This window comes from Phalacrocorax carbo, chromosome 25 (assembly GCF_963921805.1).
Source record: "Phalacrocorax carbo chromosome 25, bPhaCar2.1, whole genome shotgun sequence".
Classification (NCBI taxonomy): domain Eukaryota; kingdom Metazoa; phylum Chordata; class Aves; order Suliformes; family Phalacrocoracidae; genus Phalacrocorax; species Phalacrocorax carbo.
The window spans coordinates 1,317,701-1,387,004 of record NC_087537.1 but is presented as its reverse complement, the minus strand read 5'-3'; the positions used below and the strand labels follow the sequence as shown (position 1 = coordinate 1,387,004).

The 69,304-nt window shown below is 43.7% G+C and overlaps 5 protein-coding genes across 9 annotated transcripts in view; all 5 read right to left on the bottom strand.

Annotated features, from left to right (window-relative positions):
* CCR7 (C-C motif chemokine receptor 7) overlaps positions 1 to 3,395 on the bottom strand; it is a 12,430-nt gene extending 9,035 nt beyond the window's left edge. Inside the window, exon 1 of the mRNA XM_064473336.1 lies at positions 3,248 to 3,395. Coding sequence (XP_064329406.1) covers positions 3,248 to 3,257 — 10 coding nt within the window. The 5' untranslated portion in view covers positions 3,258 to 3,395. The remainder of the gene's footprint in view (positions 1 to 3,247) is intronic.
* A 13,185-nt stretch (positions 3,396 to 16,580) lies between these two features.
* On the bottom strand, positions 16,581 to 34,012 carry SMARCE1 (SWI/SNF related, matrix associated, actin dependent regulator of chromatin, subfamily e, member 1). 2 transcript variants are annotated; one of them, XM_064473491.1, is made up of 11 exons: positions 33,883 to 34,012; positions 32,822 to 32,872; positions 32,295 to 32,338; positions 29,008 to 29,175; positions 26,669 to 26,749; positions 25,415 to 25,546; positions 23,671 to 23,842; positions 20,889 to 21,061; positions 19,804 to 19,905; positions 19,044 to 19,254; positions 16,581 to 18,233 (listed from the first exon to the last, which is right to left on the bottom strand). In XM_064473491.1, exons 2-11 carry the CDS (start codon positions 32,826 to 32,828, stop codon positions 18,022 to 18,024), a joined length of 1,302 nt encoding a protein of 433 aa, XP_064329561.1. In that variant the 5' UTR covers positions 32,829 to 32,872; positions 33,883 to 34,012; the 3' UTR covers positions 16,581 to 18,021. The 2 variants fall into 2 exon arrangements, with proteins under 2 accessions (XP_064329561.1, XP_064329562.1); XM_064473492.1 differs by having other exon boundaries at positions 29,071 to 29,175.
* A 3,879-nt stretch (positions 34,013 to 37,891) lies between these two features.
* KRT222 (keratin 222) lies at positions 37,892 to 45,346 on the bottom strand. 2 transcript variants are annotated; one of them, XM_009503281.2, is made up of 6 exons: positions 45,176 to 45,346; positions 43,078 to 43,206; positions 42,089 to 42,309; positions 41,391 to 41,467; positions 41,103 to 41,208; positions 37,892 to 39,769 (listed from the first exon to the last, which is right to left on the bottom strand). In XM_009503281.2, the coding sequence occupies exons 1-6, from the start codon at positions 45,269 to 45,271 to the stop codon at positions 39,556 to 39,558; spliced, it is 843 nt and encodes a 280-aa protein (XP_009501576.1). In that variant the 5' UTR covers positions 45,272 to 45,346; the 3' UTR covers positions 37,892 to 39,555. The 2 variants fall into 2 exon arrangements, with proteins under 2 accessions (XP_009501576.1, XP_064329564.1); XM_064473494.1 differs by having other exon boundaries at positions 45,094 to 45,219.
* Positions 45,347 to 51,832: 6,486 nt separating this feature from the next.
* Positions 51,833 to 55,434, bottom strand: LOC104043617 (keratin, type I cytoskeletal 12). Of its 3 annotated transcripts, none has more exons than XM_064472960.1 (8): positions 54,814 to 55,434; positions 54,127 to 54,209; positions 53,758 to 53,914; positions 53,312 to 53,473; positions 53,089 to 53,214; positions 52,501 to 52,718; positions 52,144 to 52,226; positions 51,833 to 51,930 (listed from the first exon to the last, which is right to left on the bottom strand). In XM_064472960.1, the coding sequence occupies exons 1-8, from the start codon at positions 55,432 to 55,434 to the stop codon at positions 51,833 to 51,835; spliced, it is 1,548 nt and encodes a 515-aa protein (XP_064329030.1). The 3 variants fall into 3 exon arrangements, with proteins under 3 accessions (XP_064329030.1, XP_064329031.1, XP_064329032.1); XM_064472961.1 differs by having other exon boundaries at positions 52,507 to 52,718; XM_064472962.1 differs by having other exon boundaries at positions 52,144 to 52,223; positions 52,507 to 52,718; positions 54,814 to 55,014.
* A 2,462-nt stretch (positions 55,435 to 57,896) lies between these two features.
* Positions 57,897 to 62,681, bottom strand: KRT20 (keratin 20). Its single transcript, XM_064472990.1, has 8 exons — positions 62,219 to 62,681; positions 61,366 to 61,448; positions 60,998 to 61,154; positions 60,214 to 60,375; positions 60,006 to 60,131; positions 59,630 to 59,850; positions 58,645 to 58,685; positions 57,897 to 57,994 (listed from the first exon to the last, which is right to left on the bottom strand). The coding sequence occupies exons 1-8, from the start codon at positions 62,639 to 62,641 to the stop codon at positions 57,897 to 57,899; spliced, it is 1,311 nt and encodes a 436-aa protein (XP_064329060.1). The 5' UTR covers positions 62,642 to 62,681.
* Positions 62,682 to 69,304: the final 6,623 nt, after the last annotated feature.

Genomic DNA, 69,304 nt, shown 5'->3' with positions numbered 1-69,304 from the left:
TGAGCGAAAGAGGGAAGGGGTCTGCTCTCTGCCGCCGGTGGCAGGGCATGGGGAGAGGGGTCAGCAGCCCGTCACTTTTGCAAATCATCCTCCGTAGAGTAAGCCCAAGGGGTGGGGTTCATCCCCTGAGCTCCAGCCCTTGACATCGGGTCACTTGTTCAGGCTCCCTCGATAGCAAAGGGACAGAAACAGGTGTTTTTAGGGCATGGCTCAGCTGCCGCGGGGCAGGTGTCTGGGGTGCAGTTCGTTCCGTGCTATGGCGGAAGGGCTGGTGGGTGGGTTTGGACAGATGAATCCCACCCCGTTTACCCGAATCTCCCTCAGCGACCAATCCTAAGCAAGATAAAAGCAGCCCCGGGGGGAGCGAATCCCCCCAGGCGGGCCCAGAAAAGCTTCTGACAGCAAGAAGTAGTTGGTAGCGGAAAGTCTACCCAGAGGAGGAAAGAGGGGCCGGACCACGACCACGCAGGATGGTTAAAACTGGACAAAATCCTGCAGAACGGAGCACTAGGCCAGCTCCTACCCAAGCAGGCCAGGCTCTGACCTGGGCCAGGGTGGGAGAGCAGCCGCTCGCCTCTGCTGGTGCCCAGGGGCGCACGGAGGGGAAAGCCGGAGTCAGGGATGCTTTAGGGAGCATTGGCAAAGCTGAGCAAGCCTGCCCTGGCCAAACCCTCGTGGTGAAAGTATGTTTTTCTGTTGGCCAGAACTGCAAAGCAGAAGTTTCAGTCTCGAGCACCTCAGCACATGTGTAGGCAGCGAGTAACGTACTGTTTATATCTTTAAACATGTAACAGTTTCTGGTGCCTCTTCACCATCAGCATAGTAGGCTTTTGGGGAAAGAACCGGATATTTCTGAGAAAAATTAATCATACTTACATGATATAATGACTATTGGCAGTTAACAGCTCAGTGCCTGCTCTCCCCCCCTTTCCCCTATGCTTCTCACAACTGGCAGAAGAAAGATACCATCATTTCAGGAGTGAGCAGACCCAGTGAAACCAAGTCGTGCTTTTTTTTCATGTGTTCATAGGTCTGTTACAGAAGAAAATTAATAATTTTCTGCCTCCACCACTTTTAGGAAATTGTGAATCAAAAGACAAGATAAGAATGAATTTTTTTGACTTGCTTAAGCAAGCCAGTCATGTTTCCTATATAACTGCTTGAAAAAACACAAAACAACAAAACAAAACAACAAAAGTAATGCTGGGCATCTTCCAGTGCTGTGAGATATTCTTTCAGAATACAATAGTAGGACAAAAAACCCCAAAGCAGGAAAATTATCCTACTCGTCTTGTCAGGTTCTCACGGATTCTTTTTTTTCCTGTCACAATTAGCCCTTACCAGTTAGCCAAAGCCAGAGTAACCGCTGTCCCCCCAAATACTGAACCCCTTAAAACAAGACGCCTACGGAGCACCCACATGATGTTTCAGGGGCCGAACGTTTAAATACGAGCGATGTGTGGTGACCAGGTCCAGCTGGGTTGTGGTGTGTTGGTTTGGGTGCAGGGATTCCAAACGCAGGGGTTTCGCTAAGCCACTGATTGCCAGAGGCTGTGAGGATGCTTCGTCCGTCTGCTCCTGCCCTGCTTCTGCCTGGTGGGTCCTGCGGGACCCAGTGCCTCCAGTGTGCACCGCACAGGAGCGTTCTGCTTCTCCCGTGTCACCTGAGGGGCTGGGAGAGCCCCCCGCTTCCTAACCCAGCGCAGGGTTCGGCACCGGCTGCACCGTCCATGGCTTCCCACGGAGACGCTGCCCGTGGGCCACCCCTCTGCCTAACCTCTGCCTAACCCAGAAATCACTGCGGAGCCTCCAGGAGGAGGAATCCCTGCCTGGAAAAGGGCGACTACTCTGAGGGCCGAAACACCAGACAAAGACACAAGAAGTGGTTATTTTCCCAGCTGGCCCAGACTAGCTCTCTGTGGGATTTTCCATGAGTCACTTTTGGTTTTGCATCTTAATTTCTTCAAAAAAAGAGAGGGCAGTACTCCCCCTTCTTGTGCTATCTACATCTGCACCTCTCACCCCAGGGAAGCCTCTCCCATCCTGGTTAATTTAAGGCTTTGATTTGAAAGTGTCACAGAGAAAAGGCAGCGACATCTCCCATTTCATCCTGTTACAAAGCTTAATTCATTAGACCTGGAATAAGGCTTTACTGGGATGGACCCTGCGGCTACTGCCCATCCCTCTCACCACGCGTATGACAGCTCTGACCGTGCTCTCTGCCACAGAGAGGTGTTGGCTGTACTCTAGACCCAGTTTGGTTAATCTGGTTATAAACTAGCTTACCCACCTGAGCTACTGCAGGTGTCCCTCTCCCCTGCACCTCTGTCACACTGCGATTAGTGTTTGCAAATATTTGAGCAGTAAAAAGATAAAAGTAAGTAGAAAAGGAATAAATCTTACAGCCTTAGAGGAAAAAGAGCCTGCATCTTAGCTGCCACACCTCCAACCCACAGTGCCATTTCCCTCCTAGGGCCACCCACCTACTCAAGCTCCTGGGGGCTGGTGCCCGCGGAGCCTCGGGTGTGGAAGAACAACAAGTGACAAAAGGAAATCTGCAACTTTCAGCAAGAAACAGAAAAGAACTGTCTCGTGCCTCCTGGGCTAACGGGATGTCATGTGCCGAAGAGAAGATGCTTCTCTCGCTTACTCGCTCTTGCCCGCGTGCTGCGTGCTGGGGTAACCCGGGGGAGGACAGGGCCGTGCAAGCGCGCCGTACTGGGCAGCAGGGCTGTTCCAGCTCCGAGCAAACGCAAAACCTTCATTTTCGCAGCAAAGTTTTGTTGCTGCAATGAACATATTCATTAATAGAAACAATTTGCATAAGACTAGAGAGACATAGGCATCAATAAACTCAGATATGCTCGCTCCTAATTCCTCGATTTATTCACCGAATTATAATATTGCGAAGGAGATGGCATTGCCTCTCTTATTTTTTATGAAGAACATGGAAGAAAAAATGCTATTCTTGCATAATGTCTACATTTGCTCTGGGAGAGAGCAGCCCCTTGATTGCCTCCAAGCCCATTTTTTGTGTGTGTTTGTTTCTGAAGTAATTGAGTTTTTTTAACCTGTAAAAGAGAACTTTGGGGTTTTTTTTTTAATAGTAAATAGGAGGAAGATTAAAACCTTTTTTATTGTTTAATTACTCTGCAAAAAGTGCTTCATCCCTGTGCCACAGGGCGTGAGTTTAGGCATTATTAATAAAGCTGAAGACAAAGCCGGGGGCTGCAGAACAGGTACTCACCGCCATCCATGGTCTCGTTTCGAGCGGAGATGAAGTCACAAGGTTAGCAAGAGCATCGCATGTTCCCGTGCAACCTCGACACGCCGCAGCTCCTGCCAGAGACCCTCTTTGGGAAACTGACTTTTATACTTCCTGCACCTCTGCCAGAAGCTCGTGACACGCCCTGGCATCACTGACATTTAGTAGACCCTCCTCCTCCTCCTCCTCCTCCTCCTGGTTTCACCAGCGCAGGAGAGCCGCGCTGCATGCCGCGCTGCCTTCAGTCACTCGGGCTGTTCAGGTGCTTCCTCAGCGCGCAGCTGAGGGCTGCACGCAGGCACTTCTTACCAAGACTCTGAAATGAAGCAGGTTCTGCTTTGAAAGCACTGACACGTGAGAAATTGTCAGCGGTGAAGGGACAGGAGGGGAGAGCCTCCCTTCTTGTTAGCTCTCCTCTCCACAGCAGATCCTGCTTCATCTGCCAGAGCACCCACCAGAACCCAGCGCTGTAGGAAACGGGGAGGATTCCCACCTCCTCGCCAGACCCTTTCTGGGGAAGGCGTTCAGCTACCACATGGAAAACCTCAGCGTGCAGGACCGCCAGTGCCTGGCGTCCCTTTGCTTTCTCCCACATGCCTGCAGCATCGTCTCTAGATTTTCTGCAGCTCAAGCCAGTAAGTGGACTTCCCCCCCCTCTTTCTGCTTTTGGGTGTTTTTGTGTTACCATCTGCCGGGTGTCAGCATGCACCATCTTCCTCAAAAGGTTTTGCACTTTGCGGTCGTCCCGCGCCTTCCTCACCATCACATAACTGCAGAAGTTTCAGACGTCAGGAGGTAGCCCTGGGAGGACCTGCAGCACTGTCAGCTCGGGTCCCTGCCTCCACAGGGAGTCCCTTCATCCCACCCTGTTCCTAAACGGGTTGGCTTCAGTACAAATCAGTGGCTTTTGTTTTGCAGCTCTCCAAGGTGGAATGGACTCCTCTGACAGGTAGAAACATCACCAGCTCCTCGCTAACTCACTGCCCATCCAAGGTGACTCAGAAGTATTCGCTTTGGCGTCTTGTCCTTGGCACCTTCTTACAATGTCAGTGCTGTTACTGCAGCTGGGACAGATGCAAAAATAAAGCATCACAGGGTGGGTCGCAGGCAGAGCTCACAACCCCTAGCGGGTCCAAAAGCAGGTGGCACTTTGGGGCTAATCCTGGAGTTATGCATGCAGGGAGCCCGCGTGGTGCGGGGGGAAGGTGAAACAGCTCAAGATGGACCCAAAACCAGCCAGAAAGGCCTGTCTTGTGGGAGAGAGAAAGAGAACACAACCCAGGCAACGTTTGTGTGGCTCGAGACACCCAAAAAGGCACTATTCTGCTTCAGCAAATTGAAATAAAGGAAAACCTATCCTACCTATGTTGCATTTAGGTTAATTTGGAGGAATATATTTACTCCGCATCAGACAAATAACTGTGTAATTAAATAGCTGTCATAATAAGGCACCTGCGCCACACAGCCCCTGTCTGGCTCTCGTAAATCACTGCCCTTTTCAGGGTAATCTGATCAGTGTCTTAGTTATCTGACCATTACAGGGGATACCTCTTACACGGAACAGACAAGTGGCATTAAATGAGTTGATCAGTAACATCAACGCCCGCACCTCAGCCCTGCCGCTCGTGTAATCTTCAGAGGCAGAATCCAGCTCACCGCGAGCGCCTTCGGCCGGCACCCATTTCCTAAGCGTGAAACACTACGACCAGTGAATGTTCGTTAGTCCGCGGCTCTTGGGGAAAGCACACGCTTTTCACTGCGAGGGAGAGCCCATTTGTTTCCCTCTAGCATAGTTTTGCACTGGAAGATCTGAAGAGTTTGCGTTGTTAAAAAACCAACATTACAGTGGGATGTTTCTGTTTAAATTACATTAAGATAACAAAATGGGTAACCACAGTCAAAGCAGGACTTCAGTAGGATTTGAGTAGACGTAAGAGTCTGATCCTAGAACCTTCAACACCAGCTACTTCCACGCGGAGCCAAGTGCCCCACTCCCGAGCTCAAGTTAAACATAGCTGAAGCCGAGGATCCTGGGGATGGTCTCAGACCCTGCGTAAGCACCCAGCCACGGTTTCAGACCCTCCTTAGGCATTGTGTCAGCCCAGCTGTCACAACAGGCCTCTCGGGGGGTTTCTCTCTTCCCTCAGTACCCCAGTGCCGCTGGGGTCTGACCCCATTCAGGGGAACTTAATGCACGGGGTGCTGGGGCTTGAAACTCTCACGGCTTTTATCTGGCTCCGCAGAAGGGGCCTGCACTTTCCCGAGCGCTCCCTAAGCACACCTCACTGGCTTTTCAGCACGCTCGCTTTTGACTTATCTCGGTAGGCAGGTGCAGTTCACATCTCTGCAAGACTATTTATTGCTCTATTTTCCTTTTGTTCATCAATTATCCAGGCAGGTACGCTGCCTTTGAGAGCTTTATCTCTTAACCACTTCCGCCAAGAAGGACTAGAGATGAAAGACTTCTCTCAGGTACAGGCAGAATACTCAGAAATGGTGGGTGTAAAGCCTTTAAGCCCAGTCACGGTGCTGGCTGTGGGAGCGGTGGGTTTGCAGAGACAAGCGTGATCACCCAGATTTGCTCTGTGCTCCCGCGCTGCCGGAGAGAGGGGAGGAGGCGTCAGTGAATCCGTCCCTGGATCCGCCGGGGCTGAAGCCAAAGGCACCAAGGGGAAGGAGGCAGGCAGAGCTTGCCGTTTGTTTCCTGCACCTACCCCCAGGCTTTAGCTTCAGAGTTTTGGTACATGCTGAGTTCTGTGCTCTCAGAGCCAATTCAGGCAAATTGTTTTCATTAAAAAAAGAACGGGAATATTTTGAAATAAACAATTTACTATGTCTTTATGACACTGAGTCTTCTTGTACAGTCATGTTTTGCACCTACGGAGTTCTCCAAACATTTACTGAAGCTTTGCTTAATTTCATTGGGTTTGTTTGCAGTCCATTTCATGCCTTAGTGATTCTGCCTCTTTGACGTGTTCCCTCGAACAAACGCGCCCCATGAGCTATCTTTTACAAAAACGTGATCCTGCACGAACAAACACACCGCGCTTCTCAACGGTGCCAGGCCTGATCTCTGCCCAAGAGTCTGTTTGCTCCCTAGGACACATTTGGTACCCTAAAGTTCAATTAATTTTAACAACAACAACAACAAAAAAATCAAGTTACCAGGTATTTTCAGTCTCGTGTTAGAACCTCGGTCACTCTGCTCACCTCTACTTCAAGAGGAGTGGAAATTAGTGATTAAGGTTTATTTCCCAGGCCGCAGTGCTAGAGCTCGACGGCAGTTGTTCATCGATATGACTTCTCAAAAGAAAACGCAGTTCCTAATAAATTCCACAGGATGTTAGCTCAGAAAGAAAGATTTCTGTTCAGGTTGGCTGCACTTGAACTGAAATGTTGAATTTGCTGAACCGAATTGAAACGTGTAATCTTGAATTGATCTGACGTTAAATTGCAGCTCACTCGGCAATGAAATCTCACGGGAATTCAGTTCCTGTATTTCACATCTATGTCCCGTGTCTAAAATTGGACTTCTTGCGGTCTCTCCTTCAGCTAAGGCACGCAGGCGTCCCAAGCCGGGAAGGGCCCCCGTGCCCCACCAGCGATGGTGCGGGGCCAGCACGTGCAGGCTGCACGATCTTAGAAAGCAGAACTCCTACGGCTCTAACGCGCTTCAGCGAGGGGTAACTCATTCTGAGAAAAGCACAACGCAAGACTTTGAATTCAAAGTCTTCCAGTATTTTCCACTCCTTTGGCTTTAAGCGAATTGAGATGAAAACAGACTCTGCCCCCGGCTGCACCAGAACCCCCCGCTCGGCCTCAGGGGCCAGCTCCCACGCGCAGGGAGCGGCGCGGGCCCTTTCAGGTAGGCAACGCGACCTTACTGCAGCCCAGCGTCAGGCTGAGCGCTGACGAAGCTTTTGCAGGCAAGAAAAAGCATCACAGGCCTGACGCTTGGGCCAGGACGTCCCCCCGCTCTCGGCTCTGTCCTGCTCGTTCGCTGACCTAAACCACCAGGAAGGGTTTCTCCCCTCCGCTGTAGGAAGCCAGGCTCACCCAGGGGGAAGCGCTGGTGAGTTAAGGGTGAGCCTTACTCCACTGCCCGCTTCCCAGTAACGTCCCTTCTCTTACGCCGAGGAGGGACCCCGATGCCCCCCCTGCTGTTTCGCTGTGCCCAGCAATGCCAAACCACAACACTCGGCATCTCCCACCTCCAGTTTTGCCTCCCGCCCAAACCCCCCTCTCTGCCCACAAGCTACTGAGCCGGCTCTGGGAGGGGCGCGGGGAAAGTCCGTGCCTCAGCGTCGGTAGGTTTACTCTGGGGGGAGGCTTTGGCACAGTCGCTCCTCACACAAGCGAAATAGCAGAAGTGAAATTGTGAGTAAATTCCTGACATTAAGAGAGGTACCAGGCTGGGATTCTTCCCCGAGAGGAGTTCTTAGAGCAGTTGTAGGGGATGCCCTGAAAAAACAATCTCATGATTGTGATCTCACCATGAGGTTATTAAAAGATCCTTATCCTCCCAACAGAGGAAGTAATCTGCGCAGCAGGCAGGCTATCGGGGACGCGCAGTTGCCCATGTTGCCTGTCAGTGAGCCGCAGGAGGGAAGGGCACACGCGTGGTGTCACCAGGAATTCACCCTCTTCAGGCCTGCGTCATGTCACGGGTGATGGCCTTTCTCTCTTTTCTGGAGAAACAAAAATAAAATTAAAAAAAAAAAACTAAAAAAAGCATTTTACCAGACTGCGCTAAAGGAGCTTCCCCAACCCGCCGTCCAGGAGTCGAGCTGTGACGAGGGAAACGCACCCGGAGGCACGAGCGGGGAGGGGTCAGGCTGGCAGAAACGCAGACGCTCCGCTCGCCACTGCTGAGGGGCCGAGGAGAGGCCCGGTCCTCGCCCCCCACCGCCCGTGCTGCTGTCCCCCCCTCCCCGCAGCCCTCGCGAGACCCGCTCCGCTTTGCCCACGCCACCGGCTCCGTTTGTGTACGAGGGGCCTGGGACGAACCAACGGATCCTTTCTGGCCCGAACTAGCACGACGGAGACAGTGGTCACCCCCCAGCGATAGGTGGGGAAAGGAGAGAAGATACGAAATAGGAAGAAAACGCTGCCGGGACGTTACAGGGACCGAGCTGGGCAGGGCGCGCGGCCGCTGGTTGTGTCCGGAGAGGGGTTCGAAGCCTCCGGCACCCGCGGGCAGCTCTGGGGAGCTCCCCCGGGATACCAAACACTGGCGGGCAAAGAATTGTTTAGGGAGATAAAGAGGTAGCATTATGTCTCTTAAAGGACTTGAGGGTTAAAGTGCCTGCTGACCAGAGAGCAAGCATCTTCCCCGCGAGCCTGTTATCATGCCCGAAAGGTGTAAGATTTAACACCAATCCCCTGCAGCCTCTGAAACAAGGCTAGATATAGAAACAGAGAATAAACCCATCAGTGGTTCCTTCAAGAAGAGCTCATCCAGTCCTCACCATCACAGAGCTGACACACTCGCTGGGCTTATAAAAAAATAACAAAAAAACCATATTGCGATTTTTCACTTGGTTTCTGTTGTTACTGTCACTCTTTCTGGTTTGGCTTTTATTTTTTTCTCCCACTCTGGAATTGGTACCAGGATTAAAATGGCTGTTTCTGGCTTTTCTAATAGAATAGAGTGGGGGGAAAAAAGGCAAATTGAAACTAGCTGTTTACAGAAATTATAGACTTTTATAACTCACAAGTGGAGCTGTACGTGATAATTCACAACAAAATAAGACGGCAGCCCGATAACTGCAAAACCACTTCAAAAAAAAAAAAACCCCTTGAAGGCTGTGGAAAAAAAAGCGTCAAAGTGAAAGAAGGGAACTGAGAACAAAAACAGCGAGACACAGACCTAAACCAGAGCAGGATCCAGGCTTTCATCCTAGAGACTGATACCTGATCTCCACCTGGTCCCAGTGCAAATCCCACCGGGGAGAGACACCATCAATGATACCCTGCACACACTGGGGAGGCCTCAAATCCGGGAATCAAAGCACTCGATTAAGCATTTGAAACCTTGATCAAGGGTTGCTGGCTCCTTCAAGGCACACGGGTTATGGCTGCAGTCGGGCTGGGATGAAACCGGGCCTCGCTGGGTGCCCGCCCGGGGGGACGGGGCGCCGTTAGGGTTCCCTCGTCCGTCTAACACGATTAACCACCACTCCTCTGCAGTACGGCAAGTTCTGCTCATAGCCGAGGAGCCCAGCGCGCTTAAAGCTGACGTCTAGCCTCTGCTGAGGTTGCGCCAGCACCCCCGGCAGCACTCCCACCCGCGTTTCGCTGCCTCGGTAGGCAGCGGGCGTCACCGAGAACGGACGGCGAGGGCAAGGTTTGAATCCAGAATTCCCGTCCCTCCGTCTCCAACCGCATGGAGAGGCGCTGCGGACAGCGGTGGCTCATTGAACCCCACATTCACCCGTCCCCTTTCCCTACAGGAAGCGATTTAGCAGAAGTAGTGCCACGTTCGTTACACGAGTGCTGAGCTAAAGATGTGGAGCAACGCTCTGATTGCCAGCTCAGTGGAAAAGCTACTGCGAGGCAACGCTAACAGGCTGAAGATGGTTTCTGCTCAAGGTGAGACCCAAAACAGCAACACAAACCACATGCTAGCCCGCGGCAAGTTCACGTGCGAGCACAGACTCTGCAGTGGACCGAGGAGAGCCGTTTGCAGTCGCGCGCTTCCAAGCGCGGCAGGCTACCGAAGGGAGAGAGCGAAGCCTAGTGACTGCAGCCGTACTCACGAGGCGCTGCAGGTCGCTCACACGCAGCAGGTCTCTCCCAGTAAAATCCTGGAAGGGCCCAGCCCTGTAGCTTTTAATGCGATACAGGTAAGAGACAACAGACCTGGACTGTTTTGCACTAACTATTGCACCCACATCTCTCGTCCCCACAGCACCGCTCGAGCCAAACCACGAGCGCATCCACGTTCCTTTGCGATAAAATCCTGCCCTTCCTCAGCAGAGGAGACAGTCTGTGGTACAAAACATGGATAGTAAATGAAAGTTACTTAACACTTGCACCCAGAAAATCCCAGAAACCGTCACTAACAAACTTTGCGCCCTGGATTAACTTTCTTTCCTTAAGTGAACAAGGATATACTGATAAATTAATGTGCACGGGCTGAAGTGGATTGGTTAAACTGCATTAAGCCCACACAAAGGCAATCTTATTCAGAATTTACATGACATTAATTCAGCTTAGCTTAATTCACGTTGAAAGTTAAACTAGTGTAACTATAAATTATCCCTATTGACTAACTGAACCAGTGGCAGGATTACTGAGCAGGGTCACGTCCAGTTACCCAAGAGCAAAGTGGAAATTAGGACTTGTTTTCCCAGGCAGAATGACATATCTGCGGAGGCTGCCTGTTTCCCCTCCCGAACAGCAGAAAAGATGTGCTGGGCTGCTGCAAGATTCTTGTGATCAGCCCATCCAAACCTTTTGCTGGAGCAAAAGCGGTTTTACAGCCTTTCCTTTAGTCACGTTGATCCAAGAGCAATTTAAAAATTAAACCTCGGGCTAATATTTGAATTTCTGCTGCTCGTGCAGGGGATGTGGTTTCAGATTGGTTCTATCTTCTGGTTCAAGGCAGGGAGAGACTCAACCCACCATCCAGTGCTTTCACGAGGACGGCGCTGGAAGCCTGAGCCTCCCCCTTGGATACACCACCTAACGCTTCACCTACGCTCCAGTAAAGCGCTTCGCTCCTCTTCCTCACCAGGCATCTGGTCTGTAAACAACCTTTCTCAATGCCTCTGCGCACAGGATTCTTCCAAGGGATCCCTTTGCCACAGGTGAAGCACTTCCCATTTCAGCTCCTCCTTTTTAGAAAGCTGGAAAAAGGAAGAAGACAGATTCCGAGTTCTTTTTAATGCCTTTAATTTCTATTTGCCATAATCTCTATGAAGTGAGAAACCCGTAACTGCCACTCGCAGTCATAAACAGGCACGCAGGCGAGAGCGTGCAGGCGCCGCGTGCTGCGCGGGCATAACAGCAGCCTGACACGGCGCGGGGCTTAAATTCACAGCCTGGGTAAATGTGTAGTTTGAAGCCCTGACCACAGTCCTAAAAACCGTGTGCTGCAACAAATGCCGTCACTGTTGGCTGGCGCTTACTAGAAGTTAAAAAAACCCCCAAAACAAAGAGCAAAAGCTACGAGCAATTTGCCGCCGAGGGTACGGCTGCGTCCTTAACCCGCAATGCGCCGCCGGGAGGCTGAGAGACGCCTGGTGGCAGCGCTGGTTCGGCTGGAGCACCTCTGCAAGCGCATGGCCTGCACCGACTCAGCCCGAAGCGGTGACGAGCCGTATTTTTCAGGATTTTCCAGCAATCAGGACTAGTGGGAACACTTGCCAGTTAAAGGGACGGAAGGGGAAGAGGTAAGCAAAGGCGCAGAGCAAAGACAGGGCAGTTTTAATGGCATTGTGTTGGCGCAGGGTTTTTAAATTCGTGGCCGATCCGAAGGTGTTTTCTTTAAGTAGCTTTTGGTAAATTGAGAAAAAAAAAAATCCAAAATAGTTTGGGGTGTTTTTATTTTCTTTAAATAAAAAGCAAAGCCTACCTAGCTGGGGGTTCAGGACAAAACCTAAGGGGAAGAAAGGAGAAATGAGCCATCACGGGCTGTTTGAGACAAGGTAGGCACAGAAGCTGGGCTGCAGTGGGGGACCTGCAGCTGGTGGGAAGTGAGAAAACACATCTCAGGGCAGCTATGAGAGCTCATCAAACGCCTGCTTTGCACCGCGCAGGGAGAGCGTCCGACCCCTGCTCCCCGTAGCCCAGAAAACACGCCGCTCCTCAGCACCCGCCTCCTCTCAGAAGCACCCTCGGCCCGGCTTTGTTGCCACCCCAGCGCGGGTGACTCCGGGTGAAGCCCCCGACCGGGCTCCAGAGCCGCTCCACCTCCACCCGCGCCGGCACAGGGTCCTGCCGCCTCTGCAGCGATGCTCTGAGGCAGCCCGTACTCCCCTGCACCCAGCGAGCTGCCCTCTGCCAGGGCGTGCCTTTGCTTGGGTATTTCATCCCTCTAAAGCCCTGTTAATCTGTTTTATTTCTTTCTATCATAGGGATAATCCTCTATGTAAGCACAGCTTCTACAGCTGAAGTCCCCCTGTGGCTGGAAGCAGATTAGCTTTGCAAAGACCATCCCATGTGATGAGCAGGTGATTTGTTTCTTTTTAAACCTTTGTTTAGTTTCTCCAGAAGCTTTTTTTTTAAGTTTAGCTGCTGCATAAACATGAGACTTGCCTTTCGCGGGAAGCGAACCCCAATCACATACGCAGGTTAGTGCTCTCAAAGGATGTTTAGGTGCATAAAGTTGTTAAGGAGGTGAGACCTGGGGATTTCACTGGCGGCGAAGAGCTGTTCAATTGCTTTTGAACGATCTCACAAGATGCCTAGTTCATATTTTAACACCCAAATACCACTTAATATTTACCCCTTGGGGCCAGATCCATGCTATGTAGCTGCTATTGCATTTTAGTTTTGTAGGTCAGAAGGTTTTGGGGGGTGATGAAATGTGATAATTACATTAATGCAAAAAAAAAAATATCCAGAAAACTTTAAGAGCAATTTTTTTTTAACACAGGCTTCGTAATAACTTTTACTAAGTGTATTTTTTGTGGTGAGATAAAGCATATTTTTGAGAACTGCCCAATGCAGAAGAGAACCTTTGCCTACTTGATTTTACCTGCAGAACAAACCGAACAGCGGAGCCACGGCGATGTCAGAGGTCACAAAGCACAAGTCAGGCTCTCAAAAAAAGCCTGTTTTTGCTTGAAGAGAAAAACAAACCAAAGAAAACAACTCCCTCTCGGTGATGCAATGTTTTGGATTTGCCTCCGCACTTCCTCGTCAGTCCCCCGTGGGTGTGAGAGGTTCCCCAGCTCCCCGGCAGCCGGCAGGAGGTGGCTCAGCCCCCGCGGAGGGGACCCCAGCCTCTCTCCCAGCAGCACGGGCACCCTCAGCAGTTCCCACACCTCCCCAGCGCCCCAGCCTGCGCCCACGGCTGCGCCCCGCGCCAGGGGACGCTCACCACGGCTGGGGGAAGAAGCAGCCCCAGGGGTGCAGGAACTCGCCCCCACCCGCCAAACAGGGCGCACGGCAGAGGCGGACGGCTCCCTCCAGGGAGCCCGACAGCACCACAAGCCTTATCCGCTCCATCTTCCTCGTGGGAGGGTTTCGGGCCCTGGCGAGCACCTCCGGGTGGGCACGCCGCCCCAGCAGGGGCTGCGGTTCGCCGCTCTGTCCGAGGCAGGCGGGAGGCGCTCAGCCGGCGGGGGCGAGCAGGCGCCGGGCTCCGGGTCCCGGCCGCAGCCCCGGGAGCAGCGGGGCCCAGGCCAAGGAGCCCCGTTTCTCGCGAGGCCGGTCCCTCGAGGAGGTCCCTCTCCTGGTCCCTGATGCTCACGTCCCCTGCGGGCACCTCTGCCAGGCACCACGGGGGTGGTCAGCGGTTCAAGCGCGAGCCGCTGGGCATTTGTTCAGGGGGTTTTCATGTGCTTGGAGAAGTTACTTTACCCTTGAAGATGACACCCACTCATTCAGGCACACACCCTTAGCTGCGACACACCCTGTCTTTGCCAATAATTACTGTTATTTACATATACCTGGAGAATATGTAGCAGATGAAAAGCACAAATGGCCTTCAAAACGTTGCGCAGATAAAAGCTGTTGCACAACAAGCATTTGCAGCACCTGAGGTGTGGAGCCTCCTCCTGCTCCTGCACCAACCGATCCCACCCGAGCCCCGGTGTGGTCAGGCCCCCAGTCCTGGCAGCAGCTGGGATCATTTAAGAAATCAAAGCTTTATGTTGGCAGCAACAATCGTTCAAGAAAATGATTTTTCAGGAGAGCAAAATGCAGTAAATAAACCTTCAGGTGTGTCACCTAAATGTAAAGCAATCTTTGTCTATCGTCGAAATGGTTTGTTAAAGGGAGCTCAGCTGACGGGAACTACACCTCCGTTAGTCTCTGCGTGACCTGGAGCACTAACATGGAATTCAGGGAATAGAACAAACAGGAATGAGTGATCCCGTTTGTTCTTTTAAATCTGAATAACCTTTCTGAAAATGCAATGTGGTAAATAGAACTTCAACTTTAAACATAAGGGCAACAGCCTTGTCTTTTTATGGCTTATGTAGTTAGAATAACGTGATTTTAACAAAGAACTCACAATTTCAGCACAACCGGTACTGGTGTCTCAGCTGAGGTCAGTCACGCCATGGCCTCCGCAAACAAGCTCTGTGTCTTTGAGCAACCGAACAGGCTGAAATTAAAGGAGAATAAATCAGCTCAATCTTGCCGGGGGTTATTGCACGAACGCGAAGAGGCCAGGCCATGGTACAGATTAATGATCACAGAGTTTTCAGGCATAAGAGTCTGTGCTCCAGTAGGAGGAAACCGAAGACTGCACGCTCCGCGGGCACCCGCGACGCCGGCGATCCAAGTAAAATGCTTGTGCCGCCGGGGGAGAGGTTCCAGGACTGTGATAACTCAGATCGTGCTGTGAAGGACAGCCTGCACAACCTTTTCTGAGTTCTGCCTTCAGTTTTGGAAATTGGAAGCTTTTACATTATTGGGAAGAACTGCGTTATTCCATGAAACACGAACGTATCTGATGCCTGCCTAATTGGTTTCTTTTGCACCCAAAGCAGGAGAATATCTAGCTGAAGGTACGGGCATATCTACATTTTCACACGTTGTATTCCAACCTTCATCTGTTATTTTTGGTGATGTGAGTTTCCTCAGACTGATGAGTTAGTGGGACAACTAACCCTCCTCTCTTAATTACCAGCTTTTCAGCACAGTTAGTTATGAGATGTAAAACCAAAACGGGTCACTAGGCAACCCCCCCCTTCTCGTAAGTGCCTCAAGATGCATTTTCCTAAAAGCAATCCATGTAACTGCTGGAAACAGAAACTCCCACGCTGCGGTTTAACTAGTACAACTGCAAGTCTTCAGCACAACGCAAAAGCAACTGAACTTTTACATTTAAATTTAATTTTTATGCATGTTTTACTGCTTCAGATTTTTAAAACCCAAATTAAGGAGCAGCCATGGTTTCCGTTTCCTTGTAAGAGGGTTTTTTCTGTGTCCAAAGTAACACCTTTTTTCAAACACGTAAGTACCAGAACTGCTACTCTTCCTTAAAAGAGGAGGAAAATACAAGCCTTCCCACTTACGTCGCTCATTGTGTGACAGTGCTTGTAAGAGGAAGGCTGCCATCGGCGATTTCTCTTTTTCCCTCGTTTCCATTGTGTTTTGCAACCGCCTTTCCAGCAGCAGCCACGGTAGAGAACGGCGACGGCGTGCTTGCAGATCTGAGCGGGCCGTAACCCCGTCCGTAGGAATTGGTTTGGTGCTTCACACCTCCGTTCCCCGTCAGCACCTGAACAGGCACGTTCGGATTTGCCCTCTGGGGAACAGGAGGCGCAGCGCGGAGCCTGGCACGCACTTGTCTGCGGGGCTAGTCATCGCATCCACGGTAAGGGATTCAATTAGCTCTCCAGAATTACGCTAAATTATACTATTTCATAGAAGAACCAGCACATTCTAAGAACTACAGCACCCGAACGAGGAAATTCCACTCAGCACCAGCAGGTTTACTTATCTTAGAGTATGAATGGCCTCGTGAATTACGAGGCTGAGACTCGTAAGCTATTTAACACGTATACGAGGGCAGTGACGCACGCGCTGTGTACACGAGACAGCGCCTGATTTAGTAACCGCTTCCAAGCGCTAATAAAGGCCCAAAGCAGCTCATGAAATCTTGTGAACTCAGGGAGAATGCACAGCAGTTAATCAGCAGAAAAAACTGGCTTCAAATACTAAGTATTTGGACCACAATTGCATCTTCCTTGTATTTTGCAAGTATGATACTTTCTGTAAATTCATACCTCTTGGCCTTTTAGGTGGGAAATTTTGCTTGGGTTAAAGTAACAAGAAAACGATTTCTGGTAATTTGGAGGGAGGTGGTTAAAAGTTTACAGGCAAAGAGATTGCAACTTCACCAATACCAGTATTATTTCCTCTACAAATTCTCCCGTCCGTTGGCTTCTGAAGTCAACAGCCATCACCAGGGATCACTCTAGGCATAACCAGGCATTCAAGCAAAAGCCTGGACCGACTCAGGAATTTTTACTTTGGTTGTCCAAGTGCTTTGGCAGCACAACTCCTTGTATGTAGCGTATTTCAGTAATGAATTCCATGGTTTTATTCTCCTCTGGCTTAAGATGGAGAACAGGCTTTGAAAGCCCTAAATCAAATACAGGCACTACCTTCAGAGGCAAGAACCAGACAACTGTAAGTTTAAAAAAACCCCAAATGTTGGATTTTATTATTTTTAGACCATTTAAAAAAAAGACCAAAAGGATTTAAAAAAACATTGTGATCTGATATACCCACTATTCTGTAAAAACATTCTAGTTTATTGAAGCATGTGCATCATGTGTTCTCTTGTATTTGTAAAGTTGCGGAATGGCTTGTATCAGTCATTGTGATTAAGTGTGTTTTTCCTTCAGTAGGGCTTCTGCTTACATAGGGCAAAATATGGCATTTTCAGTACATTTGTAGAGCTCCCAAAGGTTTTAAAAGCTCATGGCAAGAAAATCCTATTTTTTACCATTTGTGGCCTGTTAGCAACTGCCTGCTCAGAGAACACGCCTGTTTGAAGGCTCTCCCACCTTCTTTGCCATATATCTGGCTGAGGTCATATCAGGATATCTTAGTAGCAAAGCGAAGGCTGTGGTTGAAAAGAATCCTGCATCACAGAAAAAAAACCCAAAGATACGTCCTTTACTTCACAAAGACTATACGCAGTCCCTTGGGAACGGATCTCCTGAAATGCTGCATGCAGAACATGAGCAAGTTCAATTTCCACGGCTACCCTATAAAAGACAACAAAGATTACAGAAAAAAACCCCAAGACCACGTTGTCTTTCAGCCTTACATAGGAGCACCACCCCCGAGCACTGAAATATTTCATTAAAAGCGCAGAACTGGGCAGCTGCCGTACACATCCTTGCTGGCAAGAACTAAGAGAGCGGCAGTAACACACGCCAGGCTGCCACGGGGCGTTTTGGCTTTGTTAGATCAAGGAAGCGCTCTAGGTTATACCCCGTACTGGTGTCATTTGCTTAATACTGATGACAACTTTAAGACGCCTCCGTAACATTCTAACCTCTCTATAAAGCGAGCGCTATTAACCGTGCTGCCTCCTCAGCCTCCGTGACCCCAGCATTCGCGTCCTGGCTGCAAACGTGCCGTCGCACTAACCCGACGCGGTGGGGCGAGTCAGTCCCTCGGCGAAGCCAGGTCAGGAGGGCTGCAGCAGGGAGGCGATGCACATCTGCGTCTCACTTCAGCCACAGACGAACAAGACGGGCCTTGGAGAAACACTGCATTTTCACTGTGGTCATCTAACTAGAAGAAAGGGAGAAGGCCTGATTTCTGATATAAAACCCAAACCCAACGCTTCCTTTCTAGAGAAGAAATCCCAAGCAACAGCGTCTCTCCACACTGTACAGCTGCATTTAGACACGAGGTTTCCTTTTCTGTCTGTTGTACTGTATCCTTTGCCGCTAAAGGCCCCTTTAAGTCGCTATGTTGATCATCTGACAGGTTACTAAAACCCAGTATCCTCTGGAGAGAAGCGATACAGGCAAGGAAGATACAAAAGCCGCGTAGCACATTTTGAAATCAAAACAGAACTTCATTAAAAAGAGACACATGAAATGAGTCAATATTTATTCTTTCTTCTCGCTATCCTCAGTGATAGGGTCTGCGGGAGGCTCTTCGACTGTTGCGCTATTGCTCTCTGAACCAGTGTTGCTATCACTGGTTCCCTCCTCTGCAGTGCTATCGACCCCTTCTTGGCCACTCTCCTTATCATCCGGGGTAGATGTTCCTTCTTCACCATTCTGCTGGTTTTCTGTGCTCTCCTCTGGGTGAGGCTCTTCTGTAAGAAGAGATTTCTCAGCGTCATTTACATGGCCATACATTACTTAGGTCATGCAGTCAGAATTCAGGAAGGAACAGAATCTGCAATAAATGGAGCATTCCACAGCAGTTATTTCTGTCACTTTGAATGTGCAGCAACGGGCACGGCTCTGAGAGACCTCTCAGTGCTTAGGACATACACGGTCCTGCCGCGCGGCGTCCTGGAAGTCCCCGGCAGCTGCCTGACTCAGCAGTCTGGCCACAAGAAAGCAACGTGCCTGGTTAAACCAGAAGCACTAGAATTCAAACTCCTCGGTCCCCTTTCCCTTAGGCTCATGCTGTTACAGCAAGGACTCACTGAGGTATTGGCCACTGATACTCTTAAATACAGTCACATTCTTAATGTCACTGGCCAGAATACAAAAAAGCCTGCAAATCAGCCTGCAAGAGCAGCACAGAAAGATGTGCCCTTTTATCATCCTTGCTAGACGTTGACACTGGGACAAGGAAACCCTCTCAGTTGCTCCTAGCTAACCGATGTCTAGAAGCACTTTTTCCCCCCTCGAGTACATCACACGCAAAGCACTGCAGATGGCTTTGCGGTACTGTAGCCTCTCCCCTTTCTACAAGGGGCAATTTAATGAGAAGAAAGCAAACACCTGCGTTCACCAAGATGAAGTTAACTATTCTATATGTTGTTCTTGTGAAGCCTTTCTTCCTACTAAGAGCAACAATAGAGGGCACGCCTCCTGACTAAGCTGAGCCTCTCCACAGATACTTCAATGCTGATCCTTCAAGGATTCTGATGCTGTTCTTCAAATGCAGTTACCTGTCTCCATTGGAGCACTCTCCTCTTCCTTCTTCTCCTCTATCTTGCTAGCTGCCTGTTCTTCCTCAGCTGCTATGTTATTCTGACTGCGTTCGGCTTGCTCCGCTGCTTCTTTTTCCCTTTCCTCCTGCCTCTTGCGAGCCTGTTCCTCAGCTTGAGCAATTTCAGCTGCAATTTTCTCCATGTCCACTTCCACCTTCAAACTGCATAACTAGCAATTAAAAAAAAAAAAGGAAAGCTCTTTTACTATCCGTGACACTGAAAAATAAAACATCAGTAAAACCCAGTTGTGAGTTCCATGTTTCTACATGCAGCGTAATTCTCTTGATTTGACAAAGTTTATACTAAAAGCTTCAGTAACTAGGGAGGGAGATACAAGCTTATCAACAAAAAAAAAGGGGAGGGATAAATAAACAACCTAAACCTTGTTATTAGAACGTGGCCAAGGACAGCACAGTAAGCTCTCCATAGTGGCTTTAGGGCACCTTCCTTGAGCTGCTCTCCAGTGAACTCAGCCAGTCGAGCCTGAAGGCACTTTTGAACTGTACTGGCTGCGTGTCACCACTAAAGGTCACTGAAGGAGCATGAAATAACACCAACGCTGCGTGCTTTCTAACACCCACGCACCAGGACACTGCCGTCCTCGGTTGTGTAATTACACATAAATGAATGCAGAACGAAGCAGAAGCGGGTAGAGCCCTTGTACAAATGGGTAACTAGCAGATTCCTCAGAGTAAGCGGAGAAGAGTGAAAGTTGTACCCTTTTAAGCTCGTTGTTAAAGGATTCTGTGCTTTCCAAAAACTTCCTCTTCTTTTCCTGGTGACGCTCTTCAATTTGCAGAAGCTCAGCTTCTAGTTTACGCTGCAAAGGAAGTGGTAAGAACCTTACTATGCAGTCATCTGAAGAGCAGGACAAAGTTCACAGCTACGTACAATATTTAGACCAGTATTTTAAAATACACCCACAGAGTACATAAACACCCTTATGCCTGCCTTGGCCTAATACCCAGCAGCTAAGGAGTTCGTATGGAGAGGTATGAACAATAAATACATCTACGCAGTAACTGAGGGTTGGCTAGGCATATTGTAAGTGACAACCAGTATGTACTTGAGGTCAATCTTCCAGCACAAAATCTACACATTTTCTTTCATATTAGACACCCCACAGGTATATACAGACACACACCACACCAATTATATTATCTAATGCAGAAAGACCTTTTGAGGGAAAGAAGGGATACCCTTCTGGTAAACAAAGCAACAAATCTCTCCCTCATTCTGGTGTCTCGGTTTTCTTCACTTACGTGCACACTGACTATACCGACAGGTTGGTTCTGGTAACAAGCTTGTTTGGAAAACACAGGCATGTGCCCAGTCTAAGCTAGGTGAAGCGTGCAAGTGCGACCTCACCGGATTTTGTTGTGTGCGTCTAACTGTCAATGAAAAATGTCACGATAGGGACACTTACTGTAAAAAAGCATCGCTACAAACAAGACGATGAGTCATAAACTATCTGAAAGTCACAACTCTGCCTGCACCTATTAAACAGAAGACTCACACTACATACAGAAGGGTTATGTATAATCATGAAGAGCTACGGAATTCATATTTAAGACATCCTAAAGAACAAAACACAGCTTAACATGACTCTCAGTAGTAACAGAACAGCAGCAAAGGTGGAGTCTCACATCTTGCAACTCCCAAGAAAACCCAGAGATCAGCTATTCGAGCATACAGAACATTGACGCCCAGCAAGAACGGTCGCGTAATGATCAAATGATCTGAGACCTGGAGTACAGCCCAACACCATTATGTTTTAGCTGCCTTCATATAATTTGTCTTTACCTGATGAACCATTAAAGATTGAACCTGGCGTTTAAGAACTTGCATTCTAGCTGTAGTGACAACAGAGCGGACATCGGGCACCACACTTTCACTCAGTATCTCACTGATGAGGCGATGGTTTCTTTGGAAACGAGCTGTGGCTGTGTGCTTCATAGAAAATCCATCGTCGTAATCTGAAACAAGAGTTTTACGTACAACTGCTTTAATTCCATAAAATTATTTTTTTCCAGCCCAACGACAAAAGTCCAGCTTTTTTCCAAGTCCGACGACACTACCCACATTACCACTCATTAAAAACAAAATAAAAGCCCTAACACCACTTGCTGTCACATCACAAAGTTCATACTAACAAATATAGAGCACCAGGTAGTCAGCAAAAAGACAGTATGAGGACAGAACACCATTTACCCCGGCCCAGCTGTAACAGCTACGACTTTACATGCATTTCCTGTGTGTCTGAAATTTGGAGCTTACTGTGTTGCTTTCCATGTTTCCAGAGTAAGAGGGACTATTAATAAACAAACAAACAAACAAACAAACAAACCAACCCCAAAACCGAACCCAAAACCCCATTCCTGATTAATCATGTTACCAGAACAATATCCAGTGCAAAATACCGACAGGAGAGCGACTCCTATAGAAATTAAGTTTGTGGCACAGATCAAAAAGACTTATTTTTTGAAACACTGAGGAATGAGAGCACGAAGCAGTGAGACAGGTTTACTCATCACTGAAAATTCACAGTAATGCAGTAAGAAAATTTGCTTATTTTTTTTTTTAGTAAATGCAGTTCTCTAAAGAACAGTTACTGAAAAAAATATTCGCTTCAGGACAAAAAGTACACAAGCACATAGGTCAAATGCTGGTCGCCTTATAAGCTTCATGCACAGAAAAGAAATTAAAGGAATCCCAACAGGAACTAAACTGCCTTGTCTGACACGTACCTAGAGGATTAAGTTAAAAGATCTAAGAATATTTCAGGTCAAGGATTTTTTTCTTCTCTGATCAAATCAAAAGAGCTTCCAGTCTATGGCAAGATACTGAACTTTGGCAATCTTAATCTAGTTACAGAATTTAACATGAACTACAGCATTACAGATTGGGCTAGGTACTCATTTTAAGAGTAAAATTCAGTTTGATGCTACAAAGCAGAATAAACCAAACGTGTTTTCCTGTATCTGGCAGCACTCAAAAGCTTCAGCCCATAGAAGACAGAAGTTTTTCTATGCTGTGGCTTTCTATATTTCTTCAAGGAAATCAAGGAAAGCATTATGCCCTTCAACATAATAAAGATCCAACCACAGTCTGCAGTTTTGGTATCAAGAACCTAGCCACATTCAGACTCAAAAAAATTCAAGTCAAACTAATTAGAAGCTAAAGCACAGTAATTAAACAGCATTAAGTATTGGGGAGGAAACAACCTTAGAAGACACTTCTGTGACTATAACTCATATTTAGTTGAGTATTAAAATTTTAAGAAGCAAGTATGAATTATCTTCCAGAATAATATCATTTAGAAAAGTCCAGAAGCTGAATTTATTTTACATCAAGCTTTCCTAATGGAGATTCCTCTCCAAGTATTCGCAGAAATCTTAATGAGAATCCTAACGTGTCATGCCAGAAAATAGCACCAAAGAGGACAGCCAGTTTAATGGAAGTTTCTATCCGCTTTATTTCAAAGCGTTATGTTCCATTTCTCACTGAGGTGTCTGATTAAGTGAAGAGAAGCAGTGGGAAGACCATAGATTTGCAGGAGACAAAGTACTAAGCAAATTGGTGTCCTTAAAGTTGTGCCTTTGTCCTCCTACAAGACTCCTTCATGCTAAAAGTTCTTGATCCCAGCAACACGCAGGATCAGACAGAAGCAACACCTCTGCCACAGAAACTAACTCGCTCTTTTGTCCCAGCTGCAAACAGAAGCACCTCAGGGCCCAGCGCGGCTGGTTCTGGCCAAGTTCGCTCGGCCCAGGTAGCATGGAACCGAATGTGAAGTCCCAAGATGCCAGCTACTGGAACACTACACATATTTACATAAATTTTGCAGTTCCTTCACACTGGGGAAAGGGCTGTTTGTCATGAGCTTTATCTCAAGGGTGTGCTTTTACAAGGGGGAAGGAAAAAAAAAAAAAGGGTGTAACTGAGTGAGTACATTTTTCACCCTCAGGTTTCAACAAGTATCTGGTAATGAATTTCAAAGCAGACGTTAGGTGTATGAGCCTGAGTTTTCCCACTGGGTGGGGTGTATTTCCTCGCAGTCAAATAAACTTTCAGAATTTTCTCATCGACTGTCAATAGCAAGGGTAACTTATTTTCTAACCAACCTCAAATGACAGTTGTTGAACATATTCAAAGTTCAGGTGCTCTTCATCACACCAGAATTATGTGCTTCTGGTAATAAGGCACAGAATTCTGGTCAAGTGGGATTAAATCAGGCATCTAAGCCTTTTATAAGGCACATTAAAGACACTGCAGAGCTTTAAGCAGACTTATTTGTTTTGAACTGTAAGCATTACTTCACACGATTAAGGGTTGGAACAACTTTTGCCACTGGCTTGCCACCTTAGCTTTTGGAAGCAAGACGAAGTCAGCTGTTAGCTGTATGAAACAAAACGTGACAATGAAGATCAGTATTAGAGGTACCAAAATAGAAAGGAAGTCATGTTAAGCATTGTGGAAGTTGCGCGCTGGTAGTTTTCCCATATGCGGTGTCCGTTTCTCTCTGCTGTCGGTCCTGTAACGAGACTGTCTCACTGGAGGGGCACACAAATCCCTTTCAGCTTACCATCTGGATCTTCTGCTGGCTGTATGCTCATGTAAGGTTCACCTTTCTCCATGCGTGACTGCCTCTGTCGGCTTTCTTCTTCTAACGCAGCCTCGGCACGACTTTTTGCGTTGATGTAGGCAAGGTATGCAGGAGAGTTATGGTAGGCCTTCATGGACTCATTGTACTCTATCTGAAATGTGACCAATATTGTTTGATTGCACCATTGGACGATGTCAGACTTGACATAACTGCACTCTGTGTAACTCAAAGTGTAGTTGTACAGACAAAGCTATTTCGAATCATTTGGCTGATGCACAAATGACCATATTCTTTCAGGCTTTCTTTTTACAAACCAGAACTTCTTCCATAGTCATTCATGCTTTGAGAACACTGGCTGGGCTTTTAGGTACATTTCAGTGTAATACCTGAGACATCTTACCATAGCTTTGTTTTTTGAGACTTAAAAATCGAACACCTCAGAACAAAGCATTTATGATCAGACGAACTCTGATAAGACAAAAAAAGTTAACCTAAAATATTCTCAATAATTCTCTGGAGGTCTAACTAGATCTTTGATTTTGATTTCTTCTCTTTCCTTATCCCAGTATGTCATGAACCACTTTTCAATATAACTTGGGATTTCTCTGTTCGTTGATCCATCCCTGCACTGGGATGATACAGAATGCTGCAGCCAGACTACTGTCTCCTCCTGGTAGCAGGACTGCATCACTATTTTCACCTTCTTTGAAGTACTTTTCCCTTTGAATTGCTTTCTTTAATCTCACTTTTAAAATCTGTCAGGTCTAGATTTTGTACAGTGATTTGAGATATTTCCAATGAAAAATGAGATCGAATCCACAATATTGTTAAAAGTACCTAAATGCCTTGTTTTCTTTATGATTAGGACTGGAATCCTTCTACCTAGGCACTGTAAAAATATAAACAAGTTGGCCCCTGCCCCAAGGAGCTTACAATCTAAACATCATTACCAAGTTAAAAAATAGAATTCCTTGATTTTTTTTTTCCACTAAGAGCAGCCGGCTTTGAAGTACTTCTCTATTGACTTGGAAGAAAAACAGCTTAGATTTGACCAGGTTACACAGAGCCTCAGATGCCTACTGGGTTTAAGCACAACACAGCAGCTGGACAATTTTAATTTTCCCTTTTTACCTTAAGATCACAATAACAGTCTTGTCAAGGTCCTCAACACTTACCAACCTAGACACAAGAGGCAGCTGTCATCTTTTGTCACGAAGATCAACAAAACCAAAATAAAACCACAGGAACACCCTAAAAGTGGTAGCATTTTTCTATTAAGAAACAAAACACTATGCCATAGCGTGGAGTTACACCAGATCACACCAAGAAAACCAAACCCTACGTGACTGGAAGTCTTTTATGAACACGTTCATGACCATAGCAGTAGTTGCAGAGCACCAGTTTTGAAAGAGGATTTTGGTGTTGAGACAATCTTTTCAATACTGATGTTGTACAATCAAATCCATTCATTAAACAGTTAAAATCGACACTCAATTATAAATACTTCATTTTGAATTAGGTCTAAAAACTGACCAGTCACAGTTGACGTACAGTTATTTAAAAAAAAATCTAAAAGACGTGTCAGGACATACTTCCATTAAGTTACATACAGGGGTCTCGTGAACGCCTCATACACCACTGCATGGGTAAGATGAATTTTTCTTCTCAGACCAGTTCCTAGAAGAATCAGCTGTAATAAACATCCCAGATTTCTTCCATTTACCTTTTCAGCTTCATATTCATTCAAATACTCTTGCTTCTCTTCATCAGTGAGATCTCGCCACATTCCTCCAATAATCTTGCCAATTTCCCATAACTTCAAATCAGGATTGGACGCCTTCACTTGGTCCCAGACCTTAACAGAAACAGCTGGAGCTTTACTAATGATATCTAAATACTTCCAAATTAAACATTTTATATTGTCATCTCAGAGTTCTTTCTGGAATCACCATGAAAAACAGGATTAAGTTAGGAATGAGTCTGGCTAAACTATCTCGATTATTTTCTGGGGCAGGAAGTCAGCAGGAAGCCATCTACTGAAACAGGCAATTGCTGAAATGGCTTTGGTTTCATGAGAATATTGCCTTTAACCCTCTTAATTCTCTTCTTAAATGCACATCGCTGCATCTCTGGGAAAAAAAAATGCTACTGAGTAAACACATCCAGCGGTAGATTACGATAAAGAGCACTGAGCTTTTCAGATCAGAATGTAACATTTCAAAATATTTTTCAGTCTTGCTGATCAATTTGAGTTCCAACAAGTTCTGACTCCACCAAAAAAGTTTCTAACTTTATAGGGAAGAAAAAAAAAACAAAGGAGAGAGCTGCCAGTGTTATTTCTTGCTGCGCCACTTGACTTTTTTTTTGTTGATGGTTTTTTGCCTAAGACAGACATGCTGGTAAAGATACTTTACCAGAAGTGGAAGAATTTCCTTCTGGCTCACCCGCTTCAGACAGGCTGACATGCCCTCCCCATGCCCCATCAGATTTCAGACTCCACAAGAGTCTCTCTCCTACTTTCTGTCAAACAGTTCATAGAATAGCGAAGCAAACGTTGCCACAGGCTAGGTTGGTGAAGGAGAACATGCAAAGTCCACTCATTGCTACTCTTCAGTCCAGCTACAGCACTGTACCAAGCCCAGTATACCGCAAGGAATACTTCCTTTATATAAAAAAGTTCTGTCAGTAAGTCACAGGCACTTCTGAATGTGGCAGGGTGGATCCTTGTCAGCAGAGACAGTGGTAGCAATTATCATTTTAGGGAAAACTTTCCCCCCAGAAATTGGCAACTGTATGGACAGACTACTGCTGCCTTTATTCTGAAGGGCAATGCATCTGTACTTTACAATTCCCTTAAAAGAATGTGCAGGCTGTTAGAAGTAAAAGTTTAGAAGCTGAAACTAAGATAATAGCAATTAATTGTTAGCACATACGAACACTAACTTTTATTATTACTTGTTCGACACTGTATACCCACCTTCCGGCTGTACCTCATGTAGGGCATCAGGGGCTTGTCTGGGGGTTTGGGGGGCTTTGGAATGGTAATACCAGAGGAAGCCTATAAAAGAACCGAATAAATCCATTTGTTAATGCGATCGCCGGACAGTTTCCATATACACTAGTTTTGGAAAACACTCATTCTTGGGCAGTTAACACAAGCAAACTAGACCCCCCCTACAGCCTCCCCACCAAGAGAAACAAGCAACACCAGCAAAAAAGTCACCCAAACTGCAAACAGGTGTTAACTACAGCTGGTCCTCACAGTAATATTTTTCCAATTTTAAGTTTGTCCTTTTATCTGTAAGTTTACAGAGTAGTAACTAGATAAATCTTCAGAAGGGCTCCATATTCTTGAAACTGACACACAGAGCCGAGAAATCTACATGGAAACACCAACCCCAGCAGGCTGCTTTTCTCACTTCTGATGAGCAATTTATTGTACCTGTTTTAACAAATTTACTGTGGCTACTGTACAGGTGAAAAAAAAAAGGTAAGTTTAAGATCATGAAGTCGTTTTCAAATCATTTTAGCAATCTGTCTGCAAAATGTGTCAGTGGGAATCGGGAGCCAATTAAACTACTCATTGTGAAAACAACCCTGTGCAACTGATCTGTCGAAGGGCGCATTATTTGTGTCCCAGCTGTACTCAAGTGTCCAATTAGCCTGTAACATCCTTCTGAGCTCTTATCTGCCTTTAGGTTTGCACACTGTCAAGCACGTTGCTCGCCCTGAACGAGAAGCCACTGAGCACTAACTGCTGCTGACGGACAGCTGCTGCACCCCTCTGGTCCCCTCAATCCACAAAACGCCTGCCAGGGGTTTCTCCTACAGCAGTGCAGTCAGGTTACAGCCCCGGCCAACCGCCAGTTCTGAAAGCCCCCGCTCTTCAAGCGCTTACACATGCGAGGGGTTCTACTATAAAGAGTGGGAGCGTTGTCATAAAATCATAAAGTGGTTTCAAGATTTTTCAAGACTACAGCAATAGATAAGCAAATACTTGGGTCTGGCTGAGGCGGCTCACGTGCAGTATTCAGCTTTCAAATTTTTCCTCTTGATAGTTTGTTTTGCTGACTTTATGGAGCTCTATGAAACAGTGCATACAGAACTGTGTATCGATATAAATAATGTACATGAGGTATATGCATTACCAAAATGTATACATATATACACATACAGATGGATTTGAGAAACATCAACGGAAATTGTTTAATGCTTTTAAATTAACAGGAATTTAAAGACACCATACATATATTGATATATGCATGGCAGAGAAGGCTGTATATGCTTATGACATACAGAAACAATGAAAGTTCTCAGACAAAACCTAACTTATTCTTGTAGAAGGAAAAAGTATATATTCAGACAGTACGTTCAGTCAAGTCCCAGCTTGTACAGGGAGGGTCTTTTCTGGAAATGTGTTAACAAACCAGATGAACTTCATACATGAAGTCTGAACGAAGGTTTATGTAAGGGAGGCATAAAGAGAGTTCACTTCATTAAAAGCACCATATATTTGTTCATTGAGAAATCATTTTATCACGCTCCAAACTGATCAGATATTTTGAGATAGAAGTTTTACACAAAAAACCTTATAACGTTGTGAGAATTACAAAAACTTTAAAAAAATCAAGGCTTTACTCCATTTCTGTTGTGTTAGTTGTGAAAATGTTACACTTCCACAGCCTATTTTTGTTCCCTAACTGCATCCAATGCTCAGGACTTTATCTGTATTCAAAAGAAGCTGTCCCCTCTCTCATCACTTGACTCCATCTCACTGTGTTTACGCCACGAAAAATGAATGTAACATCCACTTCCCACACACTGACAGAGTACATGAGGTATGAAAGGGTTCTGTTATTATCATCACACTTGCGTTGAAAGAATAATTTCTGAACTTGGGACTTTGCAGTTCTTACCAGACTAAGACTGGAAAGAAAAATAAAGGCTTGCATCTCTTGTGTGGCTCAATAGTATGATGCAACTACTATCAACAATCTCCAGTTTGCAAAATGTTCTTCCCTATTTTTGTGCCAACAAACCTCAATAAAACGAGCGGTTCCCTCCCTCCAAGAATTTGTGCCCACACTACAGAACGTTTCCCTGAGCATGCAGTGGTCACTGAAGACCACACAGTCTGCCTTTTTGGAGTTCTGCATCATATGCGATTACCACATTTTTTTCTCTGAGAAGTAGTCCATTTTCCTGCAAAAGGTTTCAGAGCGAAAGGGAAGGGGTAGGGACGGGGAATAAGAATCAGAAGTAATTTTTTTGTTTTTATAAAGAAGTGGCAGCAGCCAAGATTCAGAAGAACCTAACTCTAAAGCCATTTCTGGTCAATTCCTGTTGTTTGCCGGATGATGTAATAGTTGATTCTCCTACCGTGACCCGGCTGTTGGTGCCCGGGTTCCCTCCCAGCCTGTAGTTGTTGTAGGCCAGATGGCTGTATGGATTGTATCCCACAAACCCTGGTGTGCTGGGCATTTGCTGATGGAAACAAATGAGACAAAAACACGAATGAGAAATGAGCTCAAACGAGGAAAACACAGAAATGAAAATGAACTGCAATATGGCATGCAAAAGCAACCAGAATTTAAACAAGCAAATGAGGTGTAGCAGTTGATATCTTCTCAACAGACACAACTTACTCCAGTATAAACCTATTAAGGAAACAGGATTTTTAAACAAATGTGTCACTACAAATTTCTGTCTGAAGTTGGTGATTTTATTTCTATTAAGCGTGTAACTCATTTAACCAAGTATTCTATAAATCCAGCTCATGGCTAATAAAATTTTCCAACATAAGCCACCACATAATTCAGAAAGACTCTTATATCCAAAGGATTCAGCTTACAAGGCAACACCGCACACAGTAATCAGGCAGAAATCCCCCGTATCAACATTTGCTGCACCGATGGAAATCCCTGCCTGCTCTTCTGCCCATTGTTCTGCCTTTCCAACAAACATTATGTGGTCGATAAATAGGAGAAAGGGGGGGGGGGAATATCACTCAAAGCACCATCCGTGCCCCACTACCAGCATGTGAAGACTTCCCTGGTGGTTTGCAAATTGTAAATATCTTGGGGAACTGTGGTTAGAAAGCTGGGAGAGAAGGCAATTCAGAGATATCCTTCTGTTATGAGGTAGGCTGCAGACTGACAGAGCTGAGGAACCGCTGCAATAACATCTACAAGTTAGAAACTACAAACCAACCTTAACATATCACGGAATCAGGACAATTTTAGAAGTTAATCAACACATCTGCATTGGTTCTTGAAAGTGGATCGATTCGTTCTCACTTCAGTAACGCAGAGAAGAATCCACTTCCTTTACAACCCCTCCTTACCTATCATCTACATACAGGCAAGTACCAGAATGTTCACTGTATTCCCCTCCCCACACATACATCTCTCCTGCCTCTTTCCATTATCCCCCACTTCCCAATCAAGTTTTCTTGGAAAAAAAAAAAAAAAAATCAACTATTTCATAGTAATTGAGATCTCATCCTGACTGCGGTGGGCCTACCATCCCATGAGGACTCACGATATCCTGCAGAGTTTCTAGACATTTAAGTGTCACCTGCACAGCGTCCCACTCTTCAGTGGCACTTTGGCCCTAATAAGAAACACACATTCCCTTAGTCTTTCCAAGTGATTTGCTGACTGGACCATTCTAGATTACAGTTCTAAAAATTTCTACAGATAAGTTCCGACTCCAAGAACCAAGGTATGACAAATACAAACACTGAACAGAAATAACCTATAAGCTAAACTACGTTCATTTGTGAAGTTTTCAACTATATGTAGACACTCCATGGTTACTTTATTTCTAAACACACAAATACAGAGTAAAATTATCCTTTAACAGTCAGCCTTCAAATATGTATTTTTATTTCCAAACTTTAACTCGGTCACAGCAGTCGAATTTACTGAATCCGCATGCCTGTGAACATGACATACATTCACTATCTTTGAGATGCCATTTTATATCATCTTCTGTATTCCCGTAACAACAGGTTTTGAATATGTCGAACTACACCTCTTCAGTAAAATCAGATGGCAGCTGTAATCTCCATCTGCTTAATTCTTTATTTCTGCAAGACAGCATTTGAATGTTACCAGGGAACTACCTTGCATCGCATGGAACATTTTTACTCCAGCTGCAACAGTGTAGTTACAAGAACTACTGGTATTTTGTCGACTTTAGTAACTGGAACTGGCTGTGGAAGAACAAGCAACTCTTTGTCTACTTTTATGACTTGTGTTAACAGAGCGCGGATTACCATCTCAAGGACTGCATAAAATACAAGTCATACAGAAGATGCTTGAAAGACGGGTAATGCATGTCACTAGCTGCAGTCTTGATATTTGTTTTATGTACCCCTCTGAAGACTTCTGACTTGACTAAAGAATGTACCACATCAATGCACACCGTTTCACAACATCTGTATCCATGCTACGTCCCAAAGGAATCACACGTGCATCTGCACAGCTCTCGTTGCAGGAATCCAGTTGTAAGAGTGGATGCCATCGTGTTCCTTCTAATACTGGCACAAACCTATTGAGCGTGTGCAAAATGAACACTCTGAACAAACTACGCAAATAACGTTTTATTTGTGTAAATTTTTAAGAACATAACTTATATTTATACATTATATCATTTTCAGGCCTCTTTAGGTGTAAAGTATGGCACAGTAAATTTGGAGGATCGCATTTCAACTAACTCCCATCCTGCAGTTTTCACCCCAGATCCAGAGATCAAGGACACTCTACTGGATAACAGTTTCCAAATTTTCTTTGGTAAAAAAATTTCGCTATAGCATCTTTGCTCATTCTTCTGTACGAAAGATCTGTATTTTCTCACGTTGAATACGTTACTCCTAAAATGCAAGCTATTTAGAAACGTAAACGCTACAGAAGAGGTGCATTTGCTTTCAAATGCTTTACTGACCACAGCGTACTGGTATTTCAGTGCCTTTTTATACATGCACGAATGCAGCTGGGCATGACTCAAAGCTGCTCTGTTTTCCCAAGTGTCACTCCATACATTTTACTAGAAGGTAAATATTTCTCATGCCACAGACTTGAAACTACCAGTGATTTCAAAAAAATTTGGGTAACACTGCCATCATGAGTGTTTTGTTATTCTGACCCAGTGTAACAGAATTTTGCATGCTCCTGCATTCCAGCTAAGTACAACAGAAACGTGAAAAAATGCACTGTTTGCCCAGGACTTGGGCACAAGTTGAGTGGGAAGTTTTAGAATTAAATATATCACTTTGTTCTTAAATATTCCAGTGTACTATTGTGAACCACTGAGAATATAATTTTAGACCAACTGACTACTCACACAAAATTAACTATCTGCAGGATCTAGCCTTAAAGCTTAAAGGTGAAACAACTTTATTCAGCTTCTCTTTCACAAACTGCTTAGAAAAAAAAAACAGAGAGATTAATTTAAACAACGCGTATCGTATTAATAATGAAATGCAACTACTTTGTATTTCCAATACAGGAAGGTGATGCAACTCCATAATTATTGCTCTGGTAAGTTATTAAAGGCTGTATTACCAGATCTGTGTTAATGAGAAAAATCACTATACTTACAGTTGCAGGAGCTGGGGTAGGAGGTGGGGCATAAGATGGCCTTTCTGTTAAGATATAAATGTAAGCAAATTTTTTTTTCTTAAAAATTGGAATGAATTCTCTAAGGCATCTGCTGTGGCAAACGTTTTTAAGCAATTTACAAAAACAAGACAGAAATCCTACTCTCAAAGACTTTGCATTTTGCCACTGAAGAGCTTAAAGCAAAGAACAAAAGATAAAGAAAAGAATCAAGATCACACCACTGCTATACTGCTAGCCTTTTATTTAGGTGTAAGACTGAAAGATATGAAATCCATTTATATGCACATCAATTAAAAATGCAGTGAAACAGGATTTGGGGGAAGCTGTGGTATCTGGATCTTCTACAAAAATAACATGCCAGAAATCTGCCACAGCGAGACTTAAGGCCAAGAGTTTGGCCAGAAATTACTATCCCTCATATCATTCCTTTTAACACAAGGAACCTCAGGTTCTGCTGAACCAGACCTTTAAGTCATCAAGTTAAAGTAAGAAAAATCTGAACTTACTTGACATTTTGATAGGCAAATTTTCAGCCACCTGACATTATATTTGTATTTCTGAAAGACAAAAGAATATCATGCTATTAAATCATAATATCATATTATGCCTTTGCTTCCCCAGATCTTTGAAACTTCAGTTTTCGTAGTTACAATTACCAGAAAGTTTACCAATTTAAAAATAAAGACAAAAAAAAGGTTCTAAAAACCAAGGTGTTATCGCCTTGGAAAATGAACATACTTTCCAGGTAATCTGGCCTTAAATAGCTGTGAAATCATAAACACAGGTTTATGTCACGTTCAGATTAGAAGTTTTAAGTGTATTTTTTCCCCCTTAAAAAATACAAAGAATATCCCCCAGTATTTTAGACCGACCATTTCAGAAAACTGGTATGAACTCATGAATGACCCCATTAAAGAGGTTCTCCTTTGCACGGTAAAAAAAAAAAAAAAAAGGGCTAATCACGGAGCAGGCAGCAGCACAGGCCGTGGGGTTTACGCACGGCTAATCTTTTAGCAACAAACCCATCGGTGCGTACAGAAAAAAAGCGCTGTAACAAAGGAATAGCTTTTTTCGGCCTTTCTCTTCAAGTAACTCCACCGAAGTTTCAGCAGAAGCCGGATCCCCGCTGGAAATGCCGGATTAATGATGTGCTTCGCTGGGGGCTCCCAGGGACGCCTCGCCGGGGCCGGGCCGGGATACCGGGAACCGCAGCCAGGGCGGCCCCAGCACGGCCGCTCCCCCGCGGGGGCCCCCGGCCCCACGGCCGGGCCGATCGCACCGCGGTCCCGAGACCGAGCGAGGCCGGGCTACCCCCCTCCCCAGGGGCGCCCACCCCCGCGGCCACCGCAGCCCCGAGCCGGCCGCTGGGACCCCCGGCCCTCCCCGAGCCTCGCCGGATGGCGCGGCCCCCACCCCCGCCACGGCGGCCGCTAACGGGCCCGGGGCCTAACCCCTCACCCGCACAGCGCGGCTGCTCCCGGGGCCCGCCCGTCCGCCCGCCCCGCAGGTACTGGGCCTAAACCAGGCCTAAGCTAGGCCTGACCCAGGCGCCCCCGCCCCGACTCACCCGCTCCGCCGCCGGCCGCGCTCCCTTTGTTCCCCACCAGGCCCCGGAGGCGGCGAGGACGGCGCCTGCGCGCTCTGCTCCGCACTTTCGACACGCCGCCCCAGCCCGCTGGCGCCTGGCCTGTTTTTTAAAAGGGAGGCGATTTGGCCTACCCTGCTCGCCCCGGAGCCCCCGCCGCGCCGGGGCCCTCCCCGCGCCCCTCCGGGGACGGCGGAGGCCGGAAGGTGTTTGTAGCGAATCTGCGGGACGCGGAGGGCAGAGGCGACCCGGGCGCTGCCGTGCCCGGGCCGGAGGCGCCGCCTCGCACGGTGGGGCTGTTACCGGCGCTGCCGAGGCGCTGAGCGGGCCGGGCTGTCCCCGCCGTCCCCGCCCCAGGCTTGCAGCGTCCAGCACCGGAGATTTCCCCTCGTCCCCTTCGCCCCGCGACAACGACGGGAAGGTGCGGGCGGAAAACTGCCCACCTTCACATTCCTGTCAGCACTTTCCCCGGGGAGGGTAACCCGCTTCCCGCCCCTCCGCCGAGCCGGCTCCCCGCCAGGCAGCCCCGGCCGTAGGTAGCATGCCCGCAGCGGTCGGGCCGGGGACAGCGGCAGCGAATTCTCCCGGTGGCGAATCTGCGGCGGAGAACGAGGAGGCGCTCGGGGCGGCCGTTGGCGCCTCCCGCCCGCCGCCGTTTGGCGCCTTTTTTCTCCTGAGGTAGCGCGCGGCGGCCTGAGGCGCCCCGGTCCCGCTCGGGGGACACGACAGTGTCTGGGCCCGAATAAACCCCTGAAGGCAGGCGATAAAACCAGGCGAAGAGTGCCGGGGGCCCCTTTGTCCGTGTGAAGCCCAAAGCGCCGTGCGGACAGGGTGGTCTGGGAATGGCGTCTCTGCGAAGGGAGGATGAAGATGAGCGGGACGAGGCCGTCGCTCAGGCCGTGCTTCCCGGGCCGTGAGGAAGGCCAGGGAGGTGCGTGTGTGTCCATGAAAGGGCGCAGAAGAAGGCCTCGAAGAAGCAGGTCAGCCTGCGGAGTGGCGTGAAGGAAGGCTGGTCATGGGTTACAGGAAAGACCCTAGGTTATAAATCTGTGTGGGTTGTAATTGGAACTAAATCAGACTGACCAACTCGCACACTCTGTCACAGAAGATTATGACTTAACAAAGTAAACTGAGAGCAGTGGAATTGTCTAGAATGGTTTCTTGCAGAAATACATGAAGGTGTCGCACGTGGACGTAAAAAGCTTGCAAATACAAGCCATGGTGTGCCATGTGGCTCTGAGTATGAGGAAGAATTTCAGACCTCAGCATTCAGTGTGGAGGTCTTTTATACAGTGAAAGTTGTTGAAGTGACTGAATTAAAAATGAAAATGTAAAGTTTGGCATTGAATTGCTGTCATATGGCTAATACGATGAATTTCTAGACATCCATAAAAGAAGATTTTGGTGGATCTGGTGGATGTGGCAGCTGAAGGAAAGCTAAACAGTGAATGTTAATGACAAGATAATGGAAATATCTTTGATTTTTTTTTGAACGGAAAAAAGTAGATGGTACCTACCTAACACAAAAGGATGGTAGAAGGGGAAAAGAAGAAAAACTAACTGAATATGATACCGGGTTGCTGCAAGGTAGACCGAATTTTCCTTGGTGCCGACAGTTTGTGTAGCTCAGTTTACTTTTGTTCTTAAATACACACATTTTTATGAACAAGTAAAAGAGACAAGAACTCTGCCCTCATCCGGCCACCGTGAGCTGCCAGTGGCTACAATGGAAATTTGTTGACACACAGCAAAATAATGTTACTTTGATTTGATAATTAAAAGAATGTAAGAATTGAAAATATTCCTCAGTCAGCCAGCCGAACGGGCCTCTCTCTTGTCTACGGTTTCACCTGGGCAGAACATTTGTAAAGAAAAGGTGAGAAAATACCTGTTAAGAGGTGAAAAATAACCTGGTTTCCCCCCTGGTTTTGACTGCTTCATGCATTCATCTCTAGTTTATTAATAAACATGGGTTTGTTGATAGCATTAAAATGCAAGTAATGTTGATAACATTAAAATAAATTCTAAATCTGAGCAGCTTATTGAAATATTTATTATGGTGTTCAAGTACATTTACTGATAGTCACTTTCCATGCTAATACTTCTGAGCCATTATATGTGTTTTCAAAGCCAGCCATGTATCCCTTATTTCGTTTTATGGGTGGGTTTTTTCCCTTTGCTATTTGCCCAATTTCTGTGTAGTGAAAGGTTTTGCCCATGTACACTTTTTAATAGACTGTATGACATAAGTAGTTTTACTGATTTAATAGGATTGTTTATACTGCATCGTACTAACCGGGGGCTCTGAATAGTTGGCTCTTACTCAACTGTTTTAATTAGCAACAGTTTCATAAGCTTTGTAATGAGGACATATATTCACTGGAAAGTAGGTTGAGACAACGAAACTCCATTTTATGGCAGACATTTGCAGGTATTTGGTGGCAGTCGCTCAGCTGGTCTGAATTTAATTAGCAGCACAGAAGTGAAGAGTTCTTTGCCATTTTATAGGGCTTAAGTGTTACATTTTTTAATTCAGCTTTAAAGTGACCTAAAATCAAGGTGAGATGTTACTGTAAATGCTTCTTTTTCCTATTTTCCTATCTCCATGTGGAGTTCACACTGACACTAGGAGAGTTCGAGTTTTGAGTAGTTTATGAACGAAAGAGTAAGTGCTTTACATTTGGAGAGATGGAATTTCTGAGTAATGCAAAATATATATATATGTACTGCCAGGGGAGAAAACATAGTTAAAGCCAGGATGCACACTTGAGCCAGGTCTAGAGTAGCAGCAGTTCTTAATGCAGCTACTGAAGTCAGTGTCAGGAAGTCTCCCAGGAAGAAAATAGCTTTGGACAGGTAAGAGTGGTCTGCTGGCAGAATGTCGTGTGTTAACAAAAACAGCTCTTAAACTGCAAACATTTTTCTGTACAGCATCAGGTTTCATGACGGTAAAACCCTATAACTGGGTTTATGCCAGTTTTTCAAACTTCAGACAAGCTGTACGTGTTGTGAGCAGTTCAGTCTGGTGTTAAACAATGGCAACTGCTGTGGGTGGAACAAATTTCTCATGACAGGACAGCGCAGGATGAGCATGTGCTGTTGTTGGGGTCAGGGAGATGGCTTCAGGAACCGTGAGGTCAGGCCATTATACAGATGAAAAGACATATGAATAATGTCAACATTATTTGCTAGTTACTTAGTATCCCAGATGATGTTTATTATAGATACACAGTAATTTTTCTCTTCTAAAGTAATTTGGAGGTTATATTGCAAGGTGAAGTCGGGTACCTGTTCTGTGCTGGGCGAGGTTTCTGTCATGAAGGAAAAAAAATCTAGAGTTACACTAGAGAAGATAATACCCCAAGAAGTACTGTAGGTCAGCAAATAAGCCAAACACCCCCTGGTTAAAGGAAAAAAATGTGTAAGATCATTCCCCTATTGTTTACTGTAGAGATGGCACTACCTCCCGTGTATTTGTATAGTGATTTTTGTATGCTTGTGCAGGCTCTTCCTGCATGAGGAAGTCTGCCTGAGCAGTTTTAAAGGTATATGTGTTAAGCTAACTTTCTGTTACGTATTTGCTTGTTAGGTATCCTTGCCTGTCAGCTTTCTTTCAGATTGTAACCTTTGTAAGCCAAATGGTGTCTTCTGTTCTTTCTTGTGTGCTACTTGGAACAAAGGACTTCAGCTCTGGTCAGGGCTAACAGATTTACCAGAAAAAGGGTAATTTTTGTAGCAGGAGGACACTCACATGTTACGATAAAGATTCTTAGGGAATTCGTGTCTTTCTAATTGTAGAGGAGAGCTTGGAAAACACTTGCTTGGAGTGCTACAGATTTTCTTATCTACCTCTTTTATTTTGTATTTCTGTGTAATGTCTTTCCTTTTAAGGTATACACATTAAAACTCACAAAATATGCATGGGCAAACTCAATTTTAATACGTTTTTTATTGTAGTACTGTAATTTACTTTGGTAAATTCGTATCCCTGTTTAAAGTGCCTTAAAGCAATTAAAACTTAGTTTAAATTCAAGTATTGTAAAATGTACAGAGTATAAGCACAAAAAAAAGCTGCATAGTGAAAATGCTAGAGCAGGCTAATACATTCAGGATGCCAAATACTCAAGTATTAACAACACCAGATCAGTATTAAGGTTAATGATAATGAGCCAGCTTCATACAGCAGATACAGAACTGTGGGCAATATAAATGCATCGTTCTTACCATTAACAAAAGAAGCAGAACTTAACGCGGAAAGAATTTGTAGTATCGGTTTTTGTAACACATGCTGTAAGTAATAAGGCAAATACTGACACTTAAATTAATCCTTCGCATGCTGCTGTGAATCCAGCAAATAAGGTACGTGGTTTTTCTAGGTTCCGAGCCCCTGCAAACCCAGGGGTTTCGGTGGGAGTTTGTGACATCCACGCCTCTTAAAAATCCTCATAAACAATCGTTCTCATCTTAATACAACAATTTTGTTTGAATTTTTGTTTGAAATTTGTCTCATAACGTTATAAAGGAGTATGTCTGAGTTTGCATTTCTGTTTTTTCTGTGTACAGAATCAAGATCACCTCCTGCACTTTGTATTTGCCTGTAGCTACTTTGAGTAGCAGTGCGGGATGCTTATGGGTGTGGTAGAATTTTACCTTGAATATGTAGCCCTTATTTTGTCCATTTAGTACAAAGCTATAATAGTTGCACCCTGGCATAATGGTGACTTGTTAGGCATACTAGATCAAGAGCAAAGCTTACCTATAGGATTTGCCAGAAGAGGAGTTGGTTGATAATATTTTAATTTTCATTGTTATAATACACAAAATTAATTAAATACCTGCATTAAAATGGTGGATTGACTCCTTAAATTTGAACAATTAAAGGGTATAATTTCACTTGCTAAGGCTAGGAAAGTTGTAGTACAGGTATGTGTGGACAAATAAGAGAATGATTGATTTTCAGTGGAAATTACTGCTTCAAAATCAGTGGAACAATATGGCTAAAATATTTTTGGTTCCTAACAATACTTTAAAAAATGTTTGTGTATTTATATAAGGGAAAGACATTTTTGCTCAGTCGTTGCCTAAAAAAAATAATTTAAAAACACCAGCCACTTTAAAAAAAATTATTCGTTAATAGTTTATGTATTTTAAGAGCATCTTTGTATGTAATTTTTGCTGTTAGAAAGTGTAACTTTAAAATATATTTCAAGAAGTATGATAATCGTGATATAAATTATTACAAGGATTCATCAGTCATTATGTGTATGCAATATTGAATAATTAAGAGAATGAAATATGCAGCTCTCACTTCCAGAAAGAGAAGACAATTTCTCTTTTACAAAGGCAGAATATGTCAAAGTATAAAGTTACAGTTTAATTTTTATAATATTTGGTGAAATTCTACAAAACAACAACAACAATGAGAAAATTAAAGGGCTGCACCCAGAGTATAAAACTAGGAGAAGTTAGGTTTCTTGGAATCTTATCTCCCTCGCTCCTCTCCCTTTCTTTTAAAAGACTTGTATGTTCTTATTGTATTCATCAAAGTACTTGGTAAGGTTTTGTAGTTGTAGCAAGACGGGAGGCCCTGTATGTCCATCTGCAGTTTATTTCCAGAGCCACTTGGAGATGAACTTGGGGTGAATTTGCTGTAGGTTAAGGTTTGATTGAAGGAATGCTGCAAGATCTCCTCATTACCAGCCTGACTTCAATGTCGGGAAGAGTTTTCTTCTTAGTATGTAAACATCCTTCGTCCGTTGCTGCTAGGTGGAGATCAAAGCGCAGTGAAACCGATTTTTTCCTTAAGCGAGGGTTGTCCTTAAAGAAAGATCCTTCCCATTCTTTAATGACTTCATCCACTTTTTCTGTCCTGAAAAAATAAAGCAAGTGTATTTATGATCCTTAAGGCAATGTGAATTATCTATCTTTAGGACTGCTTTTAAAATGTAGAGAGAAAGTGCATAATAAAGCATCAAGTTATTTAGATGGGCACTGGGACACTAGAATTTGTCCTTTTTTTCACAGGTTCATTCTCCAGAATAGCTAAATAAAGGGTGAGGGTTTGTTATATTCTTGGTTTTGTACTTTGAAGTAGACATGGATTCACAGCCACTGCTGCAAACACATCAGGCAGTTTGTTTCCAAGGAGAAAGCTTGGAATCCAAGCTCCAAAACTTTGCAAGAAACCTCCGTGCTGTAGTGGGCAGGACAGAATTCCTGCATCTGAAAGCCTTCGAAATAAGGAGGAGAAAAGCTGAGTTGGGATCCAAACCTCAGAATGTAGATCAAGATTAAATGAAAAAAGAAGGGCAGAGGTAAAATACGGAGAATTGAAACCCCAGCTGATTCAGTGATATTTAGGCACCTGAGTCCTCTTGATTTAATCCTCTTAAGTATGTGCCAGGATCCAGATCTGAAAGTCCGACGCGGGGGTCCGTACTTGGGTAGAGTGAGCAGCGCCCAGCCGAGCAGCCCCGTGCGAATCGGACTGACTGTGCAAGGTGAGCAAAGCTCATGTGTGCAAATAAGCTTCAGGTGTGGAGTGTCTCTGGTGGACCGTATGACGGCATTAGTTTTTAATCTGAATTGCCATGTTTTCAACAGCTGATTACAGTTCAGTATTAGCGACATGGCACACTACGGTTTGTTTTGAATGTAACGTTCAGTGCTAGTCTACAAAATGAGGCAATTCAATACTATTAAAATAATTCAAGGTGAAAAATACATACTAACAGACTTTCACAGGCCTGTTTAGGAGCCAAGCTTTTCATTCCCTCTTCGGTAATTGGTGAAATGTAGGAGTTTCCAAATAGCAAGTTAGAGCAGCCAAGGCTGCATTTATGTGCATGAATATGCCCCAGAGGGACTTCACAAACATGGTATGAGCTCTTTTGCTTTCAACCTTAAGTAGATTAATTATTCATAGTTTCATTCTTAACAGAAATAGCAATTACAAATCAGAAGCATCATCGTGATATTGTTAGCTTATGAAGTAGATGCTAATAAAAAGAGCTTTAAAATTTCATGTATTGTTAAAGCATGCCATTCGATATACCTTCAAGAACTGTCACTGTTATTCTGGAGCTTCTTGGTTCTATGGGCAGGATATAACATACTAAAGAAAGGAAAACTTAAAGCTACTGAAGTGCAATGCCCACCATTTACTCCCAATTGTTATTTTGTTAAATTCATGTTTATCTTACTGTACAGTGCCATGAGCTTCAGCGCTTTCCTTCGTAATATTTCCATCTAGGATTGCTTGTTTTGTCATCAGTTCCACCTTCTCACTTTCGTGCTTCTTTACACCATCTGTGAAAGAGAACGCAGATATACTAGGTGTGCGGGGTGTAAGGTCCGGACACAGGACCTAGAGGTGTTTTCCCTCCTGCTGCATTGGAAGGAGATCCTTTGTAATATCCAGCAATTTGTCAGTAGTCAGGAACCTCCTCTAGGGCTGCTATCCCCTAAGGGGAAAGTGGCTAAAAACTCACATGGAGGCAGCGTAAAGGCAATCTTGCTAGTGGTAGGCTTTTTGTCATCCTTCTGGTCAGGTATAGAGCAACGAAACCTGCAAAAGTAAAAATTATTAGAGTAATCTAATAATGTTGAATTACCTTAATCCAAAACTTGTCTTATGAACAGCTATGAAACATCTGAAAATATGAGAATCATGAGAAGTTCTGTTTGACTGTAGTAACTATTTGTTAGGATTTCTCATTCTGAGTATAGAAATGAAGAAAGTTACCAAAAATATCTGTGCAATTTCATGATTATTTTTGGACAGTCTTTAGGAAGTTTATTGTGTGCTAGGAAGAGTTATTGAATTTTACTAGTACTGAATTGCGTGTATTTGCGCAGAGTTAGAAGCATTAAATGGGAAACTGACCCCCCTGTTTGGAATCTTCCTACGCAAATGTGTGAGGTTCCTGGGCTGAAACCCTCTGTTTCTGTAGAAAGGACAGAGGGAGGCAACATTCCTCTGGCAGATTTCAGAGTCTGGCAAACATCATGGAGATATGCCGCTCCGGGAGTGTGGAATCAGTGAAGTTACAATGAAACCATTTCTGAGGATTTTATACTGTAATTTTTTAATGGTTGGTTCCTGTATTTACAATTCTGATGATTATTTCAATGAGAAGTTCTGAAATGGAAGATAAATATGAGCACTTCTTCTCTAAACAAGAAGTACCTGTTCTCTTCTTGCTCAAGCAGACTGCGATATGTCGCTATCTCCTCCTCCAGTTTCATCCTCGTGTTCAGGAGAATTTCATGCTCTTGAAGCTGTTTCTCAATGCCTCTTCTTACTTCCAGTAGCTCTTTCTCTAAGCATTCGATCTCAGCTTCTAAATTTTGTAGCTGCATGTGGTACTGCTGCTCTGTGGCACGCAGCGAGCGTTCCAAACCCTTTTCCTGTGAAATTTAACTCATATTTTAAGATTTGGAAAGCATATGTGTAAAGATGTTATACATACTTTTCGTTAACAATCTGTGTATTTTTACATCAGTTCTTCTAAGAATATTCTTTAGGAGCAGGAGTAAAGCTTTCAAGATAATACTTTTGCTGATAAATTTTCCTGTAAAATCTGTAATAATTTAAGATGGGATAAAAACCCATAGTCTTCTGTGGTACCAGCAATCCACTACCAGTGATTTTACGGATCTCTGATTCTACCTGTATGGTTAAAACAATGCCCAGCTCAGTACTGTGTGAAAACTGAGTGGTCTGTGTGCTCATGTAGCCTATCTGTGTTACTGCATTCAGTAAATTGCTGACATATTTTCTCATGAAGGAATTGATAGATTTGGTCTGCACATTCAAAAGAAGTTACAAACCTGATGTGAGTTGGTGAGGCAGAACAACCGGCAACTTGAGGGAATAGCATGCAAATGTATGTTTGGCAGGTGTGAAAACATGAGAACACGTGTATATTGAATGGATCCTGAATCAAAAGATGCGACGCTCTGACATGTGAGCAAATGATGGGGTTTTTGCATGTTGGTTAGTGCTCTGTGTGAGGAGCTGAAAGTCCACTGCAAAGCTGTGCATTCCTGTGTTTGCTGTATGTCTGCTCTATAGTGCGTGTGATTGTTACATAAACTGAATTTTGGAATAGCTTACATCAAGAAAAAAAAATTATTTTTTCCAGGAGATTTCAAGTTTCATTTTATGGTGCTTACCACAGCGTGGAGAGACTCGATTTCGATCTGCATGTGGTGCCACTGCCGCCTCGCTTCACAGAGTTCTGCTCTGGCTGCCTTTAACGCTTCTGCGTCTTTGTCCATTCTTCTAATTGTAGCTTCTTCTAGCTACAAGGGGTATAAAAAGATAACAATATTAAAAAATATTCAAATAGTGAAAACAAAATAGATAAAGATCTCTAGTTGGAATTTTTTCAAGTCACGTAAATTTGTTAAAGCTAACAGCGATGATTAATATTTCACGTACCGTGTAGACAGGCAGCCCTTATCCTGCTGTGTTCAATGGGAAGTGGTTGGCCGCATCTTTATCTGTAACGTATTTGTTGTAGAGGAGTTGCCATACAAATGAACCCCTTGTATTTAGACCTTTTTCACCTCTACAGGAAATGGGCTTCATGGAAATTTTTCCCTGATCTAGTCATTGACTAGATTTCAGATTGTCATTTGAGAGCAAGTACCTCCATTCACTTAAATTATGAATTTAAACACAAATAGCATCTTTATCCAAATCTACAGCTTTTCCTTGTCCTCTAAGGACAGGTTAGTTAAGATTTACCTATCACAGGAAGGAAAAAATTGGCACGTTCTCTGAGTATATGCTGTCACCCACATTAAATTGACAATTCAGAAGTGAAGTGCCTGTTCTAAGCTTACTCTGGATCTAAAATACTATTTGAGATAATTTGCCATCCTTAAAGCTGAAGCTTATTCTTAGAAAAAAAGTAAATAGTCAAGCAAGGACTGTATTGTGTTTGCAAGAAAATGTGGGATTGAGGGTTTTTTTTTTAAATCCCACTGAAAGTATTTTTTTAAGCCAACCCTGAGCATGTGTGGGGTCATTATAGATTTGGGCTCATCATTGCTTTAGATAATATGTTCATGCATTTAACTTCCAGGATGATTGTTTGGCTTATGACAGTTATTTTTCTCTTTTTGATTCTGAGTTTTACTGCAAGTGGTGAAGATGCCATAAGCACTTGAAACCTTACATGCTCTTTTGCATATTTCACTGCTTTATGCAGGTCCTTATGGTGCCATCAACTCTAAGGAAATAAGCTCTTTAATTCAGGTCTGATGAAGCACGTAAAATAAGTTCCCCTGGCCCTGTAACACATTGGCCTATTATAATTACACCATGCCATCATTTTGGTGAAAAATCTAGATTTGGCTAATCTGCAGGTGAACACTCAATATTCTTTGCTTGCCCTTTTTTGCCTGGGTGCTGCAGAATTTATGTGACAAGATGACATCAATACACATTGGCTGCTTTGTGCAAAACACAAAGTAAACTTGGCTTAACTGTCTAGTTTACGGCTGCCGTGTGTCATTGGATTACTGTGCAGATCAGCCAGACTGCAGCAGTAGTCTGGCCTGTGGTTAAAAAAAACCTCCAGAATTTCTGCAATACCGACAAAGTACAACAGGGTGATATAATACCTAATCTTCACCCTGAATTTCTTGACATTTGATGGCCAAAAATTGTTTTGCCATTTTATTTCAAAGTTCAGTTGAGTTGCAGAGATGTTTTGTATGTAAATCTGTAACAGTAGCATTGTGTGTGGGTAACATTTAATCGATCTGTATGAAAGAACAAATTATATTTGCTGAAGAGACATAGCTTTACTGTGAACAATATAAAATAGTTCTTGAAAAGGTACAGTTTTCTTTAATATAGGTGCTAAAAATAGTAAAGCTTTCTGTTTATAAACGGATTTGTTACATTGCCTTAGATTTTCAAGATGCTCTTTTCCTCTGGGATAACTAAACAGTGCTAGAGGCTACCATGTTACAGCACATGTCATCATTTTTTAAATCGCATTGCTATCACTGTTGCAGGTACAGCAAAACATCCAGATGAATTACACAGCATTCGCTCCATGTGAATTTCATACCCTAAGCAAAATCTACTTCCGTATCTTCTAGTTCACATCTTACTGCAGTAAAATCAAAATCCCTTCCCCAATAATATGCTGCATTGAAAAGGAAATACTGTACCTCATAGAGGCTGAGGGAGGAATTGTATAGACAGGGATTGTCTCCTTCCTCTGGAAGGTGTATGTCTGTATGAAGTCATTACCTGGGTCCTTGCTGAGGTGATGGTCTTTATCTGATTTCGGGTGATGAGCGTTTCATACTTTGCCCTGATCTCATTGAGGAGCTGGGACAGTTCCATTCTCCTCCCATCCTCCACCTTGGCTAGCGGAGCCTTATTGATAGGGTGAGCCGGCTGCTGCAGAGCCCCGGCTGCCTGCAGGGAGAGGGGCGAGAGGGAGAAGCTACGGGCGGGTTTTAAAGCTGCAGAGCTTCATTTCTGAGGAAGCGCTGGAAGGTCAGAGGCGTCCAATCGTTTCTACAAGCACGTTTAATAAAGCAAAGGTCTGTCATTTTCACAGCGGCTCAAACAATGATTTCCAAATTATGTGCTGGAATGAATATATACAATGTCTTTATGTTTTTGTTACGCTATAACTGGGTTTTTTTATAACCTCAGAAACGTGAGGTTAAGAGATGCAAAGCAAAGGACAAAACTGCAGCTGCGGAGCACATGAGTGCAGTCGCAGAGGGGAAGGGAAGGGAGCAGCTTCCAGCAGTCAACCCATGTTGGTGGCAGTGCTGCTGCAGTGTGCCCACTGGGCAGCCGTGCAGCACTGGAGCGGCATGTTTGGGGATCTTACAGAATTTCCATCCCTGAATGTTTTTAAGACTCGGTGAGGGGAAGCCTCAGGTGGCTGACCTGACCTAGCGTCGGGGACTGCCCCATTTTGGAAAAGAGCTGGGCTCCTGAACATCCTCTCACCAACATTTCGGTGTTTTTATGGGCAGGCACACAAAAAGAGGGAGAGGAACAAGCACTACTAGTGGTAAAGAATGCTTGTGCGCCTTGTGGTAGGGGGGTTGGTGTCAGAAGTGTCTGGTTTGTCTCTGGAGGTGTTTACGATACCTCTGCCCTGTGTCACTGTGTTCAGTTCACAGAATATGCAGGTTATTTAAGATTCTTATACCTTTCCTAACAGCTACCTGGGAGAAAGTAGAAGGTGTAGGTTGTCTGCTGTGCCGTATGTTCTGCAAATAGTTCTTCATTTCCTGGCTCACTGTAGCTGCTGTATGATCCCAGTGATCTTGTCTGCTAAGAACCGCTCTTACCTATTTTTCAAAGTTTTTTCAGTAACGTGTAATACCAGACTTCTAGTAAAATATTCAGATTTCAGTAAAAAAATAAGAATTCACTAAGTAGAATTCATTTTTAGGCTCCAAATAAGAATACACATTAGTACAATGAGAAAAAAAAGGCAGTAAAATTTTACAAGATACTAGTCTTTTTAGAAGTCAAAGTATTATACCACTTAAAAGTCTGCTTGTGTGCATAAGGCTTCCTTGTTCTCGCCTCTGTCTGCTGGCACGTGTAAAAGGATCCTCTGTTCTGATTTTATTTTTCTTAGCTGGCTGTTTTCAGCTGACCTGGACTGAGATGAGAATGTTTTGTTGTCCGCTCTCTTTCTACAAGTATCTTGATTATTCTAGTTTTATGTAGTTCTAAAGCCAAAACATTGACAGTATTTTTCATTGATGGTATGAGAACAGTCACGTAATAAAAACATTAGGAATCCATCAAACAAGTGTAAAATATGATACCTTAGGACAGCATAAGCATTAATGGGAAGAGCCTATGTATTTAAGCAAATAAGAACTTGAAATGTAATTTAAATTCTTCCTTTTTCTTTGCATTGCAATACTGATTGTTTACAGTTTGCTTTCAGTTCCCTGGGACTCAGAATGCCTTCTGTTTACATCAGGCAAAGTCAGGGCTGACTAGCATCGAGAAAATAATCCAGAAATGTGTAAGATTGAAATACAGTCTAGAGTTCTGCAGGGATATTGGCTTTGGTCCCACAAACCAAGCTTTATGCATCAACAAGCATCTATGGATGAATCTTTGTATTACCAGGAGCTAAACACTTGCCAGTTGATAAAAATTTTTAAAGCTTTTAAAAAACTACTTAGCACTAATGCTTTCTTTTCCCTTCTTTTTTTTCAGGTGTAGAGGGAACAGCGGGCTAGGAGACCCCTGAAGACTGAGGTAAGTAGGTGTAAGTAATTATATCTTTACTAGGATTTATATAACATTGAATTCAAGCTACTCCCAGTGTTCATATTTTATTACAGATCATAGAATCATAGTATTTTAGAATGTCCTGAGCTGGAAGGGACCCACAAGGATCACTGAGTCCAACTCCTGTCCCTTCACAGGACAGCCCCAAATTCACACCATGTCTCTGAGGACCTTGTCCAAGTGCTTCTGGAATATCGCCAGGCTGGTGCTGTGATGCCTCCCTGGGGAGCCTGTTCCAGTGCTTCACCACTCTCTGGGGGAAGAACCTTTCCTAATATTTAACCTAACCCTCCCCTGGCACATCTCCCTGCCACGCCCTCGGGTCCTGGCGTTGATCACCAGAGACAAGAGATCAGTGCCTGTCCCTTCTCCTGCCCTTGGGAGGAAGCTGCAGAGCACCATGAGGGCTGCCCTCGGCCTCCTCTGCTCCAGCTGAACAGACCAAGGGACTTCAGCCGCTCCTCATACGGCTTCCCCTCGAAACCCTTCCGCAACTCCATGGCCTCCCCTGGACACTCTCCAGTAGCTTTATACCCTTAATGTACTGTGATGTCCAACACTGCACCCAGCACTCAAGATGGGGCCACCCCAGCGCGGAGCAGAGCAGGACAATCCCCTCCCTTGCCCAGCTGCAATGCAGGGCTCGGTGCCCCCAGAGCACGGTTGCCCTCTTGGCTGCCAGGGCACGCTGGTGGCTCGTGTTCAACTTGCCATGGACCAGAGCCCCCAGGTCCCTCCCTGCAGAGCTGCTCCCCAGGCTGGCTGTACATCCATGGCTGCCGAGCCCCAGGGGCAAAATCCAGCACTTCCCTTGTTCAACTTCATATGGTTGGTGATTGCCCAGCTCTCCAGTCTGTCCAGATCTTTCTGCAGTGCCTCTCTGCCCTTGAGAGTGTCAACAGCTCCTCCCGTTTTGTGTCATCAACAAACTTAATTAGTATTCCTTCCAGTCCTGCATCCAAGTAATTTACAAAGACGTTAAAAGAGTACCGGCCCCAAGATGGATCCCTGTGGAACCCTGCTAGTGACTGGCCACCAGCCCAATGTCACCCCATTTACTATGAGCCTGACCCATCAGCCAATTGCTCACCCACTGCATTACGTGTTTATCCAGCTGTGTGCTGGACATTTTTTCCAGGAGGAGACTATGAGAGACAGTATCGAAAGCTTTACTGAAATCCAAAAAGATCACATCGACTGGCTTCCTTTGGCCAGCTAGGTGGGTAACCTTGTCATAGAAGGAAATCAAATTTGTTAGGCAGGACTTTCCCATCGTCAACCCAAGCTGGCTGGGACCAATGACTGCATTGCCTTTCAGGTGTTTTTCAATAACTCCCAAAATAATCTTCACCATGATTTTACCAGGCACAGCAATGAGACTGATGGGCCAGTAGTTACTGGGGTCATCCCTGTTGCCCTTCTTGAAGACTGGGACAACGTTTGTCAGCTTCCAGTCGACTAGGACCTCTCCAGATCCCCAAGAGCATTGAAAAATCATTGAGGGAGGCCTCGCTATGACATCAGCCAGCTCTTTAAATACCCTTGGATGAATCCCATCAGGCCCCATTGACTTATAGGGATCCAGCTGGAGCAGCAAGTCCTGCACAAGTTCAGGGTTGATGGGGAGTTTATCATTCCCACAGTCGTGGTTCACTAGCCAAGGGCTCTGGGCATCCCTAAGCCCACCATCAGTATTGCCACCAAGGCAAAGAAAGCCTTAAACGTCTCTGCTTTGTCTCTGTCCCTGTTTGTGAGGTGACCATGCTCATCAAGCAATGGGCCAATGTTATTTCTAGCCTGCCTTTTTCTATTAACATATTTTGAAAAGCCCTTTTTAATGCCTCTCACAGTATTGGCCAGCTTAACTCTGAGCTTTGGCCGCACGAATTTCCTCCCTGCAGTGGTGAACAGCACCTCTGTAGTCTTCCCATGTCACCTGACTTCGCTTCCACTGGCCTTTTCTTTTTTTGCCTTATTTCTAGAAGAATATCCTGGGCAGCCAAGCTGGCCTTTTGCCTTGCCCCCTTGACGCCCTACACTTTGGGGTTGCCTGCTCCTGTGCTCTTAGGAGGTGGTACTTAAAAAGCGACCAGCACTGATGGACCCCAGCACCTTCAAAAGCTTTTCCCCAGGGCACCTTACTAAACAGTTCCCTGAGCAACCTGACATCTGCTCTCCTCACACCCAGAGTTCAGGCCTTGCTGGCAGCTTTCCTCCTCTTACCATGGATTTTAAACCTGGCTACTTCATGGTCGCTGTGACCAAGGCAGCCACCGATCACCACTCCACCCACGCGGCCCTCTCTGTTAGTAAGCAACAAATCAAGGAAGGCACCTTTCCTGGTCAGTTCCCTTAGTACCAAGAAATTATCGTCCAGATGTTTAGGAATCCTCAGGACCTGTTAGTCCCAGCTGTGCGGTATTCCCAGCTGACATCTGGCAAGTTGAAGTCCTCGGTGAGGACAAGGGCAGATGTTGGATTTTAGTCAACTTTGTAGTTCAGATACTGGGCGTCAATTATTTGGGTTCTGTGATACAGTACGATAATGCCACAGTGATTGCGGACTGCTTCAGTTTACCACTGTTACTTTCCCAAAGACAATAGCTAGAGCAGCTTCTACATTTTACAGATGTCAAAGCCGCACCCATGGCAATTCTCAGTTGTCTTTATATCATAATGTTAAATTCAGCTTAGTGTGCATGTAGGCAAACTGCATGATTATTCAGTGGAAATCTGCCTTGAATGAGGTAGGGAATACTGATTTCACAGCAATCACAGTTGCAGTCCTTGAGGTATGCACGTTATTTCATATGCTTTGCATACACTTGTACCGAAAGTATATGTGTCTTTGGAGGAAGACCAAAGAGATGCATTTTTCTTTTCAAAATGGAGATGATGTCAATAATGGGGAAAATAATATGGTTTCAGGTTTTCTACATACGGGAAACCATTATGGACAGGCAAGAAAGATGATGAATGCTGTCCTGTCTTAGGAAGAGAAAAAATTTCCTTCAATCTGTATTCTGACAATTTCTCTATAATAGTACTCTTGGTAATCATACCCAGCTACATAAACAACCTCAATTCATCTATTTCTGATAGAATTATTTTAATTTATGTTGTAATTATTTTAATTTTTAAAATGTGATCTGCAACAGTAAAAATCTTACTGCAATGCATCGCATGTAGTAAGATTCTTTGCATTTATTTGTCAGTACTGCTTTTAAAGGGGAAAAATAACGAGGTACACTTGTGTTCCGTGCCTTTAGAGAGGAAGTTACTGCCTTAGACTGTTGAAGATGGTGCATTTACTCAAGAGGTTTTCAAGCTCTTCCCACTTTGAATTGGCATATATAGAAGATTCTTCTATTTCATTCCTTTGGGTTATTTATCACAATGCCTTTTGTTTAACTGACTGCATTTTAGATGTTGTGGTTCTACTGTGCCGATTTAGTTCTTTGATTATTGTTTAATTACCCTGGCTTTCATTGGTTCCAAGCAGGAGGCATAAAAAATGCTACAAAAGGCAGAATGGAGGCACAGTACGAAATCTGCACTCCCGTTAAAATTTTAGTTTGGGTCAAATGTTTAAGGGATGTGATAGAATGTGCAGAACATTTGTATTCCAGAGATGCTGTAACCTACCTGTAGGAGGTCACAGTAACTTCCTTGTCTTCTCTGAGAATCACACAAAAAATCATCAACATTTTGGCTGAAGAACAAAGGCTCCGGTGTGAGTTGTAAGGGGACTCTATTTTGGTTCTTCATTTTGTTTTGGATGAGATTCCTTGAAATAGTTTGTTTGAGCTAGACATCCGGAAGCCAAATTCAGGATGTGAAAGATCATATTGTGCTCCCACCAGGCGGCACTCCGGGACATGGAACCAGCGCTGCGTGGAACCAGCGCTGCATGGCTGGGGTCGCTGCCTGCCTCGAGGCCCGGGTAGCCCTGCTTTTCCGCTGCAGCTGCAGACTACACAATGTGTTCTGTTTGCAAAACCTTCTCTCTTAAATTGATAGCTTTAAATTATAAGTTAGCAAGTATTCCTTTAATCCCACATTTAAACAGGTTTTTTTTAACATGTGCATGTTCTAGCATTGGATTAGTTTCTCTAAATTGATGGGGAGTACTATAACACACACAGGGCCTATGGTAAAACGGGATACCCGACAAAATGGCAGATCAGGAGCAGCAGTCCTAAATGAAGAATAAAGGGAGGCTAACATCTTAAAGCTTGCTGAGTCCTTTTTATTAGTCAAGAAAACTAGAAAATGAGCTTAGAATAGCAAAATTATTTTCTCTATTAATTATTAAAAATTATAAACCCCCATATCTAATTAAATGCGTAATGTGTACACCATATTTCTAGTTACTGAACAAAGAATTGGTGATATATTTAAAGAACACCATGAATATAATACAGGTAATACCAATAGACCGAAGCAGAAAATAGATTGCATGCTGGCTAAGAATGAAAATGCAGGCTTTGTTTTGTGTAAAAGAATCTTAGTAAAAAGCCATCCTATTTTTATCACTTCATACAAAAGAACAAAATTATTTCTCCATTTTGGCTTTGAAAAAAACACGGAGTGACCAGATACTTTGCAGTATCAGACCGTGCCTTATATCTTCTCTTCAACTTCCTTAACATGGGATGCAACAACTTTTCCATCTACCACTTCTTCAACAATTGTCTTGATCTTTCTAGTTTTGGTAGGATCTAAACATCATAAACAAGACAAAAAAGATATTTATAAAAGTGTTAAAAATTATAAAACAGAGCAGCACGCATACACGAACAGTTACATCCTCTTCCTTTCAGATTCACTTCCTGTTATGAAGTCTGAGATGCAGTTAAACAGAGTAACATGTATTATTTTATTTATAAGAATGATTTTAGAAACAAAATTTTATTCAGTCGAGTTCTACCTACCCTGAGAAGAATCCAGTGATTGCGTTTGTGATTTGGACTCTGTCAGGGATGAACTTTCAAGTGTAACTCCCTGTCCTGCACTCCTAGAAGTGAACCAGAGACACACAATATTGCAGAAAGTTTGTCAGGATCAGGAGAAATTCCCTTTTCATGTCGGCATTGATAGATTATTGTAAATTCTGAGCAGAATGGTTCATTCTCCTCAGATAGTGTACTTCTGTACTATTTCAGAATCACTGCATGTGCCTTACTGCCTTTTGGTGAATGTATCCCTTGCTTTTACCTTGTTTTTCCTGGAAAGGATATTGCTACACAAAATAAATCAAAGGAGGTATCTTATCGAAATTAGTTACTTACACAAACTCGCCATCCAGCAAGCGACGATAGGTTTCAATCTCCATTTCCAGGCGAGTCTTGATGTCTAGAAGCTGTTGATACTCTGCATTCTGGCGCTCCATATCAGCCCTGACCTGGAAGAGCTGAGTCTCCAGGTTCCCAATCTGAAGCTGCATTTGTGAAAGCTGAGCACAGTAACCTCCTTCTGTTTCTGCTAAAGTGTCTTCAAGGGATTTTTTCTGTGTAAGAAAGATATTAAATAATCTCTGATTGATGAAAAAAAAATCTTTACAAAGACAAACCCAACTGAAATAGTTTAATGGGAGTAACTATAGCCTCATTACTTAGTTTTATTTTTTTTCATGAAGTGCCAGTTTGACAACTGGCCTTTACTGCTTCACTGAACGTGAACATAAAAGTTCATCTGCTTTATAACTTGCTACTTGTAACTCAGTTGTATATATTAGTGCTATTTAGGAGCTAAAAGAATGCAGGATTCAACAGGAAATAAATGCAGATCATAAATCCTATAGATTAGCGTACAATCTAGCAACTCTTTTGAAGTTGGAAAATTTACTCTTACTAGTTAGCAGCTTCCTTAGAACATACCATGGCAAGCTGAGATTGTAGTTCAATTTCCAAGCTCTGGAGAGTCCGCTTTAAATCTGTGATCTCGCTCTTCCCTGACTGAAGCTGCTCAGCATTGGTGGAGATTTCCCTTTTCAGCTCCCCACTCTGAAATGACAAGGAAGAACAGAGTGTAATTTTACTGTTCCAAATATTTACCTCATTTTACGTGCATTTTGCTGAATTTGCTATCTCTGGTTGTTACTTTTTCATTGAACCATGCTTCGGCCTCTTTACGATTTTGCTCAGCAATGGCTTCGTACTGTCCCCTCATGTCATTCAAAAGCTTGGTCAGGTCAGTTCCTGGGGCAGCATCCATTTCAACGCTGACTTGGCCAAATGCACTGCTTTGGATGCCCTGAAGCTCCTGGAGAGATTTAAAATAAAGTTTCTCTTAATAAAAGGCAAAATGGCTCTACCAAAAATATATGTAATGAAATATATGTGATGTAAATTCTGTTTCAACAAGAATCTGTAGCTTGTGTGCATATTTCTTTTTCTGTTTCACTTAGTAGTAGACTCAAAACAGAATAGCAAACAAAACAAATAATAAACCCAAGGAAGGCCTACTGGCATAAATAAGGGAATAATTTGATATTTCATAATTCCATCTGCCTTATTATGAATTCACAAAGGAAAAAAAAAAAGTACCTCTTCATGATTCTTCTTGAGATAAGCCAGTTCTTCATTCAGGCTTTCGATCTGCATCTCCAGATCAGCTCTCGTTAAGGTCAGCTCATCAAGAACCCTGCGTAGACCATTGATGTCAGCTTCCACACTCTGGCGAAGAGCCACTTCATTCTCATATCTGTAGTAAAGTAAATAAATATGATTTTTACACATGGTTAATGAGGTCAAATGCAACATATTGCTATGTACTTATATACTTTCAATATGAAATTTTAATACATATAATTACTATAATATTGTTTATTAATTACTTAAAGTATTTTACAAGGAGAATATTAGTAAGTGCTTAAAATATTAGTAAGTGCTTTTGTAACATTAAGATATACTTACTTCAGTCTGAAATCGTCAGCAGCCAGTCTGGCATTATCGACCTGCAAAATGATTCTTGCGTTGTCGATGGTTGCATTAATGATCTGGAATACAAACAATGTTCAGAGAATGATTTTATAGCCCAATGGCTCTGCAGCTCAATACAGCTAGTTACATAACTGTAATCCTAAATATGTTTATAGTAGTAAATGCAATTTGTTAGACTCTTGTATAATTTACTATGAAAATATATAGGAGAGATTTTCAGCTTCTGCAAATTGGCATGCTTCCCTTCATGGTAGAACATCGGTTCGCATTCTGTGACTAGAGAGTTTATAACCCAAAGACCTTGCCAGGTAGTCCTGTCTGAGTCAGGAACTGAATTTGTGAGGTAACAAATATGAAGCTTACTAAAATGTAACTTTCCAATTCACAAGTGTTTGTAGAACTGGATTCCATCACTGCCTTCTCCTTTATTCACATTAGACCAGGTCACACAGCATTGTGCGATACAGCTACAGAACTGCTGTTAGTATACAAGAAAAATTCAACACCTGATACCAGTGCAGCGTGACAGCAGTTATTACAAGTGTCAGTACTGTAGAACAAATTCGCTCTTGGTGTCTGAAAGAAATTTGTTAATTTCATCCAAAATATTATTAGGTGAAATAGAAATGTAAAGATACATCAAGTACATTGTTTTGCTACCTTGTTTCGAAGATCTTCAATTATCGGATAATATTTACTATAGTCATTCCCAGGACCAGGGATACCAGCGCCAGGGCCGTTTTTCTCATACCACTCGCGGATTTTGCACTCCAACTCAGTATTGGCGTCCTCCAGAGCTCGTACTTTGTCCAGATAAGCAGCCAGGCGGTCATTGAGGTTCTGCATAGTTTCTTTCTTTGAGCCAGAAAGAAGGCCACCATCCCCAGCACCAGCAGTGCCAAAACCACCTCCAAAACCAGGTCCTGAGCCACCACCAAAGCCACCTCCAAAACCTGTGCCTGAGCTGCTGCCAAAACCACTTCCTAAACCTCCACCAAAAGCACTGCCTAAGCCGCTTCCGTAGCTACCCGCTAAACCACTAGCAAAGCCTCCACCAAAGCCACTGCTTAAGCTGCTCCCAAAACCCCCACTGAAGCCAGAGCCTGAACCAAGCATAGAAGCAGCACCAAAGCGCCCACCAGATCCACCACCAAAGCCCAGTCCATTGCCACCAAAGCCTCCTCCACCGCTAGAAACAGACATTCTCAGAGACCCCCCGCCAAGCCCACTCCGAGAAGAGAATTGCCGGGATCCACCACTTGTGCGCACAGAAAGGGCCATGGTGCTCGAGGCGCCCTGCTGCGAACGTGAAGCGTACAACACTGAGCGAGGCAGCTGAGAGGACAGTCTAACCTTATATAGGGGAGGCAGTGGGTGTTTCAGTAGGAGTCCCCACCTCCTCGGAAGATCTTTAATTCCTTTTCTCTCGCTCGTTTGGGGGGGACTCGGGTTAGTATGTCCCAACCAAAGTAAATGATACGTGCCGATCTACATTGCCAAGGGGAGTGGAAATCTGGTGCCCTCAAGGTATTTGCTGTGTGAGGGGTAATGGGTGGAGTAGAGTTAAGACATCACGATAATATTTTGCCATGTGCAACGGAGCACAAAAAATTCTTTTCGCATTTAAATCCTTCCTAAATAATTTTTTTGTCATTACAAATTCATTGCCTTCTTGGTTTGGGGTTATTATCGAATCGTGCTTAGGTCAGTGGAGTGATCCCTTTCATACCATACTTCCCAGTGTGCATGTCAAAAATGTGTTTCTCTTCATAATACTTTTCTGGGGTGAAGCTCTGCCGGGTTAGTGCTCCCTTTAATAAGAAGTAGGAAAAGTGACCAACAAAAGTGTATGAAGAGGCATATGGACATTCACTGATCTGCAGGTTGATCATTAATATGACAACAGAAATACACTTGATTATACTGACTATAATTTGTAATTGTGTTTTCTACCCTAAACCATTCACCACTGAAATATCTCTGTGCAGTACGCAGAGCCTATGCTAACCGTTTAGACTTCTGAGCTGAAAACTGACCATTGTTTCTTCCAAATAGTTCACTATTATATCAAACTAAGGATAATGATTTCTGTATTTTGCGCTTTTTAGAATATAAATCTAAAGATCAAATATAGCTCTTCTGGTTGCAGGTTTAGGCATGGACACCCTTCAAAACCAATATACTTTTCTTTTGAAGTTCTTTTAGTAAACAGAAAATTGTTTTTTCTTTGTCCTTTGTCCTGGCTTAATTATATAATTGGATTTGTCAACTGAAACGCATTCATTTTTAATTTATCTACAGCCAGGAGCATGGGTGCTTTTTTTGGGCAGAAATGTGTTATGAGCAGTAGATCAAAGGCTGAAGTAAAGCATTTCATTTATGTAGAAATGAACTGACAGCCTGGTATCAGTGACTCATGGTAGTGAAAGTGAAGGATTATTTTCTTTGGCAGCTGATTGCGTACAGTAAATAACTCACTGGACAGGTGAGATTTCAAAAGGAAGCGTCTTCTGTGTTGATGTTGTCAAGAGGAACAGGCAGGCTCCCTGGCCTGGCGGGCGGGTGTGGCGCGGGAGGCTCGTACTGCCTGGGACAGGGCCCGGGCACTTACTGGGAGGGGAAGGTTTGGTAGAGGTGGTGGTCTTTTGATTTCTGAACTGAGAGGCAAGATTTATTCTTATTGATAAAATTTCTTTGCTTGCTACAGTCCCCGGTGATATAGAAATTCACAGAGAGTAAAAAAATAATAAATAGGCTTCTTCAGTGTATTTATTAATTTTAATTTATTGTGAAATGCAAATTGACACTTCTTATTTACTTGAAAATCAGTTTTTACTGAAGTGAAGCCGCGTTGCATTTGAGTGGTAGTTCAAGTTCAGAAAAGGTGCACTGACTTATCATTTGAATGTATTTTTAAAAACAAATCTACTTGAAATGTACTAGTGCATAAGTGAAAAATAGATTGCTAAACTTTGCATTGCAGTTAAACTAACATAGAGAGCGTATTGTCTATATCTGGTAAATTCTTTTTTGTAAAGTTTTGATGAGGTGTCCATCCAGGTTCAAGAAATAGCAGCTCTCTTCTAAAAGCTTGTCATTTATTAATAAATTGAAAGTGTGAGAAATCTTAAGGCACCTGATGTTGAAGCAGACTGTCTGAAAAAACAAAGGACAAGTTCTCGGAGTGCCTTCAGAAGATCCGTTACTAGCCAGAGCTTGTTAAGCACATGAGCAAATATTGTCCCGTCTTCATCTAATGCCTTTCACCAGCTTAGTGCTTTGAAACTTCAATGGTAACTGCTTCAGTATTTTTCTAAGTTTAATTTAGATAATTTTAAAAGCTATAGTAAATTCATGCTATACGTCACTTGACTTTATAATTTTTACTGAGCAAGACTTTTAATGTCATTTTAGGACTCTGGTATAGGTAAAACCAAATACTTCAGGTTTCATCTGTCTTGGAAACAATTATACATTTCTAATAGGCTGATTTAGTCTTTTTTCATCACAGCATTTAGTCACTCTGCAAGCAAACTCCAAATCCTGTACTTTGTAACTTACTGATTTTTATTAACAGTCACACGCAAAAAAAAAAAAAAATTGTTTGAGATTTGATAGTTTGGCATTTTTCAACCCTTCTGGGTCATAGGGAGAATTAGATTGATTCTTTAGGAAGTTTAATCTTGTAGTTTGGGCATGAGCGCCAAGAAGCTCAGAGGCCGCCTCCTCCCTGCTGGTGCCATTTACAGCTTCTCTTCAATCTCGTTCATCTGAGTGGAGACAACCTTGCCATCGACCACCTCTTCAACAATTGTCTTGATCTTCTTAATTTTAGTTGTTTCTGGTAATGAATGGACAGAGGATTAACTAAATGCAATGTATACTGACAGATGTACTAGCAGCAATTCCACCCGTGAGAAAATAGAAGGCGGCATCTTTTCAATGCACAGTTACTGTGAAGTAAACTTTTGGGGTACACAAGATAGGACTTCTCTTCCTTTGAACATGATGTATGTTACCCATAATACTATAGTGGACATTGTGTTGAATAAGTCTCTATCCCTCCTGATAGTTTTGCTTCAGTTTAGCACAAACTCGTAGACCTAAAACCTAGGAATACTCTTACACTGAAATGGATAGTTTTGCTATTAAACTAGACACTTTATTTAGGAGCCTAGTCTCCCTGTGCAGGCAGTGGAGAGAGGCAGATGCTTCTGAAGCCCTCCAGAAGGTGATTCAATAATTCTCTGTCATTCTCTTGGCTCTTTGAGGAGTCTGGGGTTTTACTTCGGGCACCTGAACTGTATACCTAAAACGAGGTTTTCTACAATCCCTGTAGGTTATCTATTCAAACAGTTGATTGCTTTCTTGATGTAAGATTCCACTGGTTGATTATTTGCTCTGCAACTGTGTTGTTTTATATCGGGCTACTTAGTTCCCTAACGTTTCAACAGGCTGCCATCAAAAAATAAGGAAGTTGGTGTGACATACCTTTTTCAGGCTGTGGTGTAGGTACCTCCACTTGGGAATGTCTGTTCAAATTATAAATTAAAAAATATAAATATATGGCACCTAACATATTGAAGAAACATTCTCGAACATTTCTTGTACTTTTAATCAAGATGAGGTAATGCCCTTGCATCACGACGTTTACCCAGCTGTTTAAATGAGGGGTTTTTTAGTTAAAATAAAACTTGCTAAGCATAAGCTATAGGTGAAATTAACTTGCAGACTCATTTCTGCAGTGCTGTGACTTCAGCTCATGCAGATAATGCCCAATCTAGTTCCTGAGCCAGAAGAGCTGGACAGGCAGAATCTTGGGGGTAAATACCACTCTCTTGCTTGCCCCGCTTCCAGAGATGTCTGCTCTCTTTTCACTGCAGACCATGGGCTACCGGACTATTTAGTGTCAGCTCACTTGCATCTCTTCAAATTTTTAAGTAGCTTGGCTGCTAGTGACACAGGTAGAGCCCAGCATAACCCAGGGCAGGCTGCAAAACTTGCCAGGGGCGGCAAGAGGAGGTCAACATGCTCTTGCTGAGTCCTGCTTTAGTGTGACCACATGCTGCGTTGTCTAAACCAGGTTAACAAAAGTCTAGCCCAGGTTAGCCCAGGCTGGCAGAAGCTACAGTCATTACAGTTATGGGCAAGTCGATCCAAAATGAAATTACTGGTGCTTATGGAGTGTGAACATCCATCCAGCTACTCAGCTCGCAAAGAGTAACAGTATGTATCTGTGCGGAGGCTGGCAGGGACAAACTCAACCAACTTCCACAGCAGCTTCTGAAACTGAGCACGAACTGCAGCCTGCTCTGAATGTACCGTTAAGAACTGGACAACAACTTCCCCCATCCCAAACCAGTTGGAAAGTGGCAGATTTTACACTTTTGCCTTCAGTGAATATAGACAGTATTTGCAATGTTGTTTGCTGTCATACGAAACTAAGCCAACAAGCAAGGTGCACGTATTCCCTCACCCGCTGTCCTCTCCTTCCAGCAGACGGCGGTATGTGGCGATCTCTATTTCCAAGCAACTCTTGATATCCAGCAATAAACTGTACTCCTTCCTCTGACCCTCCATGTCAGCTCGGAGTTGCCTCAGCTGAGCCTCTAAATTGGCAGCTTCGTCCTGTATTTGGGTTAGCTGATAACCATAACGTGCTTCAGTTCGAGACAGAGTGTCTTCTAATGCCTTTCTCTACAGCCAATGAAAAGGACAGAGATGTATTATTCAAGAGGATACATTTTTGTGTTAAAATGATGTTTTGACTGAAAAGCCTCCCACTTTCTATTTTTATCTGTTTAACTGTCTACTAAACATTGTCCTTATTTCAAGTACCCTTTATTATTTACCTTGTTAATCTGGGACTGTAATTCTAGCTCCAGACCATGAACGATGGGCCTCCGCTCGTTGATCTCTCTCCTTTGGGCTTCCAGCTGTTCCATGTGGAGTTCTATTTCCTGGTTCAGTTCTTCTGTCTGAAATGCCAGAATGGAGAGACTGTAAACTGCAACTAGATGTGGCTGAGGTCCTTGCTGATGTGCAGGTGATTGACCTTACCTGCTTTTCAAATTGTTCTTTGGCTTTTTGACAGTTCTTTTCTGCCATTTCTTCATATTGCTGTCTCACATTTTCCATAATAGTTGCAACCTCAACCGTTGGAGCAGCATCCACCTCTGTGTTAGCTGAGCTGCTCACCTGTTTGTGCAGTCTGTCAACATCCTGCAGCAAGGAGGATTGCATTAGCATCAGCTACAGGGAACTTTCAATCCTGAATATTGGAAGCAAATTCAAAATCTATAGACAGAGAAGTAATTCTTAAATAGCACCTCAGGGCAAGATAACTTAATGTCCTTGTAAATACTGTTTAGTGTACCTCACGTTGGACTTGACGCTCTTAAAAGGTCTTTTCCAGCCTAAATGATTCTACGAGTCTATGATTCCGTGTTAGAACATTTTACTGATTTTGTAGCAACAAATGCTATATCATAGACAAACTTATTACAAAAAGATTATTTCCTCAGGACTAGATCTACGGAATGAGTGTAGAAGTGATGGTTCCCATTTGTGCAGGTCTTTGCTCTGCAGTGAGTCGAATCACTCTCTAGGCTCTGTCTGGTTTATTGACTGTCTCTCGGTTAATTATAATAGAACCATAGGCGCATTCACATAGGTAATTTATGAATAGGTACCTAAATTTTTACGTGCTAATCTTGAGCTGAATCCCACTGTAAGTGCAATATCTGTTCAGATTAACTGTGAAGCTTTCGTTATTCCTAGTGAGCCTGAGTTTATGTATGCCACTTTAAAAAATCCCTCCCTGACAGTGTTTGGCTGCTCTCACCTCCTCATGGTTCTTCTTAAGAAAAGCTAGTTCTTCATTCACACTTTCAATCTGTGACTCCAAATCAGATTTCGACAAAGTCAAGTCATCACGAATGTGGAGCAGTCCGTTAATGTCACTCTTGACATTTTGCCTGAGCAGCTGTTCATTCTCATACCTGTAAAACAAGGCTTGTTTTGTCATTATGAAGATGCAACTGTTTGATGTGTTAGAATTGGTAAGTACTACAGCCTTAGTTGTAAAATTTTTCTTTTTATTAAACTTTACATTAGAAAATGTTTACTTCTCAGCTTTGATACTAATAACTAGAAGTTTTCATGAATAAGAGGAGCATGAAAGAGAATTTATGAAACTATCATGGAACTTACTTCAGTCTAAAATCATCAGCAGCCAGTTTGGCATTGTCAGTCTGCAGGACAAGCTTTGCATTTTCCAGCTGGGCAGCAGCAATCTAAAAAGGAATGGTTGAAAAGTGACGAATCTTTGCACATAAATGGACAGTTGATCCTTTTCTGGAAATTAATACTGCATGTGGGCTTCATCTTTCTTAACTTTATCTCCCTATTAGTCATCTAGGTTTAAGCTAAGTTCCCTTTGAAGTGCATAGAAGGAATTAGGGTTATCCTAAAGGCAAATTATCCTGTCATAAAATAGGTATATAAAATAGTTGGGATGAACTGCTCTCTGGAAAGGAACTGCTTTTAAAAGATGGGAAATAGAACCGCTGAAGAGGGGAAAGATTTAAGGAAGGTCACTGGAAACATATTTTGACAGATCTCTCAGCTGATTGCTGGGGGAATGTTTTATTTTTATAGCGGTAATTTACCATTTCAAGTAGTGATCTATTATTTTTTCTGAGCATTTGGCTGTCTTTTCTAAAAAAACCTCTTTGAAATCCACAGATGCTAAACTATATTTACATATGTATATTACTGTCCGGTTTTTCACTAATTAAAACTCCCCATGGCAAGTAGAATAGAACTAATTAATTTTGATTCAAAGATTTTTCACATATGAGATTACTTATATCTGAAGACCTATATCTAGTATTACAAATTGTGCAAAATCTGTCACTAATTTGTATCCGATCAAAACAAAGCATTTATTTTTCTTAGCTGAGAAAATTGCAATTTGGAAAAGTACATTTTCTACAGTAGATTATTATCTGTCTCCCCAATAATTGCAATTCATGTCTTTATAGATGGCTATATGATATCTTACCTTATTTTGGAGATCTTCAATTGTTTTAAAGTATGAGCTATAGTCACGCCTTACGACTGGGGCGTTCTGCTCATACCACTCCTTGATCTGCTTTTCAATCACGGAGTTGGCCTTTTCTAGAGAACGCACCTTCTCCAGATACGAAGCCAAACGGTCATTTAGATTTTGCATAGTTGATTTTTCATTGCCAGTGAGGAGCACACCATTACCAGTAACGCTAAGCTGGAAGTTCCCACCGAAGCCTTGCCCGTAGTTGGTGCTGGTGGATATGCGGGTACCACAGCCGCCAGCTCCCCCATAGACGCTCGGTGCCTGCATCTTTTGGATGGCCGTTTTCCTGGAGGTTAAACCACTGACACTGGGTGCAGTAGGTTGGAGGTGGGTGCTTGACCCCCACTGAAAGGTTCGGTTAGAGAACGCCATTTGTGTTCTTCGTCTTCTAAAATGAAGCAGCTAAGCCTACACAGATGGAGCGCAGCCGAAGTGAGGAGCAGCCTGTGCTCCGTAAACCTTTATACCGTGTTTCAAAGAGGAAGCGCAGTAGTGATAAACCCCACCTCTGTTGACACATCGTGTAACTGGTTTCAGCACAAATAGCACACAGCATATTGCCCCCACACTCCGTACAATGCAAAAGGGTTTTCATCTGTTCACCTGGGTTTGAGAAAAACTCCCCAGGTAGTTTGGCTCACTTTGTTATTATTTTGAACAAAAGATAAAACACAAATAAACTGTTGAATCATTTATAACAGTGTTCCTGCAGCCATACTCTCTATAGTCCTTTGAACAAACAAGGAGATTGTCACCCCCACGTGCGGTGTACAAAATTAAAATGAGAGTTGACTATATGTGACAAGCGACTTAAAATATTTATATTTGCAATCAAGTATGTATTTCTGTTGAGCAAGCAATAGTTTGGGCCTCGGGACAGTCTAGAACAGTGTATAAATTATTAGAAAGGAGGCATCTGTAAGTTCCATGTTAATTTGTTTTATAGTAAGCAGAAAACCATATTCATACTGTAGTTGGAAAGTGAATGTTGTTGTAGTTATCTTGCACTGAATACGTATTCATTTAGTACCAGACACCTGTTGAAAGCTGAGCTCTAGCTTTCAGAAGAGTTGAAATTAAGTAGAAGGAGTTTTGCTTTTTCCATCAATAAAGTAATAGGAGCAAGACTATTTGAAATCTTCACCGCCCACTTTATTTCATATATGAGATGCTGAGATCCACAGAGTGACAGGAGGCGTTGAGATTAAGCTTCCAGCATAACTAGCTTCCATCCCCCCTGTGTGGCTGAAGTTAAAGCAAAGCAAGTGTCCCCCTGCCTCATCAATGCTCTAGACAGAGTCTACCAGCTAACGAGTTCCGCTGCTGGGCGGTCTGTCACAAAGCCGGTGTTATGTTCATTAACGGGAAATCAGTTGCCCTTGCTCAGAGGAAACGCAACAATCCTAATTGTAGCAAAGCTCCTAAACTGACTGTGGTGTATACTTTTGATACAGAAAATGCAGAACTAAAATGGAAAGCAAGGGAAGAAAACTGATTGCTGAGGGGGTGGTTAGTGCTGCAGGAAGGCAGGTGGCAGGTGTGCGTTGGGACGGTATGTAGCTGCAGTTCCTTGGGGCATCGCACTGACAGTGCTTTAGTGTATTATTAATGTGCAGCTAGTCAGGTTAGCACATATTGCTCGTGTTAGTGAAAACAGCTGCTGTATGTACTGATCTTCAACCTTGGGGCAAGGAAATCGGTGAGACACCAAGCTTTGGAGGCATTAAACTGTATATTGGAAGCATCTTCAGGCTTCTGAGAACACCTAGCCTGGGCTAGTAGGGAATCGGTACTGCTAAGTTTTTCAAGGTATTGGGCTACAGATTGGTCTAAGTAGCACTGGATCCAGGCAGAGGGGTAAGCTGTCATACGCAGCCATTCTGAAAATATGCATCTTCCCACCAAAAGTGATTGGCCTTCAAGGCAGAACTTTTTTGTAGGAGGATGCTGTGAATTGTCTTTGGACCTTGAACTTCTCTGCCTGTAACTGATAATGAAAAACATTTATGACAGTTGAAACCAAAGTACACTGGCCATATCATTTGGGCTGTCACTGTAGAAACTCAAGGTGGGCCATCTTTTTTTTATTAAAAATATTCAGGCTGAGTAAGAATCAATCATGGTAGTAGGGCAGAGCTTACACCTTTGAAGCTGTAAGAGGAATACAGCAAGAGATCCTGCTACAGTTACATCTCTTGGCTGTACATCTCACTGCCTAGATCTCTGGCAGTATTTACTGTAGTCTATTGAAAAGCAGACATTCCGCTTTGTCTTCTTAGTATTTATTAAAATTAGATCCCATGCTACCTTGATGGTAGTTTTTCTAACCATCACTTGATGATTCCATTTTTCCTTTTATTGAGCAAATGACAAAGGTTATTTGTTAGCTTTCATGTTTGCCTATAAATGCAACAAAATGTCATCACAGGCCTAGGTTGGCTTTTGGGGCCAAATTCCTAATCTTTGTATTCATAACTATTGCACCTCCGTATGGAGAAGCAGCTACATAGTTTGAATATCAAAAGCTAATTGTGTGTGTTGTTAAATTAATGTCAGATGTTTGAAATTTACAGAAACTGGATGCTGTTTATAAATGTAGGAATAACATAAAAATGCATTTCAGATGGATAGAGAAATAAAATTCACTGATACATAAAAATTTCTAAACTTTTCTCTCACTGCACCTCACACAGTGACCTGGATTAAAGTGGACATCAGGAGTAGGTGGGACATTTACCTTGTGTTCTCGCTCTGCTACTTTAGGTCAAGCTGAACCTTCAACAACTATTTTTCCTCCAGGATCCTCTTGACTATTAAGCAAAAGCATTCAAGGCATATGCCATTGGAAGCGCAGAGCAATAGCACCATGCAGACCTAGCATGAATAGATGCTGGGCTGAATTTTCTTAGCATTCATTTTCTTTTTTGTCTCCAAACTGTGTCCTGACAATTTCTCTGGTCTCATCATTTTGTATCTGCTTCTAGTCGAAAAAATAAGCTGGAGTATTTGCAAGAATATTTACTAAGATCAGGATAGGTATCGTTCATACCAGGGATGGCTTTTGCTCCTGTATTTTGGTTCAATACATTTTTTTTCATGGAATATATCTTGAATGGTTGTACAAGTCACTGGAAACTGCAAGAGTGAACACCAAGGACTATGTCTATAGCAGTAAATGAAATGAAGGCAAGGCCCACAGATGGGCTGAAGGGCACATGGCTCACCATGGCTCATACCTGCCGAGCTGTTCACCTGCCATGTGGGAGTGGTCATCAGCCCCCGCTACCTCTTGAACTATGCCCAGGTATTATCTGGCCTGACATATTTTTATTGTTTTTTATTTTATTGGTTGTAACAGTAAGTTATCTACAAAGATGCTGAGCAAGCTAAAAATATATTATCTGATACCTGCAGCTTTAATCAATGTTAAAGAAGTGCTGCTCACGCTTTGCTGACGTTTTAGTTGAGCTGGGCAGTTCCCAACTCCAGACTCAGTTGCAAATGCTCTGCGGAGGACAGGACTCGTATAACCCTTCCTTTCAGTGATGTGCTCGGTTGGAATGGGTTGCGTGTAGTCATCATAGAACATTCATAGCAACACTAACAAATTGTTTGATTTCATGAATAAATTTCTCCTGTGGGACAGAACATTAATGTATTCTGGAGAGCAATGAAGATAAGTCATGCAGGGTTATGATAACATGCGCTTGCCATTTAGCATTACTCACTTTACGAAACAGTCATATGTAACCAGTCTTGAGAGTTCAAGAGGAAAAGACACACCCAGCTTCGGTTCTGCATTTATGCTGCCTTTAGGTGGAATGTATGCTTTCCTTTTGGCTGAGTTAAAGATTTAAATAAAAAGTCTTTTAGTTCAGCCTTTAGTGATGATCCATTCTAGGAGTGAACTCCAATGCCCATTTATTAGTCCCTGTAACTACATTGCTGATCTCGGTTTGAATTTTTTTGTTGTAAGAATCTGAAGCTGAAAGATCTCTGACAGCACAGTCCTGACAGGCCTTCCACTGTACAGAGTGCATTCGGGGAAGAGGAGTTCCTTCTTCACTATTCCAGCCATATTCCAGTATTCAATATTTCTGTGTGTGAGAAATTTCCCTCCTTCTCTTCTTAACCTACTTGCGAGAAGTTACTTCCTGATTTATACGACTGCTTTACAACCAAGGGAACGGTTGTAAGATGAGCTTTCAGGGGAAAATCAGAGTCAGGTTTTGCTGTAGATGTGAGCCAAGAGCAGGTTTTTCTGAATGAGTGAAAAAAAGTGCTTAGGACAATTGTCCACCCTGAAAACAAACTATCTTTGCACCATTTGTTAATGCGAATGCTGCACCCTTGAAGACTGCTCTCTCCGAAGAGCAGAGAAAGTTGTTTTGTGTTTTGCTGAATGTGATCAGGTGAGAGAAAGGTCCAGATGATGATACTGACTCTGTGGGATTCACATAAGCCCTGAACATGCACTGCACAGGATCTTACGCTGTCTTCCTCACATATATAATTTTTCCTCATTTCCCTCTCCTTTTTATCTTGTGTGCAATGAAAATATTTGAATCATCAAATCTCTACACCTTATTTCTTTCTGCTTTGAGCTTTTGACCAGAGAGGTAAATTTAAAACATTACTTTAAATAGTGGGACACTTAAAGAAGCGTTCCAGATCTCGGAGTGGTGCATGAGTCGATGTGCTGGTTACGTCCTTCCCCAGCCACAGGCTGAGAATGGAAGTCAGGAGCTGCCTGTCCCGTCTTAGCTGCTCTGCTCGAGAGAATCAGATGTCAGTGCCAACAACAGCAGCTCCAGGCCATACAAATGAACCTTCTCTTCTTTCTCCCCTAAAAGTATCATTAAGATCAGCTCTAATATAATCTAAAAGACTACCAGGCAGATCCTTCTCGCTTGTAAAAGTGATGTGCAGCTGAGGTGTCAGTGGAATGAGAAACCTGGTAAGCCGGAGAATATTTCTCAGTTCCATAATGCTGGAATAGTTCAGTATCTATGAGAAAACATTACATGTTTATATGATTCCGTAAGCGAATACTATTTTCATGGCCCTGTGCAAATCTGTGCATGCGCTGATAGTACGCCATGAAAGGTAGGTACAAGCGCACTGCTTTGTGTGTATCCACATTTGTGTAGATTTTTTTTGCCAGCTTTTAAACAAAAAAAATCCTTGTGGTTTCAGGGACCCGACTGGCATCGTGAGTGGAACCCCCAAACCAGGAGGAAAATCTTAATTTTTTTTCAAAGGTCTAATTGCACTTCTAACTGCCAGGAGTTGCCTGGGCAGTTGCACGACTGCAGCTTTTCGTTTGGGGGCCACTGTGGTGAATCATCCCTTCCGTACGTTCTAGTGGCCGCACAGCCTGAAGCAAGCGATGGCTTGCTTGGGGAAAGAGCAGGAACCTGAAATACTACCCCAGCTTCAGGATCCGCGTCAGGCAGTCAGGTATCAAAACCAGACACCCCAACCCCCACATCTCAGTACCCCCTTTGAGAAGGTTGTGCGCTTCTAGGAACGTCCGTGGCACAAATGCTCCCCAGAACGTTCCGGCTCAAACCGCCGGCCGGCCTTCGGAGCCGCACCGGCTCCCGGGGCGGGGCGCGGCCGCAGCCGTCCCACGGGCGCGGCTTCGGAGCAGAAGCACGGCGTGGATATACCCGCTCGTCACTAGGGGCCACCACACGCCGCCTTAAAAGAGTTACGGGTACAGATCTGGTATCTGTGCGTAGTATTTGCTACAACGGGAGAATCCATGCTGGAACCTGACCACGGTTAAGGACATTCACGTATTACATAACAGAATTTCACATATTACCTACTTTTCTGGTCCTAAATCCAGAAGAGAAATTTTTACATAACTCCTGTGGCCAGATGTTTAAAGTAATATTTATCTCCACAGCCACAAGCTGTAATTATGAGAGTCTAGCGCTGTGTATGGCAGTGAGTTTGTAAACAATGGCAACAAGAGTTATCTGTCCTTCTAAATCCTGAAAGCTGGATTTCTGAGGACGGGAATGTTCATTATCCCTTCAAATTATGCCCCTTTCTTTATGACTGATGCTTAAGTATCTTAATTTTTAGACAGCAATAAACTCTAGACATTAAAGAAAAGGCTTCTGTGGTTTTTATGTTTGTTTTTTTTTTTCCTGCATAGTAGCAATGCTATTTCCAGTGGAACACGTCCATTCCCAAAATGTCTTAGTAACTGGCTTAAGACTGTTCTGTGGTGAGATTAACTAAGAAACAGAGCCTGGGCATGGAAATGGCTTCCAAAAATCGATAGCTTGTCTCACCAGTAAGGAATGAAAAAGTGTTTTTTTTTCCTGCACTGGTAACTTCGAAATCACTATTTCTGTCTACTTGCAGCAACATTATGCATTTCCTTCTCTGAAATTGCTCTGGCAAGAGTTGCTTCCACTGTCTTTGTTTTATGCATTTTATGCTTTAATTTCTTCTATGTGTGATTCGGGTGTAGATCAGAGCCAAAGCTGGTACTTTTTCTCTAAGAGTAGCAGGCTATTAACTTCTGTTCTAAAGAAGTGCCGTAGAGGTTGTCAGCTGCTTCAACGTGTTTGTTTCTCCTTCTTTTCCCTGCCTGCTCCAAATAATTATTCCTCTAAATTGAAATAAATTTTTTCTCAAATTATATTCCTCCCCAAAGTTCTGTTGCTTTCTGTAGAGCCAAATACCAGCCTATCAAATTAACTCCGTTTGACTTGTCCTTAGGATGTTGGAAAGCAAATTTACCCCTGGAGTCTGGATAGTTATTGAAAGCGTCTTCACCACAGCTGATGTTATGATTTTATGCCTGTAAGCTTCTGCTGCATATTCAGACTTCCAAAAGGCAAATTAATGTGTCCAGAAGAAGCAGCCATGCACCTGTTTCACCATTAGGTCATGTCTAGTACCATGAGCTTCTGTCATACGGGCAGTCTGAGCTGTAATCGATCGATGCTTATGTTTAACGTGGAATGTTTGCACACAATTCCTTTATACCAGCCCCTAGATGTGTGGCTCAAG

What these genes read in the sequence shown, in the direction of transcription:
- SMARCE1 (XM_064473491.1), bottom strand. An exon ending in TGACCAGAAATGGCTTTAGA is followed by an intron (nt 26,750 to 29,007) that starts GTTAGGTTCTTC and finishes GTTCTTTTATAG; the next exon opens with GCTTCCTCTGGTATTACCAT. An exon ending in GCCAGCAGAAGATCCAGATG is followed by an intron (nt 21,062 to 23,670) that starts GTAAGCTGAAAG and finishes CTCTTGTTTCAG; the next exon opens with ATTACGACGATGGATTTTCT.
- KRT222 (XM_009503281.2), bottom strand. Translation starts at nt 45,271, where the DNA reads ATGGAACTGTCCCAGCTCCTCAATGAGATCAGGGCAAAGTATGAAACG. An exon ending in TCACCTCAGCAAGGACCCAG is followed by an intron (nt 43,207 to 45,175) that starts GTAATGACTTCA and finishes TACCCCTTGTAG; the next exon opens with CTAGAAGAAGCTACAATTAG. An exon ending in CTTGAGCAAGAAGAGAACAG is followed by an intron (nt 41,468 to 42,088) that starts GTACTTCTTGTT and finishes TTACTTTTGCAG; the next exon opens with GTTTCGTTGCTCTATACCTG.
- LOC104043617 (XM_064472960.1), bottom strand. Translation starts at nt 55,434, where the DNA reads ATGGCCCTTTCTGTGCGCACAAGTGGTGGATCCCGGCAATTCTCTTCT. An exon ending in AAGCATGGTTCAATGAAAAA is followed by an intron (nt 53,215 to 53,311) that starts GTAACAACCAGA and finishes TTGTCATTTCAG; the next exon opens with AGTGGGGAGCTGAAAAGGGA. An exon ending in TACAATCTCAGCTTGCCATG is followed by an intron (nt 52,719 to 53,088) that starts GTATGTTCTAAG and finishes TTTCTTACACAG; the next exon opens with AAAAAATCCCTTGAAGACAC.
- KRT20 (XM_064472990.1), bottom strand. Translation starts at nt 62,641, where the DNA reads ATGGCGTTCTCTAACCGAACCTTTCAGTGGGGGTCAAGCACCCACCTC. An exon ending in TTGAAGATCTCCAAAATAAG is followed by an intron (nt 61,449 to 62,218) that starts GTAAGATATCAT and finishes ATTCCTTTTTAG; the next exon opens with ATTGCTGCTGCCCAGCTGGA. An exon ending in GCTGATGATTTTAGACTGAA is followed by an intron (nt 61,155 to 61,365) that starts GTAAGTTCCATG and finishes CTTGTTTTACAG; the next exon opens with GTATGAGAATGAACAGCTGC.